This window comes from Pseudophryne corroboree, chromosome 10 (genome assembly GCF_028390025.1).
Source record: "Pseudophryne corroboree isolate aPseCor3 chromosome 10, aPseCor3.hap2, whole genome shotgun sequence".
Classification (NCBI taxonomy): domain Eukaryota; kingdom Metazoa; phylum Chordata; class Amphibia; order Anura; family Myobatrachidae; genus Pseudophryne; species Pseudophryne corroboree.
Window position 1 is genome coordinate 157,647,269 of NC_086453.1, and position 72,089 is coordinate 157,719,357.

Consider the following 72,089-nt stretch of genomic DNA (forward strand, 5'->3'; position numbering starts at 1 on the left):
AGACTCACCAGTGTCCTAAAAAATGCAGTTGTACCCAATGTCCACTTAACCACGGACATGTGGACAAGTGGAGCAGGGCAGGGTCAGGACTATATGACTGTGACAGCCCACTGGGTAGATGTATGGACTCCCGCCGCAAGAACAGCAGCGGCGGCACCAGTAGCAGCATCTCGCAAACGCCAACTCTTTCCTAGGCAGGCTACGCTTTGTATCACCGTTTCCAGAATACGCACACAGCTGAAAACCTCTTACGGCAACTGAGGAAGATCATCGCAGAATGGCTTACCCCAATTGGACTCTCCTGTGGATTTGTGGCATCGGACAACGCCAGCAATATTGTGTGTGCATTAAATATGGGCAAATTCCAGCACGTCTCATGTTTTGCACATACCTTGAATTTGGTGGTGCAGAATTTTTTAAAAAACGACAGGGGCGTGCAAGAGATGCTGTCGGTGGCCCGAAGAATTGCGGGACACTTTCGGCGTACAGGCACCACGTACAGAAGACTGGAGCACCACCAAAAACTACTGAACCTGCCCTGCCATCATCTGAAGCAAGAAGTGGTAACGAGGTGGAATTCAACCCTCTATATGCTTCAGAGGTTGGAGGAGCAGCAAAAGGCCATTCAAGCCTATACAATTGAGCACGATATAGGACAGTGATTTTCAACCTTTCTCAACTCGCGGCACGCCTAACAAGACTTTAAATTCCCAAGGCACGCTATCAGTTACCCACGGGGGGAAAAAACACATTGGCTCCCACAGATATCAAATACATTGGCCTCGACATTTATCAAGCACATTGGCCCCCACAGGTATAAATCAAACACACTGCCACCCCATACATTACCCAGGCTCACCATCACTATCTGAACTCATACCCATATATGTGAATATTCTGCTTAATGTCTGCATGTTCTGTATTTGTTTTCACCCACTCCTATCTGTAGGTTTTGCAAAAAGTGTTTTGCACTATAGTTGTCTGTATGTTCTGCATTATAATCTGTATCATGTTTCCACCCCCATCTATACAGTATGTCCAGTATTATGTGCCTGAAACCCCCCTCCCTCTGTATTGCCAGTGATGTGCCCCTTAATATGGTGCAGTGATGTGCCAGCTCCCCACTGTACTCTCAATAGTGTGGTCCCCCTGTTGTATTTATATTAGTGAATGCTCCTTCTCCCCCTCCGTTTTCCCAGTACTGCGTCTCCCCCCCTCCCCATGTATGTAGAGATGAGCGCCTGAAATTTTTCGGGTTTTGTGTTTTGGTTTTGGGTTCGGTTCCGCGGCCGTGTTTTGGGTTCGAACGCGTTTTGGCAAAACCTCACCGAATTTTTTTTGTCGGATTCGGGTGTGTTTTGGATTCGGGTGTTTTTTTCAAAAAACACTAAAAAACAGCTTAAATCATAGAATTTGGGGGTCATTTTGATCCCAAAGTATTATTAACCTCAAAAACCATAATTTACACTCATTTTCAGTCTATTCTGAATACCTCACACCTCACAATATTATTTTTAGTCCTAAAATTTGCACCGAGGTCGCTGTGTGAGTAAGATAAGCGACCCTAGTGGCCGACACAAACACCGAGCCCATCTAGGAGTGGCACTGCAGTGTCACGCAGGATGTCCCTTCCAAAAAACCCTCCCCAAACAGCACATGACGCAAAGAAAAAAAGAGGCGCAATGAGGTAGCTGTGTGAGTAAGATTAGCGACCCTAGTGGCCGACACAAACACCGGGCCCATCTAGGAGTGGCACTGCAGTGTCACGCAGGATGGCCCTTCCAAAAAACCCTCCCCAAACAGCACATGACGCAAAGAAAAAAAGAGGCGCAATGAGGTAGCTGTGTGAGTAAGATTAGCGACCCTAGTGGCCGACACAAACACCGGGCCCATCTAGGAGTGGCACTGCAGTGTCACGCAGGATGTCCCTTCCAAAAAACCCTCCCCAAACAGCACATGACGCAAAGAAAAAAAGAGGCGCAATGAGGTAGCTGACTGTGTGAGTAAGATTAGCGACCCTAGTGGCCGACACAAACACCGGGCCCATCTAGGAGTGGCACTGCAGTGTCACGCAGGATGTCCCTTCCAAAAAACCCTCCCCAATCAGCACATGATGCAAAGAAAAAGAAAAGAAAAAAGAGGTGCAAGATGGAATTGTCCTTGGGCCCTCCCACCCACCCTTATGTTGTATAAACAAAACAGGACATGCACACTTTAACCAACCCATCATTTCAGTGACAGGGTCTGCCACACGACTGTGACTGATATGACGGGTTGGTTTGGACCCCCCCCAAAAAAGAAGCAATTAATCTCTCCTTGCACAAACTGGCTCTACAGAGGCAAGATGTCCACCTCATCTTCACCCTCCGATATATCACCGTGTACATCCCCCTCCTCACAGATTATCAATTCGTCCCCACTGGAATCCACCATCTCAGCTCCCTGTGTACTTTGTGGAGGCAATTGCTGCTGGTCAATGTCTCCGCGGAGGAATTGATTATAATTCATTTTAATGAACATCATCTTCTCCACATTTTCTGGATGTAACCTCGTACGCCGATTGCTGACAAGGTGAGCGGCGGCACTAAACACTCTTTCGGAGTACACACTTGTGGGAGGGCAACTTAGGTAGAATAAAGCCAGTTTGTGCAAGGGCCTCCAAATTGCCTCTTTTTCCTGCCAGTATAAGTACGGACTGTGTGACGTGCCTACTTGGATGCGGTCACTCATATAATCCTCCACCATTCTATCAATGTTGAGAGAATCATATGCAGTGACAGTAGACGACATGTCCGTAATCGTTGTCTGGTCCTTCAGTCCGGACCAGATGTCAGCATCAGCAGTCGCTCCAGACTGCCCTGCATCACCGCCAGCGGGTGGGCTCGGAATTCTGAGCCTTTTCCTCGCACCCCCAGTTGCGGGAGAATGTGAAGGAGGAGATGTTGACAGGTCGCGTTCCGCTTGACTTGACAATTTTGTCACCAGCAGGTCTTTGCACCCCAGCAGACTTGTGTCTGCCGGAAAGAGAGATCCAAGGTAGGCTTTAAATCTAGGATCGAGCACGGTGGCCAAAATGTAGTGCTCTGATTTCAACAGATTGACCACCCGTGAATCCTTGTTAAGCGAATTAAGGGCTGCATCCACAAGTCCCACATGCCTAGCGGAATCGCTCCCTTTTAGCTCCTTCTTCAATGCCTCCAGCTTCTTCTGCAAAAGCCTGATGAGGGGAATGACCTGACTCAGGCTGGCAGTGTCTGAACTGACTTCACGTGTGGCAAGTTCAAAGGGCATCAGAACCTTGCACAAGGTTGAAATCATTCTCCACTGCACTTGAGACAGGTGCATTCCACCTCCTATATCGTGCTCAATTGTATAGGCTTGAATGGCCTTTTGCTGCTCCTCCAACCTCTGAAGCATATAGAGGGTTGAATTCCACCTCGTTACCACTTCTTGCTTCAGATGATGGCAGGGCAGGTTCAGTAGTTTTTGGTGGTGCTCCAGTCTTCTGTACGTGGTGCCTGTACGCCGAAAGTGTCCCGCAATTTTTCTGGCCACCGACAGCATCTCTTGCACGCCCCTGTCGTTTTTTAAAAAATTCTGCACCACCAAATTCAAGGTATGTGCAAAACATGGGACGTGCTGGAATTTGCCCATATTTAATGCACACACAATATTGCTGGCGTTGTCCGATGCCACAAATCCACAGGAGAGTCCAATTGGGGTAAGCCATTCCGCGATGATCTTCCTCAGTTGCCGTAAGAGGTTTTCAGCTGTGTGCGTATTCTGGAAACCGGTGATACAAAGCGTAGCCTGCCTAGGAAAGAGTTGGCGTTTGCGAGATGCTGCTACTGGTGCCGCCGCTGCTGTTCTTGCGGCGGGAGTCCATACATCTACCCAGTGGGCTGTCACAGTCATATAGTCCTGACCCTGCCCTGCTCCACTTGTCCACATGTCCGTGGTTAAGTGGACATTGGGTACAGCTGCATTTTTTAGGACACTGGTGACTCTTTTTCTGAGGTCTGTGTACATTTTCGGTATCGCCTGCCTAGAGAAATGGAACCTAGATGGTATTTGGTACCGGGGACACAGTACCTCCAACAAGTCTCTAGTTGGCTCTGCAGTAATGATGGATACCGGAACCACGTTTCTCACCACCCAGGATGCCAAGGCCTCAGTTATCCGCTTTGCAGTAGGATGACTGCTGTGATATTTCATCTTCCTCGCAAAGGACTGTTGAACAGTCAATTGCTTACTGGAAGTAGTACAAGTGGGCTTACGACTTCCCCTCTGGGATGACCATCGACTCCCAGCGGCAACAACAGCAGCGCCAGCAGCAGTTGGCGTTACACGCAAGGATGCATCGGAGGAATCCCAGGCAGGAGAGGACTCGTCAGTATTGCCAGTGACATGGCCTGCAGGACTATTGGCATTCCTGGGGAAGGAGGAAATTGACACTGAGGGAGTTGGTGGGGTGGTTTGCGTGAGCTTGGTTACAAGAGGAAGGGATTTACTGGTCAGTGGACTGCTTCCGCTGTCACCCAAAGTTTTTGAACTTGTCACTGACTTATTATGAATGCGCTGCAGGTGACGTATAAGGGAGGATGTTCCGAGGTGGTTAACGTCCTTACCCCTACTTATTACAGCTTGACAAAGGGAACACACGGCTTGACACCTGTTGTCCGCATTTCTGGTGAAATACCTCCACACCGAAGAGCTGATTTTTTTGGTATTTTCACCTGGCATGTCAACGGCCATATTCCTCCCACGGACAACAGGTGTCTCCCCGGGTGCCTGACTTAAACAAACCACCTCACCATCAGAATCCTCCTGGTCAATTTCCTCCCCAGCGCCAGCAACACCCATATCCTCCTCATCCTGGTGTACTTCAACACTGACATCTTCAATCTGACTATCAGGAACTGGACTGCGGGTGCTCCTTCCAGCACTTGCAGGGGGCGTGCAAATGGTGGAAGGCGCATGCTCTTCACGTCCAGTGTTGGGAAGGTCAGGCATCGCAACCGACACAATTGGACTCTCCTTGTGGATTTGGGATTTCGAAGAATGCACAGTTCTTTGCTGTGCTGCTTTTGCCAGCTTGAGTCTTTTCATTTTTCTAGCGAGAGGCTGAGTGCTTCCATCCTCATGTGAAGCTGAACCACTAGCCATGAACATAGGCCAGGGCCTCAGCCGTTCCTTGCCACTCCGTGTGGTAAATGGCATATTGGCAAGTTTACGCTTCTCCTCCGACAATTTTATTTTAGGTTTTGGAGTCCTTTTTTTTCTGATATTTGGTGTTTTGGATTTGACATGCTCTGTACTATGACATTGGGCATCGGCCTTGGCAGACGACGTTGCTGGCATTTCATCGTCTCGGCCATGACTAGTGGCAGCAGCTTCAGCACGAGGTGGAAGTGGATCTTGATCTTTCCCTAATTTTGGAACCTCAACATTTTTGTTCTCCATATTTTAATAGGCACAACTAAAAGGCACCTCAGGTAAACAATGGAGATGGATACTAGTATACAATTATGGACTGCCTGCCGACTGCAGACACAGAGGTAGCCACAGCCGTGAACTACCGTACTGTACTGTGTCTGCAGCTAATATAGACTGGTTGATAAAGAGAAGATGTCTATGTAACTATGTATGTATAAAGAAGACTGAAAAAAATCCACGGTTAGGTGGTATACAATTATGGACGGACTGCCTGCCGAGTGCAGACACAGAGGTAGCCACAGCCGTGAACTACCGTACTGTACTGTGTCTGCAGCTAATATAGACTGGTTGATAAAGAGAAGATGTCTATGTAACTATGTATGTATAAAGAAGAATGAAAAAAAACCACGGTTAGGTGGTATACAATTATGGACGGACTGCCTGCCGAGTGCAGACACAGAGGTAGCCACAGCCGTGAACTACCGTACTGTACTGTGTCTGCAGCTAATATAGACTGGTTGATAAAGAGAAGATGTCTATGTAACTATGTATGTATAAAGAAGAATGAAAAAAATCCACGGTTAGGTGGTATTACAATTATGGACGGACTGCCTGCCGAGTGCAGAGACACAGAGGTAGCCACAGCCGTGAACTACCGTACTGTGTCTGCTGCGACTGGATGATAAATGATATAAAAAATATATATATATCACTACTGCAGCCGGACAGGTATATATTATATATTATATAATGACGGACCTGCTGGACACTGTCTGTCAGCAGAATGAGTTTTATTTTTATAGAATAAAAAAAAAAAAAACACACAAGTGAAGTCACACGACGAGTGTTTAACTTTTTCAGGCAATCACAATATAAGTATACTACTAACTATACTGGTGGTCAGTGTGGTCAGGTCACTGGTCAGTCACACTGGCAGTGGCACTCCTGCAGCAAAAGTGTGCACTGTTTAATTTTAATATAATATGTACTCCTGGCTCCTGCTATAACCTATAACTGGCACTGCAGTAGTGCTCCCCAGTCTCCCCCACAATTATAAGCTGTGTGAGCTGAGCAGTCAGACAGATATATATAATATTATATATAGATAATAGATGATGCAGCACACTGGCCTGAGCCTGAGCAGTGCACACAGATATGGTATGTGACTGACTGAGTCACTGTGTGTATCGCTTTTTTCAGGCAGAGAACGGATATATTAAATAAACTGCACTGTGTGTCTGGTGGTCACTCACTATATAATATATTATGTACTCCTGGCTCCTGCTATAACCTATAACTGGCACTGCAGTAGTGCTCCCCAGTCTCCCCCACAATTATAAGCTGTGTGAGCTGAGCAGTCAGACAGATATATATAATATTATATATAGATAATAGATGATGCAGCACACTGGCCTGAGCCTGAGCAGTGCACACAGATATGGTATGTGACTGACTGAGTCACTGTGTGTATCGCTTTTTTCAGGCAGGGAACGGATATATTAAATAAACTGCACTGTGTGTCTGGTGGTCACTCACTATATAATATATTATGTACTCCTGGCTCCTGCTATAACCTATAACTGGCACTGCAGTAGTGCTCCCCAGTCTCCCCCACAATTATAAGCTGTGTGAGCTGAGCAGTCAGACAGATATATATAATATTATATATAGATAATAGATGATGCAGCACACTGGCCTGAGCCTGAGCAGTGCACACAGATATGGTATGTGACTGACTGAGTCACTGTGTGTATCGCTTTTTTCAGGCAGAGAACGGATATATTAAATAAACTGCACTGTGTGTCTGGTGGTCACTCACTATATAATATATTATGTACTCCTGGCTCCTGCTATAACCTATAACTGGCACTGCAGTAGTGCTCCCCAGTCTCCCCCACAATTATAAGCTGTGTGAGCTGAGCAGTCAGACAGATATATATATAATATTATATATAGATAATAGATGATGCAGCACACTGGCCTGAGCCTGAGCAGTGCACACAGATATGGTATGTGACTGAGTCACTGTGTGCTGTGTATCGCTTTTTTCAGGCAGAGAACGGATTATAAAGTAAACTGCACTGTCCTCACTAGTAAACTCTCTCCACTCAGTCTCTACACTTCTACAGTAACAGTACTCCTCCTAGTCAGCTCCAGTAAATCTCTCTCAGTCTCTTATAATCTAAATGGAGAGGACGCCAGCCACGTCCTCTCCCTATCAATCTCAATGCACGTGTGAAAATGGCGGCGACGTGCGGCTCCTTATATAGAATCCGAGTCTCGCGATAGAATCCGAGCCTCGCGAGAATCCGACAGCGTCATGATGACGTTCGGGCGCGCTCGGGTTAACCGAGCAAGGCGGGAAGATCCGAGTCGCTCGGACCCGTGAAAAAAAACATGAAGTTCTGGCGGGTTCGGATTCAGAGAAACCGAACCCGCTCATCTCTACATGTATGGCCATTAATGTGCTTCTCCGGCCCTTCAAACTCCCTGCCTACCCCAGGTAACTTACCTTGTTCTGCTCTGTCTTGACAGCCTGTACCCTACTTCACACTTAAACTCACCAGACGCGCGGGTCTCTTCTCTTCTGCGACAGCACGGCGGCAAACATTAGGCATCAGCGTCGTGCTATGACGTCTGCACGACACTGCTCAGGGGATAGAATTGACTACGGAGCGGGGAGCGGGCTACCCCTCCCCTTACATTCCAGAACTGCTTCCTTTATGGCGCGGAGGTCGCCGGCAGCGTCTCATTAGTAATGAAGCTAGTAGTTCCGCCACTGGGTGGAGCACTGTGCAAGGCATCTCTGGTGGCCGGTGAGCAGCAGGCTGCGGCACACCTGACAACCGCTGGCGGCACACTAGTGTGCCGCGGCACAGCGGTTGAAAAACGCTGATATAGGAGGTGGAATGCACCTGTCTCAAGTGCAGTGGAGAATGATTTCAACGTTGTGCAAGGTTCTGATGCCCTTTGAACTTGCCACACGTGAAGTCAGTTCAGACACTGCCAGCCTGAGTCAGGTCATTCCCCTCATCAGGCTTTTGCAGAAGAAGCTGGAGACATTGAAGGAGGAGCTAACACGGAGCGATTCCGCTAGGCATGTGGGACTTGTGGATGGAGCCCTTAATTCGCTTAACAAGGATTCACGGGTGGTCAATCTGTTGAAATCAGAGCACTACATTTTGGCCACCGTGCTCGATCCTAGATTTAAAACCTACCTTGGATCTCTCTTTCCGGCAGACACAAGTCTGCTGGGGTTGAAAGACCTGCTGGTGAGAAAATTGTCAAGTCAAGCGGAACGCGACCTGTCAACATCTCCTCCTTCACATTCTCCCGCAACTGGGGGTGCGAGGAAAAGGCTCAGAATTCCGAGCCCACCCGCTGGCGGTGATGCAGGGCAGTCTGGAGCGACTGCTGATGCTGACATCTGGTCCGGACTGAAGGACCTGACAACGATTACGGACATGTCGTCTACTGTCACTGCATATGATTCTCTCAACATTGAAAGAATGGTGGAGGATTATATGAGTGACCGCATCCAAGTAGGCACGTCACACAGTCCGTACTTATACTGGCAGGAAAAAGAGGCAATTTGGAGGCCCTTGCACAAACTGGCTTTATTCTACCTAAGTTGCCCTCCCACAAGTGTGTACTCCGAAAGAGTGTTTAGTGCCGCCGCTCACCTTGTCAGCAATCGGCGTACGAGGTTACATCCAGAAAATGTGGAGAAGATGATGTTCATTAAAATGAATTATAATCAATTCCTCCGCGGAGACATTGACCAGCAGTAATTGCCTCCACAAAGTACACAGGGAGCTGAGATGGTGGATTCCAGTGGGGACGAATTGATAATCTGTGAGGAGGGGGATGTACACGGTGATATATCGGAGGATGATGATGAGGTGGACATCTTGCCTCTGTAGAGCCAGTTTGTGCAAGGAGAGATTAATTGCTTCTTTTTTGGGGGGGGTCCAAACCAACCCGTCATATCAGTCACAGTCGTGTGGCAGACCCTGTCACTGAAATGATGGGTTGGTTAAAGTGTGCATGTCCTGTTTTGTTTATACAACATAAGGGTGGGTGGGAGGGCCCAAGGACAATTCCATCTTGCACCTCTTTTTTCTTTTCTTTTTCTTTGCGTCATGTGCTGTTTGGGGAGGGTTTTTTGGAAGGGACATCCTGCGTGACACTGCAGTGCCACTCCTAAATGGGCCCGGTGTTTGTGTCGGCCACTAGGGTCGCTAATCTTACTCACACAGCTACCTCATTGCGCCTCTTTTTTTCTTTGTGTCATGTGCTGTTTGGGGAGGGTTTTTTGGAAGGGACATCCTGCGTGACACTGCAGTGCCACTCCTAAATGGGCCCGGTGTTTGTGTCGGCCACTAGGGTCGCTTATCTTACTCACACAGTCAGCTACCTCATTGCGCCTCTTTTTTTCTTTGCGTCATGTGCTGTTTGGGGAGTGTTTTTTGGAAGGGCCATCCTGCGTGACACTGCAGTGCCACTCCTAGATGGGCCCGGTGTTTGTGTCGGCCACTAGGGTCGCTAATCTTACTCACACAGCTACCTCATTGCGCCTCTTTTTTTCTTTGCGTCATGTGCTGTTTGGGGAGGGTTTTTTTGGAAGGGACATCCTGCGTGACACTGCAGTGCCACTCCTAAATGGGCCCGGTGTTTGTGTCGGCCACTAGGGTCGCTAATCTTACTCACACAGCTACCTCATTGCGCCTCTTTTTTTCTTTGCGTCATGTGCTGTTTGGGGAGGGTTTTTTGGAAGGGACATCCTGCGTGACACTGCAGTGCCACTCCTAGATGGGCCAGGTGTTTGTGTCGGCCACTAGGGTCGCTTAGCTTAGTCATCCAGCGCCCTCGGTGCAAATTTTAGGACTAAAAATAATATTGTGAGGTGTGAGGTATTCAGAATAGACTGAAAATGAGTGGAAATTATGGTTTTTGAGGTTAATAATAATATGGGATCAAAATGACCCCCAAATTCTATGATTTAAGCTGTTTTTTAGGGTTTTTTGAAAAAAACACCCGAATCCAAAACACACCCGAATCCGACAAAAAAAATTCGGTGAGGTTTTGCCAAAACGCGGTCGAACCCAAAACACGGCCGCGGAACCGAACCCAAAACCAAAACACAAAACCCGAAAAATTTCAGGCGCTCATCTCTAGTTGCTACATGTTTGATACTGGTCTTTTTATATAACCAGCAAGTGTGGCAGTATCTGGACATTGCTGCTATCTGTTTCCAACGAGCAAGTGAAAATAAATGGTGAGACTTGCAAAGGATGGGAGGTCAAGCACGCACCCACCCACCCATCCTGCCACCCCATCTCACAGAACGCAGTCATAAGTTTTATAAAAAAAAGCTACTAGCATAACTAATGTGGGGCATATGTGTCAGGTGCATTATTGTGTGGAATTACTGTATGTGTATTATGGGCATTACTAATGTGGCGCATATGTGTAAGGTGCATTACTTTGTGGAATTATGTGTATTATGGGCATTACTGTGTGGCATTATGCAGGGTTGAACTGTCCCAAAGGGTAACCCCCCCGGTGGGCCCCACTGCCTGAGTGTTGCTGGGTCAGATGCAGAACTAGCGGCAGTGCTAGGGGTCACAAGACAAAATTTTGCCTAGGGCATTAAATTGGCGAGGGCCGGATCTGACTACAGCATTCACACATATTGGAAGGAACAGTGATTGACAGTGTTAGTTAGTGAACTCTAGATATATGGTTCTGATATTCCACTCTCTTTAAGGATCAAACAGGATTATACTACTGGATTATAAAATACAGTTAGAACTCTGTCCTAATTCTCATCTTCCCTGAGGAGTTAACTGCATGTTTAGTGAGAGGCAGCAAGTGACTCAAAACAGTGGAATCTAATCTCTTAGGATGTGATATTGCGCCATTTGTCTCAGAGACATATCATATTTATCTAAGAGAGACTCAATAAATCTCACTGGTACCAGTAGGACAGGATTCTTTATATGTGCACCAACGAGGTAGAGAGTGAGGAAAGAGTACACAGATAGACTGCAATAGTAATGTTGTAGTGTGACTTTAAAAGGTGATATTGCTATTAGTCTAGTTCAGTTTAATATTATCAGAGTGTTTATTACATAGTGAACAGTGCATAGTGTGAAACTTAAAAGTACTAACCAATTATACCTAGGTTCATTCTATTAAAGTGAAGAAGAGACACAGCGACAACATATTCCAGTAAAATAAAATAAGTTATTTTTAGTGTGTTGAATGTACAAGTTGCAACGTATTTCAGTATTGTAATTTAATTTGCATATCTTATGATTGTAAGTTCTTCTACTCATTGGGTCCTTAAGAAAGGGCCAAAAGTTAATAACATTTGTTGTGCAAGAAATCCCTCAGGCAAGGTATCCGGGTGAAATTCTTCCTTGCCTCCCTGTGGAGATTGATGTATTAACGAAAGCTAGAAGGAAGAATAGGACAAGGTATAATTAAAAGTAAACAAGTACTTACCTGGGAAACGCAGAGTTATATCTATTTTAACTTACTACTTACCTGATTACTACATTGTTACAATAAGACCTGCGACGAGGCATGGACCTGGAGTGGGTGGCAAGCCCTTAGCAATAGACCTCCCGCAGCAGAAATCCCCAGACTGGGAAACATCCCCAGAGCTGGTATCCGAAGCCACAAATTGATGGCGCCTCCCCTCACTCCTACAGCCCCTAGCATCAGTAAGCACAGTTCCACCAGCTGCGCATGCGCCAGCACCTCTTCTGGACCCCAAGGCAGTGTTAGGGTCTCCTGCTCTGTGCTGCCACGTCGTCATGGCAACCGTGAGACAAGTGCTAGCGGAGTAACCTGAGCGTAGCTGATACTCCGGTTCGGGTCTTTTGCTGTGCAGTGGTTACAGGCTCTGTGCACGGCAGGGGATCCGGTGCTGGTTTTTGTGCTCACAGTCTGTGAGGTCTGAGTGGGGCGTGGACAGCACCTGCTATATAAACCCTCTTCTCAGGTTAGGCAGATGCTGCTGAATCTTTGTTGGTTAGTCAGTTCCTGAAAGCTAGCTAGTACTGTGTAAACTTTGTATTTGTTTGTTGCTTACTGCAAATAGGCCTTGGGATTTGGTATTACACTCTGCCAATCCAGACCTAGCAGTAAGACTGGAGTCAGTCGTTTAACCTGCTAGGGTTCTTTTGCTACTCTGTGAACCTAGCAAGTTTGCGGCTGTATTCTCAGACTTGCCTGCCAAAATCCTTTCTCACTGTGCAAGGTGTCAGTTTAGTGGCAGTAAGCTGAACCAGTGCACTGCAAGTGAGGACTAGGATTGTGGAGACTCTCCTTGTGTCTATTATTCCATCTCTGACCAAGGAGTTTACTGCCACACCCGTTGGTAACCCTTTAGGGTTTTGCTGTTGCCCTTAGCAACAGCATTTCGGGTTCTCTACGTATTAAATCACTACATCTCGCTTCTTTCCATCTGAGCATTCCTAATATTAGGGAAACACCCAGTTTCTTAGCCTTTGGGCTTCTCTGTTCATTTTGTGTTTATTTTGTTACCCTATCACCTTCTGTGTATGTAATGTCATATTCCACCGTCTGTCTGTGAGTTCATTTGTTTTGCATCCCTCACCGTTCAGACACCAGTACATTCCTGCTGGCACTGGTGTGCATAACAGGCAGGGAGTAAGCCCCTACTTCTCGTCAAGACGACATCCCCCTGGAGCTGCGCAAAACCGCGCAACCGCCCCGCAGCCTCTGAGGTACGAGCTTAAGCCCTGTGCCCACACGACATAGCCACCCTGGAGCTGTGCGGGATTGCACCATCCCCAGAGTGGGCAGCCTGCTCACCACTGCTCCCAGGCCGCGCCCCTGAGTCTCCATGTTGCTCCCAGCAGCGCTACCCATTGTAGTTCCCGCGACTCGAGCCAACCCAGTCAACGCGAAAACCAGCTGTGCCGCATCCCCGGACACATCTTTTGATGCGTCCAGGGGACCCGCAGCACCAATCCTATGTGGCGGCCGGGAGAGGCTGCGAACTGCGTCCCAGTTTGGAGGTCAGGCGTGACCGCGAACATCCGGTCTCCCATCTTCCTGCTGCTCCTTGAATCCCGAGCCAAGGGTCAACCCCGCGACTGGGACTCACCCAGCGGCACCGCTAACGCATGCCGCATTGCTGTAAGATAAGTATGGCTACATCTGTACACAATAATGTATGTGTCTCTGCCCTGCTTAGTGCCTATGACATATACAATCGTGATTAGTTATCACCACAGACTATGGTGGGCTTATCTCTCCCGGGCTGTGTGGCACAGGGCTTTCATTTGTATTTTCACACTGCAAGCACTGGATGCCTGCCTAATATATCAGTGACATTACCTGGGGGGGGGGGGGCAGAGTAATTTCACAAGCTAGACACTGCCCACCCAATAATCCTGCAATTGATAGATGTCGGTATAAGCAAACAAGGGGACAGCCTCCCCCAACAAACTTTTATTTTTTTTAATGTACACTATACACATAGGGTTTCGCTTTAATGGTATGTGGGAAGTGGACAGGACTGCCTTACATTACACGTATATTACAAGTAATTAACATGCACAGTGCAGACATCGGGACACTGGGGAACATTTTGGATAGGTCGTATTTCTCTGTGGGTCCTGTCCAAGGGCTCCTTTGGACCCACTGGGCCCTAGGCGGGTTGCTTGTGGGAAATCTGGGCTTGTTACTGTGCACATGCGAAAAACAGTGTCATGGCATACGTATTTGAATACGACATTGCTTGAGACAGCTTCTGTGATTCATGGGAATTTCAGGGTGGAGACTGGCTGACTAATTAAAGTCTCAGCAAAAAGAGGTGGCATAGGTGTGTTATGGGAGTGTCATGGGCGTGTTTCTGCATGCGGCTGCAATCTCTTTCCTAGCCCTACAGCCACATCGGCCATAACTTAAGAAAGTTCATGGGAGGCGGTCGCCGGCCCACCCCCTCCTGCCCAGCGACTGCCTCTACCTGTCAATCAGGCTGAGGCGATCGCAGGGCTAAGACAGCCGTCGGCTGTCTGGCATGCGCCGGTGCACTGCGGCGCCGGCGCATGCGCAGTTCAGACCTGATCGTTGCTGTGCGAAAATGCATAGCAGGGATCAGGTCTGAATTAGTCCCAAAGTCAGACAGAACCCAAGACATCTGGCTAGGAAGAGCTCTTTACAGGTGTCACGAACTGATCACTCACCTCTGCGGGTTCTGGGGTCCGTCCGTTGCTAGGCGCAGTTGCCCGCGGTGCTGTGCGACCGTGTGGGGACACGGCGTGTTCAGCGACAGAGGTGATGCAGTTTCTGGGAGCCGGGAGTGCGGGGACCAAGTGGTCAAAGGCACCGCTGTGTGTCTGCAGGATAGGAGGCGGCCATGTTGGAGACCAAATGAGCACCTAAGAGCACTTGTGAAACACCTGTGGGTAAGTGTTAGCCAATCCCGTGCTGCCTTTAAGTAGGCTGGGATTATGTTACTCTGAGCCAGTGCTTTGTTGTAGCTACTCTGTACCCTAGCCCTGTGCTCTCTCCATGGTTTTCTGTGTGATTCCAGTGGTCCAGATATCGCTTCCGCTCCCAGAGGTCTGCCTGCAGCCTTCACACAAAAGATCCACCAGCTACCTGCTGTGCTGTCAGTCAATCGCTCTCCCAGTGGTAAACAAGTGGATTTCCAGAGTCTTGTGAGAGGTTACCCTGTCTGCCTGCTTCAATCACACAGCCTTTGGAAGATTCTACTAAACTCAGGTGCTCATTTAATCAGCTCTCAGTTTAACTCATTCTTCACCATTGTCGTCTGCTGCAGTTTCACTGTGCTTCTTCACAATTTACAAGTATTCTATTCAGTATTGTATTTTCATTGTTGCTGCAATCAAGGACAATTCTTCACAGCCTTCCAGTTTAACCTTTAAGCTCAGTACAAGTCTCTACAGTTATTCATTTATGTCTGCAATATCCAGTTAACACTCTTTACACTTTGGCACCAGTCATTGCTTTATTTGGACAATTCTTCACAATCCTGTTTAAACTCAGTTGTATGAACATTTCTTCAATGCATCTTTATACTGTTCCTGCTTATCATTATACTATTCATTGCAATATGTCAGTATATATATGGTGACTAATAATTGTAATTTAACTCCTTACTGGAATTGTTGCCTTTAATAAAATATATGAAACTGAACTTTCTTCGTCCTCCCTGCTTTAATCATACACCTTTGATTGGTCCAGGGTTAATGGATTCACAAAAACACTCGTCCCTGATAGTAAGCACTTGCCACATGGATCCGTCGGTTGACCAATTCACAGGAGGCGGTGCTACGGCAAACATCCTTTCACGACTGGAAAATCTGGAGTCCATACAGACATAAATAGTTCAGTTTATGCAAACTATGGCAGATCGTTTGGAGGATCTTCATACGGCTATGAAGACACCACAAGTTCAAGTTCCAGCTCCGGTTGTCTCGGCTTCCGCAATGGTTTCTCCAGTGATGGTGCCTATGTCTCGTCTGCAGTTACCTTTTCGTCAAGTAAGTTTGATGGAACCCCAAAGTTTTGCAGCGGATTTCTAAACCAATGCGAGATCCAGTTCGAACTGTTGTCTGCTAGTTTTCCATCAGCCCGTTCTAAGATCGCATATATTATTGCCCTCCTGTCCGGTCAGGCCTTGTATTGGGCGCCGCCACTGTGGGAGAGGGGAGATACTATTCTCTCTAATTATAAAGAGTTTGTATCATCCTTCCAGAAAATCTTCGATGAACCAGGTAGAACCACCTCTGCATCTTTGGAGATTCTCCGTCTACGTCAAGGTTTAAGTCCTGTTAGTCCATATATTATTCAGTTTCGCATGTTGTCTTCAGAGTTAAACTGGAATGAGAAGGCCCTGGTCGCAGCATTTTGGAATGGACTATCAGAATGAATCAAGGATGATGTAACGATTCATGATGTGCCAACTAAGCTGGATGAATTAATTTCCATCTGCAATAAACTTGATCTGCGCTACAGAGAGCGATGTTTAGAGAAATCTAAGGCAGAGCGATCTAGTCCACGCTATCATCCCAGACCTCGACAAGATTTTTTTCATCTCAGTCTCCTGTAACAACAGAAGAGCCTATGCAGATCAGGCGCTCTCGCCTTACGGAGGAGGAACAAATTTGTTGTCGACAGGGTAACCTCTGCATGTACTGCAGGTCCTTCGAACATTTCATTAAGTCTTGCAAACTCCGGCCGGGAAACTCTCGCTCCTAGCTTATTGAAGAGAGGTTAAGCTAGGATTTACCTTGGAATCACATTCCGGGAAAGAGCCAACTTTGCCTATTCGTTCAGAAGCTCCAAATTCTACAGTTAAAGTTTCAGCTCTCCTAGATTCCGGTGCAGCCGAGAACTTCATCACCTCAACCTTTGTCATACGATCTAAAGTTCAAACCGTGCCTCTGGAAGTAGCAGTTGCTGTTACAGCAGTGGATGGAAGTCGTATTCCAGATGGCATAATTACTCATCCAACCGTATGTCTCAAGATGAAAGTTGGTGTGCTCCATTACAAATATATTTCCTTCCTCGTGATTCCCAAAGCCTCTCATTATGTGATACTTGGATTTCCTTGGCTGCAGAAACATAATCCACAATTCAACTGGCAAACCATGGAAATTCTTTTGTGGGGTGAATCTTGTACCAAGGACTGTTTAGCTTCAGTTATACCCCTCCAGTCAGTCAGTCAGTCTTCCCAAGTTACCTTCAGTCTATCAATCTTTTGTGGATGTATTCAGTAAACAAGCGGCAGACTCCTTACCCCCTCATCGTGAATGGGACTGCCCAATCGTTTTGGTGCCAGGCAAAACTCCTCCTAGGGGGCAAATTTATCTGCTGTCCATCCCAGAGACTCAAGCTAAGTCAGATTATATAAAAGAGAATTTAACCAAAGCATTTATTAGACCATCTTCCTCTCCTGCAGGAGCCGGATTCTTCTTCGTTAAGAAGAAAGATTGTGGTTTACGACCATGCATAGTTTAGCGCGGACTTAATGAGATCACTGTGAAGAAGAAGTACCCATTGCCGTTAATTCCAGAATTATTTGACCGGGTAAAGGGAGCTACTGTGTTTACAAAATTAGATCTTCATGGAACCAACAATTTAATCCGCATCCATGCAGGGGACGAATGGAAGACTGCCTTTAATACCCGGGATGGGCATTACGAATACCCTGTAATGCCTTTTGGTCTTTGTAATGCTCCTGCAGTTTTACAAAGCTATGTGAACAAACTTTTTCGAGATCTTCTCTACAAGTGTTTAGAAGTGTACTTGGATGATATCTTAATATTCTCCAAGGATCTGAAGTCTCACCGTCACCAAATTAAAGAGGTACTGACCCGCCTGAGGAAAAATCGACTATATTGTAAGTTGGAGATGTATCTTCTATACCGTTCCTTGGTTACATTATTTCAGGATCAGAGCTACAGTATGTATGGATCCTGTAAAGGTACAAGCTATCCGAGACTGGTCCAATCTTACAACTCTCAAGGGGATTCAGCGATTCCTTGGCTTTGCTAATTTTTATAGGAAATTCATTAAGAATTACTCTATGTTGGCCGCTCCCATCACAGCCCTGACTTGCAAGGGAGCAAATCCTATGAACTGGTCTTTTGAAGCTATCAAAGGCTTCTCTGATTTAAAGCAAGCCTTTGTGTCAGCCCCCATTCTTCGACAGCCATATTTGAACCGTCCCTTTCTAGTGAAGATAGATGCATCTATGGAAGCAGTGGAAGCTGTGTTGTCACAAGTCTTTGAAGATAAAGTCCATCCCTGCGGATATTTCTCCCGTAAGTTCCTACCGGCCGAACGTAATTATGCAATTGGGGAGCAGGAATTACTTGCCATCAAATTGGCGTTTGAGGAGTGGAGATTCCTTTTAGAGGGAGCACAACACCCCATTACAGTATGTACTGATCATAAGAATCTTCTTTATCTGCAGTTGGCTCAGTGTTTGAATCCACGGCAAGCTCAATGGGCTCTTTTCTTCACCCGATTTAATTTTAAGCTCACCTATCGTCCAGGGTCTCAAAAAAAAAAAAAGCAGATGCCCTTTCTCGGTCTTTCAATTCTTCTGAATCAAATGATGCTACTACGAATCAAGCCATTGTGAGTCCTACGTCCTTTCTAATGACTCGAACGTTACCGCTCCCAGTTCCTCCGCCTGGCAAAACCTTTGTCGCCACAAACCTTAGGAAACGACTACTTACTTGGGCTCACTCTTCATCTTTCATGGGTCATCCTGGGGTCCTAAAGACTCAAATTTATTCAGCAGTCTTACTGGTGGACACGTCTCAAAGCCGATGTTCAAGAGTTTACAGCAGCATGTCCTAAATGTGCCCAACATAAGAGTCCAAGGGGTTCTCCTCCAGGCTTGTTACATCCGTTATCTATACCCAAACAACCATGGACTCATATCTCAATGGATTTCATGACCAATTTACCTCCATCGAAAGGGCAGAATACCATTTGGGTGATAGTGGATCGATTTTCGAAAATGGTTCCTTTTAACTGGATTACCATCAGCCTTCATTAGCCAGATTGTTAATTTCTGAGATCTTTAAGTTGCATGGCCTTCCTCGAGAGATCATCTCTGATTGGGGAACACAGTTTGTAGCCAAGTTTTGGAGGTCGCTTTGTTCATCTTTAAACAATAAGTTGAATTTTTCTTCGGCATATCATCCCCAGAAAGTTGGACAAACTGAGAGAGTAAATCAAGATCTTGAAACCTTTCTCCGGTTATACATATCTTCCTCACAGGATGATTGGATTGACTACCTTTCATTGGCAGAATTCACTCATAATAACTTCTTTCATTCGTCTTCAGAATCTACGCCGTTTTATACTAACTTTGGTTTTCATCCTCGTGTGCCAGAGTTCCATCCGTTGCCAGCTCAAGAGGGTCCAGCAGCAGATCAAGTGCTTCAACGTTTGTTTAGAATCTGGAGTTGTGTGCACAAATCGTTGATTAAATCCTTTGCTCGTTATAAATCTTTTGCAGATAGAAAACGTAAGGCTGTACCAAACTACAAGGTAGGAGACCAAGTTTGGAATTCTACTTGCAATCTTAAATTGAAAGTTCCTTCTAAGAAGTTTGCTTCCAAGTTTATTGGTCCATTTCCCATTGAAAAGGTACTAAATCCTGTGTCATACAAATTCAAGTTGCCACCTTCTTTGAAAATTCCTAATGCCTTTCACACATCGTTGTTGAAACCTTTGATTCTCAATAAGTTTTGTACTGCCCTGTTCAAACCTCATGAAGTTCACTATTTGCAGGATGAGGAATTTGAGGTTAAGGAGAATGTGGACTCACGTCATCGATATGGACGTCTGCAGTTTCTGGTTGATTGGAAGGGTTATAGTCCGGAGGAGAGGTCCTGGGTTTTTGCAGAAGATGTTCATGCTCCAAGACTGGTACAAAAATTCTATTCCAAGAATCCTGACAAAGCTCAAAGGTGTCCGGAGTCCACCCTTAAAGGGAGGGGTACTGTCACGAACCGATCGCTCACCTCTGCGGGTTCTGGGGTCCATCTGTTGCTGGCACGGTTGCTCACGGTGCTGTGCGGCAATGTGGGGATGCGGCATGGTCAGTGGCAGAGGCTATGCAGCTTCTGGGACCCGGGAGTGTGGGGACCAAATGGTCAAAGGCACCACTGTGTGTCTGCCGTATAGGAGGCGGCCATGCTGGAGACCAAATGAGCACCTAAGAGCACTTGTGAAACACCTGTGGGTAAGTGTTAGCCAATCCTGAGCTTGTGCTACCTTTAAGTAGGCTGGGATTATGTTACTCTGAGCCAGTGCTTTGTTGTAGCTACTCTGTACCCTAGCTCTGTGCTCTTTCCATGGTTTTCTGTGTGATTCCAGTGGTCCAGATATCGCCTCCGCTCCCAGAGGTCTGCCTGCAGCCTTCACTGCAAAAGATCCACCAGCTACCTGCTGTGCTGTCAGTCAATCGCTCTCCCAGTGGCAAACAAGTGGATTTCCAGAGTCTTGTGAGAGGTTACCCTGTCTGCCTGCTTCAATCACACAGCCTTTGGAAGATTCTACTAAACTCAGGTGCTCATTTAATCAGCTCTCAGTTTAACTCATTCTTCACCATTATCGTCTGCTGCAGTTTCACTGTGCTTCTTCACAATTTACAAGTATTCTATTCAGTATTATATTTTCATTGTTGCTGCAATCAAGGACAATTCTTCACAGCCTTCCAGTTTAACCTTTAAGCTCAGTACAAGTCTCTACAGTTATTCATTTATGTAAGCAATATCCAGTTAACACTCCTTACACTTTGGCACCAGTCATTGCTTCATTTGGACAATTCTTCACAATCCTGTTTAAACTCAGTTGTATGAACATTTCTTCAATGCATCTTTAATACTGTTCCTGCTTATCATTATACCATTCATTGCAATATGTCAGTATATATATGGTGACTAATAATTGTCATTTAACTCCTTACTGGAATTGTTGCCTTTAATAAATATATGAAACTGAACTTTCTTCGTCCTCCCTGCTTTCATCATACACTAGCACCTACACCTTTGATTGGTCCAGGGTTAACGGATTCACAAAAACAGTCGGCCCTGACAACAGGCTTGGATGGGGACCACTGCTTTGAAGTCGGATATCTCCAGTTTCCCAGGGCCAATTTTCAAAACTCTGGTATCTCTGGAAAAAGGGGACCCTCAACTATCAGCCAACAGCCCTAATTCTCCTGTGCCCTTGGTCAACTGCACATTGAGCCCATACAAAAAGACATCCCTGAATGTATGTAACCCATTTATAAGTAAACCGATCAAAGGTTTCCATTTGTTAACTAGTCTATGAGACCAAGGCCATTTTTTTCAGTAACCTATTACGTTTTTAAAAATGTACCTGTATTTTATGATGTTTATACATATGTACAAATTATAGTCTTGTAGCCCAAGTAAAATGAATGGCTGAACAAATCAGTTTGTTTGGTATGTACTCAATCTTTGGTTAAATTATGATTCTTGTTGGCTATGTTGAGTATTGCGCTTTAGAAATTATGGCAAGCATTGTATAAAACAGCAGACACGTCCAACTTCCAATATGTTGTCATTGACTTTCACATGTCAAAAATAACTGTGAACTACAACACCTTCCCAATACCAGTCATACTTTGAAACAAAAATGTGTTCAGCTCAGCATTTGTTAAAATATTACAAATGTTTAGTTATTATATAGACAATGATTTAGTGCCCCATATGTCACAGAGAATGCTGCATAATGCCCCATATATTATATATATATATATGCCAGTCAAAACCCCATTTTATTCCCTTATGCCAATCTCAGAGCTACTAATGCCAGCATCAGAGTCCCCTGTTATATTACCTTAATATGCCAGCCTCAGAAACACCTGTCATGCCCCCTTAATATGCCAACATCAGAGCCCCATGTCCCTTCCCTTTTATATGCAAGCCTCAGAGACACATCATGACTGCTTCAAATGCCTCCTTGCTGTACTAATTTTGGCTTTATAGACCTGTGTTTTGGACAATGTTCTATCAACACACCCGTGGGCACATTTGAGGTAGCACTCTGTCACAGCCAATCTGCAGTTGCAGCATTTAATGTATGCTTGTCCCAAGCTTCATGAGGTACGGGGGAGTAAAGTGCAGTCATGACCCCAAAATGTCACCTAGCATCGCCTAGAGGTCATGCGCATCCTTTTCAAATCTGTCTCATTGCAGAAGTTGGAAGATATGCTTAAAATGCCAGCCTGTGAGCTTCCTTAATATACCAGCATCAGAGCTACCGGTCCTTAACCATTCATGTGCCAGCCTTAGATCCCCGTCATGCTTTCTTAACATGCAACCTCAGAGCCCCACTTAATATGCCAGCCTGAGAACACCCTTTGAGATGCCAGCCTCAGAGCCCTCATTGATATGCTAACCTCAGTGCTCATCTTTATATGCCAGTGTCAGAGACCCCTTGATATGAAAACCTCAGAAACTCCCTTGATATGTCAGCCTCGAAGCCCTCTTGATATGCCCCTTCAAGTCTTAATCACCTTCACCAGTCTTCAGTAGGCGCCGTCCGCATGATTGACACCTCAATCACACGTGATCCTTAGCCGAAAGGAAACTGATTCTGGTGGTTTGGGTCAGGAGAGAGGGCCAGGTGGCAGAGCCGGTCATGTCACTGTCAGTGCATCACCAACACTGTGGCCCACCCTAATGTGGTATGAATGACTCCATCTGTCATGGATAAGGCAACCTCCAGACACCTGACCAGAGGAATTCTGGATAGGGGTTATCTACAGCCATGTGTCCCACCATTGCTGAGTTGTACATGTCTGGTGTAAAAAAAAAAAAACATGCAATAATTGAGTATACGAAGTTTCGCAGCAGACATTTAATTCCATAGAAAAATATTTCAGTGGTGAAAGGTTCACAGAACATAACACAGAAACACTGAATTCATCCAGACTCTGAAAGGACTCCCTAAAGTAGAATGAAGAATATTTGTTGAAGAAACGTCATAGTGAAATACATAGTGAAATACAGTTCACAGACTGTGCCCAAAATTTTTTCAACTACCTCTTTGTGGTTTTCCTCAGGAACTCCTCTACTCTCTGGGATGAAATATTTTGACATCATGATGTCACATGCACCACCCACAATGTAAATAGCCGGAGGAGTAGGAGCAAGGGAGCCGGACTGACAAATAGGTGTGCAAGTCTTACATTGTGCAAGGTGTCATTGTGCTTGGCTGTGCACAACCCTTCAATTTTACATGGTCAGTTGGGCACCATTATGGCCTGGGGCTAGGGATGTGCATCAATTCTCATTCTTCTGTAATGATCAATAATTTGTTCTGATACTATGCGTTGGTCCTCCTGATATGTACTGGGCATCTGAGATATATTTTAACTGCTTGGCTTCTTTTTCCTCACCATCCTTTTTCTTGCATCTGTTTGGGACTATCCTGAGATTCTCTGACATGCTCAGAGAGCCTATCCCAAGAACTTCTCGGTGACTTCGGACCTAATGTATATTTCTACTGTGCATGTGAATTATTGAAATAGCAATAATGTAAACCTGCACCCTGGGTGATGGCACCAGCCACTCTGCACTCCTTATGATCCTGAAAAAATAGCCATTTTTATAATTTGTTAAAGATATTTCTTTTATTACACTTTTAAGAATATTGTCCTGTGAGATTTCCACAAAAAGGGCATATGTACGAGTATAGCGAAATCAATTAGACAGTGGCTCATCATGCTAAACAGACAATGAAGGCAAGTCTGGTTACTATGGGTTACTGCACATTTTCACTTTTCTTCCGATGTTGGTAAATGACCCTTACCGGTAGATATAAAAACAGGCATACAGACTGACATGAGGGAGACGGAGGGTATGCGCATTTGGACTTTGAACAAATGCAGCAACTTGATATAATTTTTATTAACAGTGAATACATGCTGACAGCTCTGAATGCACAGCTGACCAGAGGATAAGAGTTAGGTAGAATTTACAACTAGAAGTTTTTGCATGTAAGAATTGAGCCATTTCTGTCTTTCCATTGCCGTGAGCATCTTGCTCCTCTCCCGGAAAGCTGCATCATCTGCCACCACAATACTTCTTTTCTCCATCTCATTAGTTGGCCACACTGGCAGCCATCTTTGCTCAGTTAGTACTCTGTTAAGCTCAGCATCCTCCGGTAACATCTTCTTTGGCACATCATTAGAACTAAACAACATCTGCCTGGCAATGGGCTGCATAATTAATTTTCTTGTTGCTTCCTCTGAAGGGTCATTGGAGAGAACATCTGATGATAACATTTTAATACCCCAGTCATGTAACGTTATAGAGGGAATCTGATGGCTCCATGAGTCTGGTCTGGATAGAAAGGAGTTTAATTCTTTATTACTAATAGATTGTTCAGAGAGGTCTCTTTTCCAGATTCTAGAACAACAAAAGAGTAAAATGTAGTCAGTGAACACGTGATTATTTTTTTATAGAGTGTTTAGTATGGATACTGCAGCATTATTAAATACCATCTCTTACATGAGCAACAACCTTAAAATTGCATGTGCTTTTATCCAGTATATTAGAGGTAGCAAAAACAGTTCTAGAAAATAGGAAAACCAGTACGTCAGAATGACACACATCTAAGTGCTCTCATGAAAGTACGAGAAATAATAGGCACGGAACCGGTATGAAATACCGGCAGACAGGATGCCGGCTGTCAGTATAGTGACAGCGGCATCCTGTCTGCCGTAATCCCGGCTGCGAGTCTCCATGCGGGCTTGCTGTGCTCGCCATGCTTTGGGCTCAGTGGCGAGCTTAGCTCGCTACAGGTTCTATTCCCACTCGATCGGTGACTTGGACCTACCAACCGAGTGGAAAATCCGGGTAGGTGTTGGGATTCGGTGCACTGGTATAATGTTGGATGTCAGGATTCTGGCGTCAGTATGCTGAATGCTGGGATCCCGACAGCCAGCATTTTAACTGCATCCCATAAACAGATATAGTGAACTATCTGTGCAACTAACTGTATGAGTGTCAAGGTGAAAGGATTGTTTATCAGCCACAAAACCTAAACTAGATTTCTCAACTAGTTAAACCACATATACAATAAATCACAACTATGGTTGTCAGTGCAGATCTCCCTTAAAGGAGGGGGGACTAGAGAGGGTAGAGGGATAGTTATAGTAAAGGTAAAATAAAATAATGATCCACTATACATAAAGTGGTAAGAATAAAATGGTATTTATTTTATTCTAAGAGACAATAGAAGAATATATACTTTGTTTAAAAACACAGCGTGCTGTTGTCAGTGATGTACAAATGTGTCCTCATACACCTTTCCTTTTTGCTTCATTTGGCAAGAAATGCTTAGTATTGCAAGACGCTATACCTCAAGTAGCAATTGGATGGATTCACAATTTTTTTTCATGCATAAGAATTCATAAAACGTAGCAGATTTAAGTAGCATATTTTAAGAAAAATCACAAGGCATGGCTAATTTGTAGATTATTATTATTATCCTGTATTTAGATGGCACCACAAGGGTTCCGCAGTGCCCAAATACAGAGTACATATGCACATAATCAAAACAGGAAAACAGTGACTCACAGTTGAAGACAATATCGGATAAGTACAGGGTAACTAAGCATAATTACATCAGCAGACGACACTGAGATAAGTATCAAGGTGGCTGAGAACTGTAAGATTTAGGCAGTTGAGGATTATTAAAGTAAGAAAAGGATAATCGCATGAGGGCCCTACTCGTGAGAGCTTACATTCTAAAGGGAGGGGCAGACAGACAGGGGTGACACAGATTGGGTATACCAAGCGTGGGACAGAAGGTTAGGTTGAGATTTGGCTGGGTTTGGTAAAGAAGTGGGTCTTGAGAGCCCGTTTGAAGTTCTGTAGAGAGGTGTAAAGTCTGAGGGGGAGAGGTAGAGAATTCCAGAGTAAGGGAGCAGCACGTGAAAAATCTTGGAGGTAGGAGTGGGAGGAAGTAATCAGAAGACAGGAGAGTCGGCGTGCATTAGCAGAGCGAAGAGGGTGGGTGGGAGAGTAAAGGGAGATAAGGTCAGAGATGTAAATGGGAGAGGAGTGAGTGAGTGCTTTGTGAGTGTGAGAAGCTTGAATTGGACTCTGAAAGGGAAGGGAAGCCAGTGAAGGGTTTATAGGAGACGGGAGGTGGACGTAGTGCATTTGGTGAGGAAGAGGGAAGGGGGAGGCGGGCTGCAGCATTGATAGATTGGAGTGGAGAGAGGTAATTGTCAGGGAGGCCAGTTAGTTGGAGATTATAGTAAACCAGTCTGGAAATAATCAGTGAGTGGATAATGGTTTTGGTGGCATCCTGGGTGAGAAAGTGTCTGATCCTGGAAATGTTTTTTGAGATGAAAATGACAAGTTTGTGCTTAATGTGTGGTTTGAAGGAGAGGGAGGAGTCAAGGATTATGCCAAGACAGCGTACTTGGGGACTAGAGGAGATAGTCATGCCAACAATGGATAATGAGATTGTGGGAGGTGAGGTTGTGGGGGAAGGTGGGAAGATGATCAGCTCAGTCTTGGACATGTTGAGTTTAAGAAAGTGCTGGGACATCCAGGAAGAGATAGCAGTTGGTGTTATGAGTGAGGAGAGCCGGGGAGAGATAAGGGGAGGAAAGGTAGATTTGAGTGTCATCAACATATAGGTGATATTGGAAGTTAAAAGAACTAATGAGTTTACCTAAAGAGGACGTATAGAGAGAGAAAAGGAGAGGACCAAGAACAGACCCTTGGGGGACACCAACAGTTAGTGGAAGTGGGGGGAGGTAGTGTCATGAGAGGAGACAGAGGAGGAACGATCAGAGAGGTAGGAGGAAAGCCAAGAGAGGGCAGTATCACCCAGACCAAGAGAGTGAAGGATTTGCAGAAGGAGAGGGTGGTCCACAGTGTCAAAAGCATAGCGGTCAAGAAGAATAAGCAGAGAGTACTGGCCCTTAGATTTGGCTGCATGGAGGTCATTGTACACTATTGTGAGGGAAGTTTCAGTGGAGTGGAGAGAACGGAAACCAGACTGGAATGGGTCAAGCAACGAGTGGGAGGAAAGAACGGCAGTGAGGCGGTTATAGACAATACTACGCTCAAGGAGTTTGGAGGCAAAAGGGAGGAGAGAGATGGGTTGACAGTTGGAGAGGGTGTCTGGATCAAAGGTAGGCTATTTAAGAATAGGGGAGGCGAGTGCATGCTTGAAGGCAGAGGGGTCAATGCTTGATGAGAGAGATTGACAAGGTGGGCAAGATAGGAACAGGCAGAAGGAGAAAGGTAGCAGAGGAGGTGGGGGGGGGGATAGGGTCAAGTGGGGGGAGGAACGGATGAGGGCCACGACTTCCTCACCAGATACAGATTATTCATTTATTATTACCAGTTATTTTTATAACACATTTTCCGCAGTACTCAACAGAGAATATTTGTCCATTCACATCAGTCCCTGCCCCAGTGAAGCTTACAATCTATATTTCTTACCACATGAACAGACGCACATTCACGCTAAGATTAATTTTTTTTGGAGCTATTTAACCTACCAGTATATTTTTGGATTGTGGGAGGAAACCAGAGTACACACAGGAAACCCACGCAAGCAGGGGAATAATATACAAACTTCACAAGTGAGGGCCATGGTGAGAATCAAACCCATGACCTCAGCAATAATGCTAACCCTTACATTCAGGTGTCATTCTTGACTCTGAACTGTCCTTTGTTACCCACATTCAATCTGTCTCAAGATCATGTTACATACATCTGAGAAACATATCCAAAATACGCCCTTATCTTACACAAGACACAGCAAAAACTCTAATCCATGCTCTCATTATCTCCAGCATTGATTACTGTAATAGTCTCCTGACCGGTCTTCCCAAACATAGGCTCTCACCACTACAATCCATTTTGAATGCAGCTGCGAGGCTAATCTTCCTTGCCAGACGTTCATCATCTGCAGATCCGCTCTGTCAGTCCCTCCATTGGTTACTGGTATTCTACCGTATTAAATATAAAATACTTTTACTCACATACAAGGCTATTAACCAAACTGCACCAACATACATCTCTTCACTCATCTCAAAATATCTCCCTACCCGACCTCTCCGCTCTGCACAAGATCTACGTCTCTCATCCACACGCATTACTTGTTCACACTCAAAATTACAGGACTTTATCCAGGCTTCACCCACTCTGTGGAATGCCCTCCCACGCACAGTAAGACTCGCCTCTAGTCTCCAAACCTTTAAATGTTCCCTGAAAACTCACCTCTTCAGACAAGCCTATCAAATTCCAGACCCACCCACATAACCTTCAGTGCTTCCCTATCTAATTACATCCTCTGTAGAGTATTCATAACATCACATATCTTGTCTTTCTTTAGTCTCACACCCTCCTGACACTTGGATAACTTTGTGGGGTATCATCATACAACCCATTAAGAACCTAGCAATCTGGTGGACCATTATGCAATAGGTAGCATCTATCCTTGTGTATCTATGCCTATTTCCCTATAGATTGTAAGCTTGCGAGCAGGGCCTTCCTACCTCTATGTCTGTCTGTTTTTACCCAGTTTTGTTCTATTACTGTTGTTCTAATTGTAAAGCGCAACGGAATATGCTGCGCTATATAAGAAACTGTTAATAAATAATAAATAAATAAAATTATCCATACTGCCCAGATTAGATTGGCTGGTCAACCGTTAGCAAGTCAATAGTGGTGGATGCAATCTGCAGCAGCCAAAAGTAGCCAATAAGAATCAGGCTGATTCTTTTTATCTAGCTGTGCCAAACTGAAGCAGCAGTGGCTAGGGTGGCTGTGACAACAATAGCCAATAGGAATCAGGCTGATCTTGGCTGAGGCTGGCAAATGTGACAGCTTCTGTGCAGAGGATATGGCAGCCAGAGAGCAGGGATGAGGGTGCATGGAGGCAGGGTCATGTAACCGACGGTAAGGGGCAATGTATTAGAATTTCTGTCCTGTCGGGCAATGTGTTTATTACTGTGGTGCCCAATGTGTGACTTTGAGTGAGACGGTGCCTACACCCTTGCAGTAATGCCACACCCACTTTTTATTATGCCACTCTCCATCTTTCAAACATACCACCCTGGTAGATCACAAAAGCTTATTAGCTTTCAGAGTAGATTACCGACTCGAAAACTCTGGCCACCCCTGATGTACCAGTTTTTAATATTCCCTGAAGTGGCAGTGATCAGTCATTGGCTATTAATTTTGGTGGATTACAATTTGCACCACCAACTTGGGTATTGTTAGAGCAAAAGATCTGCATAGATATGAATAATGACCACCATTTCAAATGGCAACTTATGTTTTTGTGATTGAATGTATAAACAGTAATATTGTTAAATTATGAAACCAATGTAGCCCTTGTATCAAATAGAACTATGATCTCATCTTCTGTACCTTTGTAGCTAAAAATTCAGAGGACAGAATTCAATTGTTTCCACCCCCTCCTGACCCCTATCGGCTGCTTTTCAATTGTTTCTGCCTACGTGTGCGTTATTAGCATTTCAACTCGCTATCTCCGGGGGTGTTGAGCTGAAATGCATGAAAAGTGACCCATTTGGTTACCAGAATGGGACTTTTTGGGATCATATCCATGACTTTAGTCAGATTTATCCGCTTTATATGGCTAAACCTCACTGCTATGGGCGCAGTAGGGGTGATAATGAGAGACAATTGAATATCGCCCCGTGATCACTGTAGATGGGAGATCGGGCGTGATATATAAATTATATATCGGACAGTGAGTCATTGGGAGATGAATAAAACTATGTTATGGGAAATTTGTAGGCAGTTTTGCTATCCAGCTAAGACACAGGAATTTAAAGTAGACTTTGACACACTAGGTCCTATGGCATTACCAAACATCTCACATACTTTACTCTCTGGATGGACCATTAGGAAATATTTGGGGATAATGTTTTCTCCCCAAACCATTTATTACACTATTTATTAGGGTGGGATTTCCTTATAGTCCAGCATATATACCAGGGAAGTTCACATATTGCTATACATACTAATATGAAATGAACCTACAACTAGTGATATACAAATTATAATTATAAAATTGCAGGATCATGATTCATTGCAATTAAAAGTTCACTAGCATTGGTGGACAGGTGAAAAGTTTAGATTAATGCAGGGCAGCAGACAGAGTACTTGCCTGCTTGGGTTCCGTATGGTGGGAATGATGGCAGGGGATGAAAACACAATGCTGTACCCTAGAAGCACTGTGATCAGAAGGAAGCTTCGCTCAGCAGCTCTTCTTTCCATGCCCTGTATGTACAAAGAAACAGATTTTATATCCATTTGAGATTTGACTGTTTAACTAATATGGTGTTTATGTTTTCATTTATGTTTTTATGTTTTACAGTCTTTACTCAAGCATGTCCTCATTGTTTTGACCATGTAGACTTCACTATATAGTATATTCTGTATACACAAAACCTACTGGACATTAACGGTATACTCCTATACTGATATTCTAACTTTAATAATAGTACTGTATAAAAGATACACATTGTAACTTTATTAGCCGTATAAAACACAGACATTGTAACGCTATTAATAGTATAAGACACAGACATTGTAACTTTATTAATTATGCTATCTACTACCTCCTAGGTAGAAACACTGATTCAGACTTCTGAAGCAAAAATAATAAAATAAGTAGTATTTTATAAATTAATGCTGTACACACACACACACACACACACACACACACACACACACACACACACACACACACACACACACTGCCGTCTTTTAGTATGGGCTGAATGGGCACTTGCCCAAGGGCCCCAGGAGTATAAGGGCACTATAATGATAGCTAAGGGTCCCCTCTTTCCAGGGGTATCAGCATTTTGAAAATCGGCCTTCGGGAACCAGAGATACCGGACTTCAAAGCAGTGGACCCCATCCAAGCCTGTTAATTGCTCTTCCCAGCCAGATATCTCAGGTTCTGTATGACATAGAGTTTTTATGAGAGTATACTCCAAAAGCTGTGAGTCTCCCCTTTTGGTAGACACTGGCAGCTTGTCTCTACTATTGCCAGAACCAGAGATATCAGTCTTCAAGCAGCTGATCCTTGCTCCAGCTCCACACGCCTAATATGCAGTTTTATATTTTCGTCAGTGGATTGCTTTGGCTCCTGAACTCTGATCCCCAAGTTCCCAGTACCTTTCGAAAGGTGGGACTCTCTAGTTTTTTTATCCAATTCAAAGCTAAGAAATCTATATCTAGAAGCTTGAGATATCTGTGTCAAGCCCCATTTGTGCAGTAAAGGAGTAATTAGCAGAAATTACTGCTCCAGGTCCTACATGCTGAGCAGAAGATCAAAGCTGCCACTGATAGCTCCCCCCACCTCTTTGTCTTATTTTCTGCATATAAATGGCACTGTTGTGTTAATTAATCTTATTATGATGACCATTATTATTAGTAATATTTTTAACTCTTTTGCAATTTAAAATAATTTAATATAGATTTGCACTAAATTTATATATATATATATATATATATACCAATTGAAAATGAAGAGGCGGCACTCAGAGTCTTGTGAAATAGCAACACGCTATATTGGTGCAGTGATCTACGTTTCGGGGTTTCCCCCTTCGTCAGGATAAGTGCAAAACAAATAACAGTGACTTTAAATACCACTTACCCCCTCCTCCAGTGCATACCCCTCTGTCCGGTGTCGCTGGCCGCGCCGTCAGAGGGGTATGCACTGGAGGAGGGGGTAAGTGGTATTTAAAGTCACTGTTATTTGTTTTGCACTTATCCTGACGAAGGGGGAAACCCCGAAACGTAGATCACTGCACCAATATAGCGTGTTGCTATTTCACAAGACTCTGAGTGCCGCCTCTTCATTTTCAATTGGTATAGTACTAAGGGCATCAACCCTGGCGGAGGGCACCTGAGCAAGCCAGCCCCATAGCAGGGGTGGAGCCGAGTGCCGGAGCAAGATTTCTGGTTTTATATATATATATATATATATATATATATATATATATTTATATTATATATATATATATAAATATATATATATATAAACACAATAGTATCTTTATCTCGCGCCAACCTGGGAGCGGCACTCCGGGAGAGATCTTTGTTGGGAGACCTCAAAGCATACAGAAATAAACACAAATTCCCAAGTGCGCTAAGGTGGAATGTATTTACACACTTCTGCCAGCGTTAGTTTCGTCGGAACGTAGACTGGAGGATATTTAAATCTGGGGACTTGTAACAGACACCCCTCCCCAGAATAGTCACCCAAACAAGAGGCCAACAGGCCAATTAATAAAAAGTTATTTTAATAACGTATAATTGAACATATGAATTTTTACACAGTTCACAATATAAAATTATATGAATAAAATACAACCAAAAGAATACACAGCCAATATGTTTGTAAGATGGATCCTAGATACTCCCTCACCTTTTGCAAGGTGCGAGCTCGACAAGGAGTATCTTCACAAACTAGGTTGTGATCCTTTGACTGACAAACCCAACGCGTTTCGTCTTATCGACTTCATCAGGGGTAACGAGTATAGGAAAAGGGCTAATTTGCTCTCGATGGATTTGTGTAAATGATCATAGCCTCAAAGGTTATTCAAAGTTTTTCTATGTCGGGACTTAATAAGTGGAGCTCTTATATCCGGGCTCCTAAAAGATGTTCCTTCTAAGAAGTATAATCAATTAGGTGGTGATGTTTATATGGACTACCTTAAAGCTAATTTAGGCGTAAATCCTTATCGGACCGCCTAGAGGAATTATTGATTTTAGTCTCTTAGGAGTGCTGACAACCGAATATCAGCATTTTTGTAAACTACCTAAAAAATGATGTCCACTTTTTAAAAACCGAGACTATTTCTGATTCAAGTATTGACCCTCATACAATAAAAACTCCAGAGTTAAATGGCAGGTTTGACAATCTCAAAAGTATAAATGATGTGGCTTCCTCAATAGGTCTCACAGAGTAGATCTTGGAAAAAATTTAGCTGCATGTGGAAGTTACCGAATCTGTGACTTCCACATGCAGCTAAAGTTTTCGGTTTTTAAAAAGTCTCGGTTATACCATGCAACATCATCCCGAGCAACATCGTACCATGCAACATCACCCCAGCAACATCATGCCAAGCAACATCATCCCCAGTAACATCATCATCCCCAGAAACCTCATCCCCTGCAACATTGTACCATGCAACATCACCTCCAGCATCATCCCCAGCAACATAATTCCCAATTCCCCAGAAATATCATCCTGAGCAACATCATCCCTAGCGACATTGTCCCATGCAACATCATCCCTTATTCAACAGCAACATCATCCTGAGCATCATTCCATGCAACATCATCCCCAATTTCCTAGCAACAATATCCCTTGCAACATCATTCCCAGCAACATCATCGGAAAGCAAATAACAGTAGAACTTTTTTATGTTGCTTATACAATAACAGTGTGTTAGCAGAATTACTGGTAAAACGTTATGTAGAAATAGAAATGACAATTACCTGAATGTCTCTTGCTTCTTATCTTCTTAATCAGTTGTGTTGAGGTGCCGCACAGAAGTGCACTGATTTTTTTACACAATGCCCTAGCTCCTGTATCCTTTTATAAACACATAAATATGCTTGTGACATGACGTAATGTGATGTTTTCTAATTTTCGTGTGTACAAAACTGACTATGTCACCTCTGCTCATAAGATCCATGGGTCTCCTAGATATCTCTTTAACATCTATCAAGATGTGTTCTGGTGTCAAGACATGGGGGAGGAAAGAAGAAGTCTTTACTTTATTATTAGAATCTATTTCTCCAGAGATTGCACATACTCTAGGAAGGGGTATATAGGCTACTCTAATGAATTGAATAATGACATGCAAAAATTAGGCGAGTGCTCTTTGCAGAGCCAAAGGAGAGAGAAGGGTGTCAGGACTTCAAGTCAAGAATCCAATATTGTCGGTTTTAATTCAAAGTCAGCACAAAAAATGGACCTCTTGCTTAACCCCCCTCCCCCCTTTTATTGTCTCTTCCTGTTGTCTTGTACTTAATTTTCAGTATCAAAATGTCCAGGAGAGCCTCTGACCTCCAGCGCTGGTGTTAAGGGTGACCTTGTTATAAATGTAACATTGATGGGCTAATTGTTTACAGAATGAGAGGCAACATTTGCTTGTTAAGGATTTGCTGCTGGCAGACCATGCATGAGTCACCAGCCTTTCTGGTACAAGTTGATGATACAATAAGAAATTAAGTACAAGTCTCCCTGTTCTTGCATTTTTCCAATCATTGTTAAATCAAAGTTTGAGAATAATGAAGTTTTATAATAAAGTTTTTCTTTCTAACTATAAGAGGATTTGTGTTTTATATGAAGGCCAAAGCTCCTGGTGTTTTCAAAAAACAAGACAAAGGCAGAGAACAGGTAATACAACATTTAACAAACAAATGGGAAAAGGGAAGATGGTGGGGGTGCACAGAACATGGATTAGAAAACCATTCTGCCAGTAGCCATGGTGGCTCAACATCAAAGGTTAAAAAAATCCAAATTGTTTTTATAAGAAAAGTGTAAACTAATAGTCAGGCACGGCATATTACTAATGCCCATTTACACTGAAGCCTTTTTCTGGCATGAAAGAACACTTATACTATGGCCCTCATTCCGAGTTGTTCGCTCGCCAGCTGCTTTTAGCAGCATTGCACACTCTAAGCCGCCGCCTACTGGGAGTGAATCTTGGTGGTCATTCCGAGTTGTTCGCTCAGTAATTTTCTTCGCATCGCAGCGATTTTCCGCTAATTGCGCATGCGCAATGTTCGCACTGCGACTGCGCCAAGTAAATTTGCTATGCATTTAGGAATTTTACTCACGGCATTATGAGGTTTTTTCATCGTTCTGGTGATCGTAATGTGATTGACAGGAAGTGGGTGTTTCTGGGCGGAAACTGGCCGTTTTATGGGAGTGTGTGAAAAAACGCTGCCGTTTCTGGGAAAAACGCAGGAGTGGCTGGAGAAACGGAGGAGTGTCTGGGCGAACGCTGGGTGTGTTTGTGACGTCAAACCAGGAACGACAAGCACTGAACTGATCGCACTGGAAGAGTAAGTCTCGAGCTATTCAGAAACTGCTTAGAAATTTCTATTTGTAATTTTGAGAACCTTTCGTTCGCAATTTTGATAAGCTAAGATTCACTCCCAGTAGGCGGCGGCTTAGCGTGTGCAATGCTGCTAATAGCAGCTTGCGAGCGAACAACTCGGAATGAGGGCCTTAAGCTTATCAAAATTGCGAACAAAAGGTTCTCAAAATTGCATACATATATACATGAGTATATCAAGCCACAAAATGCTAGCGAGCGATCAGGTCTGAATTACCCTCATGGTCCTAATGCAGGAGAAAATGAAGTACCATCAGCAGCTATTTGGTCGGGAGTCTGTAAAAGTGTCGTCCAAGAAAACTGTGATCTGGCCGAAGGTAGTGACTGTTGTCAACAGTGAAGGGTTGGTCAAGTGCATGGTGAACACCTGCAGAAAATGGTTCTTCAATATAAAGCACAGAGGAAAAGCCAAAATGTCCAATAAGGCCAAGTCAGCTGGCAGACTGCCTATTTCAATCAGAAGGGCATAACATTAACTTTCCTTTTCAGTTATGTCTAAAATTTGCAAATACAATTGACTGTTTTTGTCACAGTTATCAACTGTCTGATTATACTGCCTCATCATTTAATCTGTTTTTCAGTATAACAGGAATCTAGCTGATCTGCACATGTTATATATATTTTTTTTTACTTAAATTGCTCTACATTAATTAGAGATGAGCGCGTTCGGTTCTAAGAGAACCGAACCCCCCGAACTTCACCACCCAAGCCCGGATCCGAGCCCAACTTGGGTTTTCCTGTCTGACTCGGAAACCAGAACGAGGCAAAACATCATCATCCCGCTGTCGGATTCTCACTGGGTTTGGATTCCATATAAGTCCCCGCGCGTCGTCACCATTTTCACTCCTGCATTGGAGAGTGCAGAGAAAGGACGTGTCTCCATCCTCAGTGTCCTGCATCAGTTCACTGTTAGTGTCTTGTGCTGCATCAGTCCAGTCACAGTGGTTGTGTCCTCTGCTGCCATATGTCCAGTGCTGCTGTATAAGTCCAGAGCAGTGGTGCTGTGTTGTGCTGCATCAGTCCAGTGGTGGTGTCTTGTGCTGCATCAGTCCAGTCACAGGGGTGATGTCCTCTGCTGCCATATGTCCAGTGCTGCTGTATAAGTCCAGTCCAGTGGTGCTGTGTTGTGCTGCATCAGTCCAGTGGTGGGGGTATATTTACTAAGGTCCTGATTTAATTCGAGTTTGTATTTTTCTTCTTAGTGTGATCTCGGGAATTTACTATACACAAATCTCGGCTATTCGTATGGTTTTTCGTGGCAGAGCTCACAAATACGAATGAATAGACCATTGGTCAAAGGCGGCTGTTTATGTATAGAACACGGTAATTTACCAAGCTTTCATATTTTTAATGTCATCTGTGAAAGGGCAATTGCGACCGTGAAAAATTGCGAATCGTAAAAAAATGCTGGAAAAAAATAGACTTGCTTTTGGCTGGCGTGTTTACATGTGTTTCAACTTCATCATTAATCACACCTGAATTCTGGAGCCTTTAAAAGGGGCCTAAGCATATTATTCACAACCCTCACTTTGAAATGGCTGCTGGGCTGTGTAGCAGTGAAGTATTGTGTGCTGTTGGATTCCTGAGACTGCTTCATCAGTCTGGAAGAATCAGGGGCATGAAACTGAACATGGGGGGTAATTCCGAGTTGATCGCAGCAGGAACTTTGTTAGCAGTTGGGTAAAACCATGTGCACTGCAGGGGAGGCAGATTAACATGTGCAGAGAGAGTTAGATTTGGGTGTGGTGTGTTCAATCTGCAATCTAATTTGCAGTGTAAAAATAAAACAGCCAGTATTTACCCTGCACAGAAACAAAATAACCCACCCAAATCTAACTCTTTCTGCACATACCTGCCTCCCCTGCAGTGCCCATGGTTTTGCCCAAACTGCAAACAAAATTCCTGCTGCGATCAACTCAGAATTAGGCCCCTGGTCAGCAGGTTGTACAGGTGCCGCGGAGGCTGCGCAGGCCTTGTTTTTTTTAGGGGGCGTTTAAACTTAAACGCATTTGCCGATGACCAGGTCATACAGATGTTCCGGCTAAATAGAAACAACATTTTCCGTCTGTATGACCTTGTCAAACTGGACCTAGACCCTGAGACAGCACTCTCTCATTCTGTCTCAGTCCTGCACAAACTCCTGGCTGTGTTGCACTTTCTGGCTACTGGCAGCTTTCACGCTGTGTGTGGCAATGTCATTGGAATCTCACAGCCCACCTTTTAAAAATACTTAAATCAGGTGATGTATACTATACATACTCATCTATGCCAAAGTAGTTTATGCGGAATGTTACATTACACAGTGTTGTTGTTAGTTGTACTAATCTCACTCACCTCATTTGTTCAAATGTACACACAGGTGTTGGATGCTTTGCAACCCCACATAGATGCCTCTATCTTCTTCCCTACCCAGGCATCTCAGTGGCATGCAGTCAGGGTAGCTTTCTATGGCTTTGCTGGCATGCCCAATGTGCTAGGTGCCATAGATTGCACACACGTTGAGCTGAAACCACCTAGGGGCAGACAGTATATTAAAACTAATCGTCATCTGGACCACTCTACTAATGTCCAGGTGGTTTGTGATGCAAAACTAAAAATAATGAGTGTTGTTGCTGGTTACCCTGGTGGCTGCCATGACTCCTTCATCCTCAGTCAGTCATCCCTCTTTGACAAATTTGAGGCCAGACAAATGCCCGATGGATGGCTGCTGGCTATGTAACTAGATATGTGTATAAATGTATATATTTTATAAAATACCCACTACTGTATGTCAGCAATGTGTTGCTGAATACCTACTTTATAGTCTATTCCAGGGCTGGCCAAACCGGTCCTCGAGATCTACCAACGGTTTACATTTTCCAGACCACCTAGCTGGTGCACAGGTGTAGTCATTACTAATTAAGATGTGCTGCATTCATTCCTAACTGACAATTCTACAGATCTCCAGGAGGCCTGGAAAACATGAACTGTTGGTAGATCTCGAGGACCGGTTTGGCCAGCCCTGGTCTATACTATATATGTCTTTTAGGTGATGGGGGATATGGCTGTTTCTCTTGGCTTCTGACTTCATTGGGTGTGGTATGTTAGATAGAATAGAGTTAGGTTGACAGTGTCTAGGCTGACCACTATTGGTCGATGGTAAGTAGGTCGACATGGTTTCTAGGTCAACAGGGACTCTAGGCCGACATGTGCTAGGTCAACATAAAAAAGGTCGACATGGTTTTTTTAAATTTTTTTGGTGTTGTGTTCTTCGTAGAGTGATGGGGAACCCCAATTAGTTCACCGTATACCCTCGCATGGCTCACTTTGCAAGCCATGCTTCAGGCATGGTGCCTTGCTCCACTACCGCTGTGCTTAGCACAGGTTACTATTCCCAATTGTTGTCCAAGTGGATCGTAAAGTATGAAAAAGTTAAAAAAATGAATTTAAAAAAAAAACTCATGTTGACCTAGTACATGTCGACCTAGAGTCCCTGTTGACCTAGAAACCATGTCAACCTACTTACTGTTGACCAATAGTGGTCGACCTACACACTGTCAACCTAAGTCTTGTTGACCTAGAGACCGGATCCCAACTCCATTGTCCCATCCTGATTACTCTGCTGAACACAATTACAATCATGCACATAAGGTCACTCAGAATGTGAAGAAAGATGTTTGGGGTACTGAAATCTAGGTTTCTGTGTCTTGATAAGTCTGCTGGCCTTTTGTTGTATAGTCCCTTAAAGATGATTAGGATTGTGTTCTGCTGCTGTTTTCTTCATAACATGTGTTTGCAACAACATCTGCCACATGTTGATGAGGAGGAGGATGAAGAAAACAGTCAGCAAGTAGAGGAGTTTGAAACATCTGGCGACACTTGAAGTACAGATGTAGGGAGGCAGAAATGATCCAACATAATTTTTCTGGTAAGTATATGTGTCTAACTCTGTTATGTTTTTTTGTTGGGTTAGCCTAACAGGTAAAAAGGGGAAACTAGAAATCCTTGCCACAAGCAATCAGTATAATGTTATAGGCATTACTGAAACCTTGTGGGGTGAATCTCATGACTGGTCAGTTAATATGGAGGGTTATATGCTGTTTAGGAGCAACAGATAAAACAAACAGGGTGGAGGGGTTTGTCTTTACGTTAAGCCATTTTTAAAAACTGTTGTACGGGAAGATATTCATGAGGAAACTGTAAACACTGTTGAGATGTTATGGGTTGAAATTACATGCGGGGGAAAGGTAAAATAAAGATAGTAGTGGGGCTATGCTACAAGCCCCCTTGCATTAATATATCTGATGAGGAAGTGTTGCTGAAGCAAATTGAAAAAGTGTCAGGAGCAGGCAACGTAATAGTGATAGGAGATTTTAACTATCCGGAGATAGATTGGACAAACGATTCATGCGATACTGCTAGGGGTAATATGTTTTTAAACACACTAAATGATAACTACTTACTTCAACTAATCGAAGAACCAACTAGGTACAATGTAATCTTAAGGTGGGAAGGATTGGGCAGTGTGCTGTGCATACACACTGCCTGATCCGTCGGGGACTGATGTCATGAACTGGGTGGGCATGTACACAAGCCCGGCCAGTTCAGATGTCAATTACCGCCGGCCACCACAGTATGTGTACATCGCCCATACACACACAGCGATGCACCAATATATCGGTAGATATATTGGCCATCGGCTGTGCTGCAGAGCCGATGTTATATGTCTGTGAACGATGGAGTTCACAGACATAATTGCCCGTACACACTGGCCAACGGACTGAGTGTGTAACCACCTTTAGACCTGTTGTTGACTAACAATGGGGATTTTATATCAGATATTATAGTAGGGGGAGCCCATAGTAAACAGCGACCACAATATGGTCACATTCAATATCAATTTTCATAAGCAGTCCTATATAGGTTCAACTAGGACTCTGAACTTCAGCAAAGCCAACTTTGACATGATGAGAGAAGCTTTAAGGGACACTGAATGGAAAATTTTGTTTCAAGGAAAAAACACTACAGAAAAATGGGAGGCATTAAAATCACTACTTTATTCCCATGGGCAGCAAACAAAGGACTAAAAACTCCAAGTCAATGTGGCTTAATAAAAATATTAAAGAATTAAATGGCAGAAAAAGGCGAGCATTCAGAAAATACAAATCAGATGGAAAGGCGGAGGCATTCGAGTACTGTAAGGATTGCAACAAGATATGCAAAAAAGAAATAAGACCAGCTAAAGTAGAAACTGAAAAGCTAGTAGCAAAAGAAACTGAATCAAACCCTAAAAAATTCTTTAAATATATCAACAGTAAAAGATTAAAGAAGGAGAGTATAGGCCCTTTAAAAGACAAACTGGGAGACTTAATAAAAAAATGATAACGACATAGCGGATACTTTAAACAAATTTTTCTTATCAGTATTTACAATAGAGGCCCAGATGCATGAACTAACACCCAACCCCAATAAGGATAATGTCCCACTACTTAGTGCTTATTTAAGTGAGGAGGAAGTCCACAACCGATTGAAAAAAATTAAGATTAATAAGTCTCCTGGTCCAGACGGTATTCATCGAAGGATTCTCATGGTGCTACACTCCGAATTAGGAAGACCTATATTTTTAATCTTTAATGACTCACTTCAGGCAAGGTTCCCAAAGACTGGCGTATAGCGGAAGTAGTGCCAATCTTCAAAAAGGGAAGTAAAGCTGAATCAGGCAATTACAGTATAGACCAGTTAGTCTTACATCTATAGTGGGGAAAGTCCTAGAAAGCATTCTGTGGGATAGTGTACAGAAGATCCTCAAAGCCAAAAAGATTATTATTAGGAACCAACACGGATTTGTGAAGGATAGATCATGTCAAACAAACTTACTAGGCTGTTATGAAACAGTGCAATCCTTAATCAGGGTAAGGCGGTGGATGTAATCTTTTTAGACTTTGCTAAAGCTTTTGACACAGGGCCACACATGAGACTTATTTATAAGTTACATGAACTAGGGTTAGGGAACACAATATGCACTTGGGTTAGTAACTGGTTAGATAATAGGGAGCAGCGAGTTGTGGTAAATGGAACTTTTTCAAATTGGACTAAAGTTCTAAGTGGGGTGCCACAAAGGTCTGTTCTCGGACCGCTATTGTTCAACATTTTCATTAATGATCTAGCGGAAGGTCTAGAGAGCATGGTGTCAATTTCTGCAGACGATACCAAACTATGTAAGGTTATAAATTCGGAGGGAGATGTTGAGTCTCTCCAGAACGATCTATTTAAACTGGAATCATGGGCAGCAAAATGGAGAACGAGGTTTAATACAGACAAGTGATAAGGTAATGCACCTTGGTAGCATTAACAAAAATTACACCTACATACTTAATGGGGTGATTTTAGGGGACCCTGTACCTGAAAAAGATTTAGGTGCTCATATAGATAACAAACTTAGCAGCAGCACCCAATGCAGGATAGCGGCAAAAAAGGCAAACAAAGTACTAGCATGCATAAAGAGGGGTATTGATGCAAGGGATGAAAGTGTTATACTCCCATTATATAAAGCCTTAGTGAGGCCCCATCTGGAATACTGCGCACAATTTTGGGCACCCTACTACAAAAAGGATATTCTGGAACTAGAAAAGGTTCAGAGGCAGGCGACCAAACTAATTAGGGGGATAGAGACACTGGAATACCAGGAAAGACTTGCAAGGCTTGACATGTACACACTAGAAAAGAGGAGATTAAGAGGGGACATGATCAACATTTATAAATATTTAAGGGGACAGTACACAGAGCTTTCGGGGGATCTGTTTTTGTTAAGACCAGCACAGAAAACACGTGGACACCCACTTAGGTTAGAGTAGAGGAGATGCCACACACAGAGGCGGAAAGTTTTTTTCACAGTAAGGACAATACGAGTTAGGAAATCCCTGCCTGAGAAAGTAGTAATGGCAGACTTGGTCTATACTTTTAAGAATGGCCTAGATAAATTCCTAATGGATAAGGATATACAGGGTTATGGTGGATAGATCACGTACCATAGTTATAATAAAATGAGGGAATACAACTAGAGATGAGCGGGTTCGGTTTCTCTGAATCCGAACCCGCCAGAACTTCATGTTTTTTTTCACGGGTCCGAGCGACTCGGATCTTCCCGCCTTGCTCGGTTAACCCGAGCGCGCCCGAACGTCATCATGACGCTGTCGGATTCTCGCGAGGCTCGGATTCTATCGCGAGACTCGGATTCTATATAAGGAGCCGCGCGTCGCCGCCATTTTCACACGTGCATTGAGATTGATAGGGAGAGGACGTGGCTGGCGTCCTCTCCATTTAGATTATAAGAGACTGAGAGAGATTTACTGGAGCTGACTAGGAGGAGTACTGTTACTGTAGAAGTGTAGAGACTGAGTGGAGAGAGTTTACTAGTGAGGACAGTGCAGTTTACTTTATAATCCGTTCTCTGCCTGAAAAAAGCGATACACAGCACACAGTGACTCAGTCACATACCATATCTGTGTGCACTGCTCAGGCTCAGGCCAGTGTGCTGCATCATCTATTATCTATATATAATATTATATATATCTGTCTGACTGCTCAGCTCACACAGCTTATAATTGTGGGGGAGACTGGGGAGCACTACTGCAGTGCCAGTTATAGGTTATAGCAGGAGCCAGGAGTACATAATATATTATATAGTGAGTGACCACCAGACACACAGTGCAGTTTATTTAATATATCCATTCTCTGCCTGAAAAAAGCGATACACACAGTGACTCAGTCAGTCACATACCATATCTGTGTGCACTGCTCAGGCTCAGGCCAGTGTGCTGCATCATCTATTATCTATATATAATATTATATATATCTGTCTGACTGCTCAGCTCACACAGCTTATAATTGTGGGGGAGACTGGGGAGCACTACTGCAGTGCCAGTTATAGGTTATAGCAGGAGCCAGGAGTACATAATATATTATATAGCGAGTGACCACCAGACACACAGTGCAGTTTATTTAATATATCCGTTCTCTGCCTGAAAAAAGCGATACACACAGTGACTCAGTCAGTCACATACCATATCTGTGTGCACTGCTCAGGCTCAGGCCAGTGTGCTGCATCATCTATATATATTATATATCTGTCTGACTGCTCAGCTCACACAGCTTATAATTGTGGGGGAGACTGGGGAGCACTACTGCAGTGCCAGTTATAGGTTATAGCAGGAGCCAGGAGTACATAATATATTATATAGTGAGTGACCACCAGACACACAGTGCAGTTTATTTAATATATCCGTTCTCTGCCTGAAAAAAGCGATACACACAGTGACTCAGTCAGTCACATACCATATCTGTGTGCACTGCTCAGGCTCAGGCCAGTGTGCTGCATCATCTATATATATTATATATCTGTCTGACTGCTCAGCTCACACAGCTTATAATTGTGGGGGAGACTGGGGAGCACTACTGCAGTGCCAGTTATAGGTTATAGCAGGAGCCAGGAGTACATATTATATTAAAATTAAACAGTGCACACTTTTGCTGCAGGAGTGCCACTGCCAGTGTGACTGACCAGTGACCTGACCACACTGACCACCAGTATAGTTAGTAGTATACTTATATTGTGATTGCCTGAAAAAGTTAAACACTCGTCGTGTGACTTCACTTGTGTGTTTTTTTTTTTTTTATTCTATAAAAATAAAACTCATTCTGCTGACAGACAGTGTCCAGCAGGTCCGTCATTATATAATATATAATATATACCTGTCCGGCTGCAGTAGTGATATATATATATTTTTTATATCATTTATCATCCAGTCGCAGCAGACACAGTACGGTAGTTCACGGCTGTGGCTACCTCTGTGTCTCTGCACTCGGCAGGCAGTCCGTCCATAATTGTAATACCACCTAACCGTGGATTTTTTTCATTCTTCTTTATACATACATAGTTACATAGACATCTTCTCTTTATCAACCAGTCTATATTAGCTGCAGACACAGTACAGTACGGTAGTTCACGGCTGTGGCTACCTCTGTGTCTGCACTCGGCAGGCAGTCCGTCCATAATTGTATACCACCTAACCGTGGTTTTTTTTCATTCTTCTTTATACATACATAGTTACATAGACATCTTCTCTTTATCAACCAGTCTATATTAGCTGCAGACACAGTACAGTACGGTAGTTCACGGCTGTGGCTACCTCTGTGTCTGCACTCGGCAGGCAGTCCATAATTGTATACTAGTATCCATCTCCATTGTTTACCTGAGGTGCCTTTTAGTTGTGCCTATTAAAATATGGAGAACAAAAATGTTGAGGTTCCAAAATTAGGGAAAGATCAAGATCCACTTCCACCTCGTGCTGAAGCTGCTGCCACTAGTCATGGCCGAGACGATGAAATGCCAGCAACGTCGTCTGCCAAGGCCGATGCCCAAAGTCATAGTACAGAGCATGTCAAATCCAAAACACCAAATATCAGAAAAAAAAGGACTCCAAAACCTAAAATAAAATTGTCGGAGGAGAAGCGTAAACTTGCCAATATGCCATTTACCACACGGAGTGGCAAGGAACGGCTGAGGCCCTGGCCTATGTTCATGGCTAGTGGTTCAGCTTCACATGAGGATGGAAGCACTCAGCCTCTCGCTAGAAAAATGAAAAGACTCAAGCTGGCAAAAGCAGCACAGCAAAGAACTGTGCATTCTTCGAAATCCCAAATCCACAAGGAGAGTCCAATTGTGTCGGTTGCGATGCCTGACCTTCCCAACACTGGACGTGAAGAGCATGCGCCTTCCACCATTTGCACGCCCCCTGCAAGTGCTGGAAGGAGCACCCGCAGTCCAGTTCCTGATAGTCAGATTGAAGATGTCAGTGTTGAAGTACACCAGGATGAGGAGGATATGGGTGTTGCTGGCGCTGGGGAGGAAATTGACCAGGAGGATTCTGATGGTGAGGTGGTTTGTTTAAGTCAGGCACCCGGGGAGACACCAAAAAAATCAGCTCTTCGGTGTGGAGGTATTTCACCAGAAATGCGGACAACAGGTGTCAAGCCGTGTGTTCCCTTTGTCAAGCTGTAATAAGTAGGGGTAAGGACGTTAACCACCTCGGAACATCCTCCCTTATACGTCACCTGCAGCGCATTCATAATAAGTCAGTGACAAGTTCAAAAACTTTGGGTGACAGCGGAAGCAGTCCACTGACCAGTAAATCCCTTCCTCTTGTAACCAAGCTCACGCAAACCACCCCACCAACTCCCTCAGTGTCAATTTCCTCCTTCCCCAGGAATGCCAATAGTCCTGCAGGCCATGTCACTGGCAATTCTGACGAGTCCTCTCCTGCCTGGAATTCCTCCGATGCATCCTTGCGTGTAACGCCTACTGCTGCTGGCGCTGCTGTTGTTGCCGCTGGGAGTCGATGGTCATCCCAGAGGGGAAGTCGTAAGCCCACTTGTACTACTTCCAGTAAGCAATTGACTGTTCAACAGTCCTTTGCGAGGAAGATGAAATATCACAGCAGTCATCCTACTGCAAAGCGGATAACTGAGGCCTTGACAACTATGTTGGTGTTAGACGTGCGTCCGGTATCCGCCGTTAGTTCACAGGGAACTAGACAATTTATTGAGGCAGTGTGCCCCCGTTACCAAATACCATCTAGGTTCCACTTCTCTAGGCAGGCGATACCGAGAATGTACACGGACGTCAGAAAAAGACTCACCAGTGTCCTAAAAAATGCAGTTGTACCCAATGTCCACTTAACCACGGACATGTGGACAAGTGGAGCAGGGCAGGGTCAGGACTATATGACTGTGACAGCCCACTGGGTAGATGTATGGACTCCCGCCGCAAGAACAGCAGCGGCGGCACCAGTAGCAGCATCTCGCAAACGCCAACTCTTTCCTAGGCAGGCTACGCTTTGTATCACCGCTTTCCAGAATACGCACACAGCTGAAAACCTCTTACGGCAACTGAGGAAGATCATCGCGGAATGGCTTACCCCAATTGGACTCTCCTGTGGATTTGTGGCATCGGACAACGCCAGCAATATTGTGTGTGCATTAAATATGGGCAAATTCCAGCACGTCCCATGTTTTGCACATACCTTGAATTTGGTGGTGCAGAATTTTTTAAAAAACGACAGGGGCGTGCAAGAGATGCTGTCGGTGGCCAGAAGAATTGCGGGACACTTTCGGCGTACAGGCACCACGTACAGAAGACTGGAGCACCACCAAAAACTACTGAACCTGCCCTGCCATCATCTGAAGCAAGAAGTGGTAACGAGGTGGAATTCAACCCTCTATATGCTTCAGAGGTTGGAGGAGCAGCAAAAGGCCATTCAAGCCTATACAATTGAGCACGATATAGGAGGTGGAATGCACCTGTCTCAAGTGCAGTGGAGAATGATTTCAACGTTGTGCAAGGTTCTGATGCCCTTTGAACTTGCCACACGTGAAGTCAGTTCAGACACTGCCAGCCTGAGTCAGGTCATTCCCCTCATCAGGCTTTTGCAGAAGAAGCTGGAGGCATTGAAGAAGGAGCTAAAAGGGAGCGATTCCGCTAGGCATGTGGGACTTGTGGATGCAGCCCTTAATTCGCTTAACAAGGATTCACGGGTGGTCAATCTGTTGAAATCAGAGCACTACATTTTGGCCACCGTGCTCGATCCTAGATTTAAAGCCTACCTTGGATCTCTCTTTCCGGCAGACACAAGTCTGCTGGGGTTGAAAGACCTGCTGGTGACAAAATTGTCAAGTCAAGCGGAACGCGACCTGTCAACATCTCCTCCTTCACATTCTCCCGCAACTGGGGGTGCGAGGAAAAGGCTCAGAATTCCGAGCCCACCCGCTGGCGGTGATGCAGGGCAGTCTGGAGCGACTGCTGATGCTGACATCTGGTCCGGACTGAAGGACCTGACAACGATTACGGACATGTCGTCTACTGTCACTGCATATGATTCTCTCAACATTGATAGAATGGTGGAGGATTATATGAGTGACCGCATCCAAGTAGGCACGTCACACAGTCCGTACTTATACTGGCAGGAAAAAGAGGCAATTTGGAGGCCCTTGCACAAACTGGCTTTATTCTACCTAAGTTGCCCTCCCACAAGTGTGTACTCCGAAAGAGTGTTTAGTGCCGCCGCTCACCTTGTCAGCAATCGGCGTACGAGGTTACATCCAGAAAATGTGGAGAAGATGATGTTCATTAAAATGAATTATAATCAATTCCTCCGCGGAGACATTGACCAGCAGCAATTGCCTCCACAAAGTACACAGGGAGCTGAGATGGTGGATTCCAGTGGGGACGAATTGATAATCTGTGAGGAGGGGGATGTACACGGTGATATATCGGAGGGTGAAGATGAGGTGGACATCTTGCCTCTGTAGAGCCAGTTTGTGCAAGGAGAGATTAATTGCTTCTTTTTTGGGGAGGGTCCAAACCAACCCGTCATATCAGTCACAGTCGTGTGGCAGACCCTGTCACTGAAATGATGGGTTGGTTAAAGTGTGCATGTCCTGTTTTGTTTATACAACATAAGGGTGGGTGGGAGGGCCCAAGGACAATTCCATCTTGCACCACTTTTTTCTTTTCTTTTTCTTTGCATCATGTGCTGATTGGGGAGGGTTTTTTGGAAGGGACATCCTGCGTGACACTGCAGTGCCACTCCTAGATGGGCCCGGTGTTTGTGTCGGCCACTAGGGTCGCTAATCTTACTCACACAGTCAGCTACCTCATTGCGCCTCTTTTTTTCTTTGCGTCATGTGCTGTTTGGGGAGGGTTTTTTGGAAGGGACATCCTGCGTGACACTGCAGTGCCACTCCTAGATGGGCCCGGTGTTTGTGTCGGCCACTAGGGTCGCTAATCTTACTCACACAGCTACCTCATTGCGCCTCTTTTTTTCTTTGCGTCATGTGCTGTTTGGGGAGGGTTTTTTGGAAGGGCCATCCTGCGTGACACTGCAGTGCCACTCCTAGATGGGCCCGGTGTTTGTGTCGGCCACTTGGGTCGCTAATCTTACTCACACAGCTACCTCATTGCGCCTCTTTTTTTCTTTGCGTCATGTGCTGTTTGGGGAGGGTTTTTTGGAAGGGACATCCTGCGTGACACTGCAGTGCCACTCCTAGATGGGCCCGGTGTTTGTGTCGGCCACTAGGGTCGCTTATCTTACTCACACAGCGACCTCGGTGCAAATTTTAGGACTAAAAATAATATTGTGAGGTGTGAGGTATTCAGAATAGACTGAAAATGAGTGTAAATTATGGTTTTTGAGGTTAATAATACTTTGGGATCAAAATGACCCCCAAATTCTATGATTTAAGCTGTTTTTTAGTGTTTTTTGAAAAAAACACCCGAATCCAAAACACACCCGAATCCGACAAAAAAAATTCGGTGAGGTTTTGCCAAAACGCGTTCGAACCCAAAACACGGCCGCGGATCCGAACCCAAAACCAAAACACAAAACCCGAAAAATTTCAGGCGCTCATCTCTAAATACAACACAACGGCCGACTTTATCATCAGATAAAATTAATCCTGAAAATAATACAGAGTAGGAGAACACAAATAGGTTGAACTCAATGTACGGATGTCTTTTTTCAACCTCACAAACTATGTAACTATGGGGGTCATTCCGAGTTGATAGCAGTGGATCTTCGCAGCAGGATTTAGCCAAATGTGCACACGCAAGTCACCCGTGCGACGAATCTGCAGAAATACAAACGCTTATTGTGTTCGCTGTGGCCCAACGACAAAGAGGCGTGTTGAAGACGGTGCGAGGGAATGTCTTTGCTAGCTAGCGAAAAGGGGCGTGAAGGTGGGTGTCTTGTGTGGGATTGTGCTAAGGGTAGCAGGTGTGGTTTTCGCACCGCTGCAAAGCTGCTCGTTGCTGGCACACACCAGCTGTTTGCAGCAGAGGAGTAGGTCTAGGGCTGTGCACAGCTAGCGAACTCTTGCTACAAGTGGCTGACAGGGCGTAGATAGCTAATCATTGCCAACAAAATGCAACTGATTAAGCAGCAAACGCATCGACACTGCAATTGTAGCTGTAGCACTCTCACAGATGGTATGTACATTTACACTCCAAGCAAATGGTAAAATGTTAACCCGTATTAAATTAGGTTACACTGACAAGCAGCACACATGTATTATTAGCAAATGCATGTGTATTTGCAATGACCCACATGTCTGCTTTGTGTAGAAATTATGGAATTTTATAAGTGTTAAAACACAATTAATTACCTTAAATTGCAACATACATGCCATGTTTTCCAGAATCCTACATTAGTTTAGTGTTTCATATAACAACATTACCAACATAATGCAGCCTAACCTATACTGTTATTACCTGCGGCTTTACCTAATACATTGCTATGGATGAATTTGGAAGCTTGTCAGTTATATTTAATATGGCATGTTGCCCATAGTAACCAAACAACTTTGTGGCATTATATTGTGCAAGGAGCCACAGACATGTTTTTTGTATGAACAGCATTTTGAGATAAACAAGATGATATGATTTTATGGATTTTAACCAAGCATAATAAATAATTTTTAAAGATTAAGCAAAAACGAGATTTATGGTAAGAAGTTACCTTTGTTAAATCTCTTTCTGCGAGGTACACTGGGCTCCACAAGGATAGACATTGGGGTGTAGAGTAGGATCTTGATCTGAGGCACCAACAGGCTCAAAAGCTTTGACTGTTCCCAAGATGCATAGCGCCGCCTCCTCTATAACCCCGCCTCCCTGCACAGGAGCTCAGTTTTTAGTTAACCAGCCCAATGCAGTAGCAGGAAAAGAGACGACAACAGTTAGTAGCCACATACACCACACTCTCACGACTGGAGAAGTGTCAGCGGCTAATGCCATACCAACCCAAAGAAGCTAAGTGCGTCAGGGTGGGCGCCTTGTGGAGTCCAGTGTTCCTCGCAGAAAGAGATTTAACAATGGTAAGTTCTTACCATAAATCTCATTTTCTGCTGCAGGGTACCCTGGGCTCCACAAGGATAGACACTGGGGATGTCCTAAAGCAGTTCCTAATGGGAGGGGACGCACTGTAGCGGGCACAAGAACCCGGCGTCCAAAGGAAGCATCCTGGGAAGCAGCAGTATCGAAGGCATAGAACCTTATGAACATGTTCACTGAGGACCACGTAGCCGCCTTGCACAATTGTTCAAGGGTCGTACCATGGCGGGCTGCCCAAGAAGGTCCAACAGACCGAGTAGAATGGGATGTAATGTGAGCAGGAGCTGACAAACCAGCCCTCACATAAGCATGTGCAATCACCATTCTAATCCATCTGGCCAAAGTCTGCTTGTGAGCAGGCCAGCCACATTTGTGAAAACCAAACAGAACAAAGAGAGAATCAGATTTCCTAATAGAAGCAGTTCTCTTCACATAGATACGGAGAGCCCGTACCACATCCAAAGACCGCTCTTTGGGAGACAAGTCAGGAGAGACAAGTGCCGGAACCACAATCTCTTGATTAAGGTGGAACGAAGAAAGCACCTTAGGTAAATATCCGGGACGAGTCCTAAGAACTGCCCGGTCACGGTGAAATATCAGGCAAGGCACCGAAATCCGACACTCTTCTAGTGGAGGCAATAGCCAGCAGGAACACCACCTTAAGGGAAACCCACTTAAGATCAGCAGAATCAAGAGGCTCAAACGGAGACTCTGGCAAAGCCTCCAGAACCACCGACAAGTCCCAAGGAGCCACAGGCGGGACGTAAGGAGGTTGAATCCGCAAAACACCCTGAGTGAATGTAAGCACATCAGGTAAGGTCGCAATTTTTCTCTGAAATCACACCGACAAGGCAGAAATATGAACCTTGAGGGAGACCAGACGCAGGCCTAAGTCTAGGCCCTGCTGAAGAAAAGCCAAAAGTTTGTACCAAACTTGGAAGCATCATAATTGTTAGATGCGCACCAAACAAAGTAAGAATGCCAGACCCTATGGTAAATCCGAGCAGAAGCCGGTTTCCAGGCCCGCAACATAGTTTGAATGACCGCCTCAGAAAACCCTTTAGCCCTCAAGAGCCATGTCATCCAAGCCAGCCGTGCCAGGTCCTGGTAGACACAGGGGCCCTGAACGAGGCGGTCTGGGTGTTTTGGAAGTAGAATTAGACGCTCTGACGAGAGGCCCTGAAGGTCTGAGAACCATTGCCGTCTGGGCCACGCTGGAGCTATGAGAAGCAGGATTCCTCCTTCCTGCTCTAACTTCCTTGAACTTCCGAATTACCCTGGGCAGGAGTGACACCGCAGGGAACACGTACGGCAGCCGAAGCTTCCACGGTACCACCAGCGCATCCACGAATGCTGCTTGAGGATCCCTTGTCCTTGCTCCGAAGACCGGAACCTTGTGATTGTGTCGAGACGCCATTAGATCCATGTCTGGAAGGCCCCTCCTTTCCACTAGGAGTTGAAACACTTCTCGATGGAGGCCCCACTCTCTGGCGTGTACGTCCTGATGACTGAGAAAGTCCGCTTCCCAATTCAGGACTCCCGGAATGAATATTGCCGCTATGGCTGGTAGATGGCGTTCCGCCCATTGAAGAATCCGTGAGACTTCCTTCATTACCAAGCTGCTTCCAGTGACGCCTTGATGGTTTATGTAAGCCACTGTGATGGCGTTGTCCGACTGTACTTGAACAGGACGGTTCTGAATTAAATGCTGGGCCAGGTTCAATGAGTTGAAGACCGCCTGCAAATCCAGAATGTTGATTGGGAGGAGAGACTCCTCCTTGGTCCACTGACCCTGAAGAGAGTGTTGCTCCAATACCGCACCCCAACCCCTTAGACTGGCATCCGTCGTCAACAGGACCCAGTCAGATATCCAGAACGGACGGCCCCTGCACAATCGTTGGTCCTGGATCTACCAGTACAGCGACAGACGGACCTCCGGAGTCAATGAGATCATTTGAGACCTGATCCGGTGAGGCAGGCCATCCCACTTGGCCAGAATCAGCCTCTGGAGGGGGCGAGAATGGAATTGAGCATACTCCACCATGTTGAATGCAGGCACCATGAGGCCCAGCACCTGCATCGCCGAATGTATCGACACTTGCGGATGAGAGAGGAAGTAACAAATCCTTTCCTGAATCTTCAGGACTTTCTCCTGAGACAAGAACAACCGCTGGTTGTGACTGTCCAATAGCGCTCCCAGGTGTACCATGCTCTGAGCAGGGACCAGGGAGGATTTCTTCCAGTTGATGAGCCACCCGTGGGCTTGCAGTAACCGGACAGTCAGATCTAGGTGACTCAGGAGAATTTCTGGGGAATTTGCCAGGATCAACAAGTCGTCCAGATACGGTAGGATCCTGACCCCTTGACGGTGGAGTACCACCGCCAACACCGCCATAACTTTGGTGAAGACTCACGGAGCCGTGGTTAAACCAAAAGGTAACGCCCGAAACTGGTAATGGAGGTTGCCAACCGCAAACCTCAGGTATTGCGGATGCGACACTGCTATATGAATATGCAGGTAAGCATCCTGTATATCCAGGGAGACCATATAATCCCCAGGTTCCAAGGCCAGAACGGTAGAGTGAAGGGTTTCCATACGGAACTTGGAGATTCTCACAAACTTGTTCAATGCCTTGAGGTTAAGAATGGGCCGGGAGGACCTATTCGGTTTCGGGACTAGAAACAGCGGAGAATAGTACCCCTGGCCTCTCTGAGCAAGAGGCACCTGTACTACCACTCCTGTGTCCAGGAGGGCCTGTACCACCGAATGAAGAGTCTTTGCCTTTGTCTGGTCCGAAGAGACGTCTGTCAGGCAAAATCGATGACGGTACGGTTTTTGAAGGCTATGGCGTAACCTTGAGTGACGACTTCCCATACCCAGGCATCTGAAGTGGTCTTCAACTATTCCTGGGTATACCCTAGAAGCTGTCCCCCCACCCTGGGGTCCCCCAGGGGGAGGCCCACCTGTCATGCGGCAGGCTTATCGGTCTAGGAAGCCGGCTGACGGGCAGCCCAGGCTCTTTTGGTCTTTGGCTTACCAGGTTTGGAAGTGCAGGCTTGTTTGTGGTATGCCTGACCTTTTGCTTTACCTGAAGGATGAAAGGGACGAAAGGAAATACTTTTAGCCTTTGGCACAGAAGGAGCAGTACTTGGCAGACAGGCTGTTTTGGCAGTTGCCAAATCTTTTCATACATTTTTCTTTATGAAATAAAGTTATTTGGTCTGTTTATTCGTTCCTGCTGAGCTCATTGTAACAAAGCACCTACCCCAACCACGGTGCACTTGTTCACTATCAATATTGTCGTTACATTGGGGAAAATATCTTTTATTGGTGAAGCATAAACAGTATGTACATTTCGGACATCATTTCTGGTTCATTTGCTTCAAATGGCCCTACATATGTAATGCACAATGCCACTGGATCTCTATGTCATTAATGTGACATCTTGGAAGGCTCCATTATGTTTTGTACACAGACACCGGACAAAATCCGTTAATAGTACAACACATCACAACAACACATCATGTATTTACCTGGAGTGCCTACCCATAGTGTGGTCAGTGGTGGCATAGTGGTTACAGTGTCTTGCTGCAATGTGTGCATCCTGTGTTTGAATCCTGGGGAGACCAGAATTTTATTTTTGGGGGGGATTCATTTATATATATTTTTTTTCTTTATGAAATAAAATTATTTGGTGTGTTTATTCGTTCCTGATGAGCTCGTTGAAACAAAGCACCTACCCCAACCACGGTGCACTTGTTCACTATCAATATTGTCGTTACATTGGGGAAAATATCTTTCATTGGTGAAGCATAAACAGCATGTACATTTCGGACATCATTTACCTGGAGTGCCTACCCATAGTGTGGTCAGTGGTGGCATAGTGGTTACAGTGTCTGGCTGCAATGCGTACATCATGTGTTCGAATCCTGGTGAGACCAGAAATTTTTTTTGTGTATTTATTTATATATTTATATATATTTTATGAAATAAACTTATTTGGTGTGTTTATTCTTTCCCGCTGGGCTCCATTATGTTTTGTACACAGACATCGGACAAAATCCGTTATGGGTACAACACATTGCAGACAGTGGGGAAGCGAATTCAGTGTGCATGCATTGTGGGCTACAATAGGTTTTGTACACGGTTCGCGGACTGCATCCGGCATTTTACATCAGGCAAAAATGGCAGGGAGAGGCTACGTTAGAGGGGAGCTTCTGATCCTGCTTAGGTGGCGGGACCGGCCATTTGCTACTAACTCGGAGAAGCAGCGGGTTTACAATAAAGCCCGCCTTGAGATCCGAGCAAAATATGGCCTGTCCCGCAGCCTCAGGTCACTCCAGAGGACGTGGAGTGACCTGGTCACCAGGGAGCCCAGGAAACTGGAATTACTGTGGCTGTCCCTGAGGAGTAAGTACAGTCCAGTACTGCACATTATTACTACTGTATTTAAGTAATGTACATTTCTCTAATGTCCTAGAGGATGCTGGGGTCAATTTAGTACCATGGGGTATAGATGGGTCTGTAGGAGCCATCGGCACTAAATGACCTTAAACGTGTGGGCTGGACCCTCCCTCTATGCCCCTCCTCCAGACCTCAGTTTAGAAATTGTGCCCAGAGGTATCCGTTTGGATAGGCGACCATGTTTAGGTCGACAGTCATTAGGTCGACCACTATTGGTCGACAGTGACGTGGTCGACATGTACTCATGGTCGACACATGACCATGTCGACCTGTACTCAAGGTCGACATGGATTTTTTTTTTTATATAGATTTTTACATATTTCATACTTTACCATCCACGTGGACTACAATTGGGAATAGTAACCTGTGCCAAGCGCAGCGAGGCACCTTGCCCGCAGCATGGCGAGTGAAGCGAGCCATTCAAGGAGACGCGGTACACTAATTCGGGTTCCCCATCACTTTACGAAGAAAACGACACCAAAACAGTCCAAAAATCCATGTCGACCTTTTCATGTGTCGAACATTTTCATGTGTCGACCATGAGTCCATGTTGACCATGTCACTATCGACCAATAGTGGTCGACCTAATTATTGTCGACCTTAACATGGTCGACCATTCATACCGGAACCATGCCCGGACACCACACACCATAATGCCTGAGACACATAGCGCAATGCTCGTTATACCCTATGCCACACACCGCAATGCCACTTATACATTATGCCACAAACTGCAATCCCCCGAAACATTATACCACATACCACAATGCCCGTGATATAGGTGTGGATCATAGAATCGACAGCAACTAGGTCAACAATGTTTAGGTCGACCACTATTGGTCGACAGTACCTAGGTCGACAGGATTGGAAGGTCGACATTAGTTTTGTTTTTTGTTTTTGGTGTTGTTTTGTTCGTAAAATGACGGGCAACCCCAATTAGTGCACCGTGTCCCCTCACAGTAGAGGGCTCAGACTCTACTGCGCATTCACAGATCTCCGGGAAAATGGTGCGGCGGCCATTTTCCCAGAGATTTCTCTACTGCGCATGCGCAGAACTCCGTGAAAATGGCCGCTGGATCATTTTCACTGAGTTTTAACAGCACCGGTGACGTCGGCGCGGGACTCCGGAGAGGTGAGTATTACCCAAATGGGTACACTGTGTGCGATGGGGGCCCCCTCTGGACTCAGGGGCCCGTGTGCACCGCACACATTGCACCCATTATAGAAACACCAGTGCCTGTGACACATTATGACACACCGCAATGTCCGTGATACATTATGCCACACACCGCAATGCCCATTAAACATTAAGTCCTACAGTAAGGCTTCTAATTACTTTTAAATTACTGTACCTGCTCATTGCCAGGGGTTTACCTGTACAGGGGATCCGGCCTTGGGGTCGACAATACTTAGGTCGACAGTGTCTAGGTCGACAACTATTGGTCGACAGTAAGTAGGTCAACAGGGTGTCTAGGTCAACAGGGCCTCTTGGTAGACATGGTAGACTAGGTCGACATGCATAGGCGTGCGCAGAACATTTTATTAGGGGGTGCACCGTCGCAGGGATGTGTTTAGCACCACTTACTGGGCGTGTCTAGCACCGCCTATTGGGCATGTCTAGCACCTCCTACTGGCACTCAAAGCAATATAAATCACATACCACAAGGGGCGTGACCACTGCAAATGTGAGCGTGTCAACAAGACACACCACCTGTTTCTCGTCACTCTGGGAGCATTCCTTTCCATTTCATATGCACCTTACTTACAGTATATGGTGGTTTCTCACAACGGGGAACCTCTGAAGAAATGTCCTCCCTGGGCAGACGGCATCTTCTATCATTAATAACTATTCATGTAGGAAATTACATGGTCCAAAAGATGTAGAAGAAGATGAAGATCATCATGATGTCACAGAGGTTCAACCAGACTCATGTCACCTCCTACCCCCTGCGTCTCTCAGCCACACCATCATCTCCTCCCTGTGTCTCTCAGACACACCATCATCTCCTCCCTGTGTCTCTCAGCCACACCATCATCTCCTCCCTTTGTCTCTCAGCCATACCCTCATCTACTCCCTGTGTCTCTCAGGCACACCCTCACCTCCCCTCCCTGCGTTGTCTTTCACCCCAACCATCATCCCCTCCCAGTGTTGTCTGTCATCCACATTCATCTCTCGCCTGCGTCTCCCTGTCACACATCTCTTCCAATCTGCCTCACTTGTGTCTCTCAGTCTTCCCTTCACTCTGTGCCTCTCAGCCTCCCACCCTGCACTCTGCCTATCAGCCTGCCCCCTGCACTCTGTGTCTATTAGCCTTCACCTCCCTTCATGCTGTGTCTAGTGCCCCTTACACATATGCCCCCAGTAATTCCAGACACATATATGCCCCCCAGTGGTGCCCCTTACTCAATGCCATCAGTGGTGCCATATACACATATGCCCCCAGTGGTGCCAGATAAACATATGCCCTCATAGTGCCAGATACACATATGCCCCCAGTGGTGCCAGATACATATATGCCCCCAGCGGTGCAAGATACATAAATGCCCCCAGCGGTGCCAGATACACATATGTCCCCAGCGGTGCCAGATACATAAATGGCCCCAGCGGTGCCAGATACACATATGCCCCCAGCGGTGACAGATACACATATGCCCCCAGCAGTGCCAGATATATATATGCCCCCAGCAGTGCCAAATACACAAATGCCCCCAGCGGTGCCAAATACACATATGCCCCCTGCGGTGCCAGATACACATATGCCCCCAGCAGTGCCAGATATATATATGCCCCCAGCAGTGCCAGATACACAAATGCCCCCAGCGGTGCCAGATACATATGCCCCCAGTGCTGCTAAATACATATATGCCCCCAAGCTGCCAGATACATAAATGCCCCCCAGTGGTGCCAGATAATATGCCCCCAGTGCTGCCAGATACATATGCCCCCTGTGCTGCCAGATACATATATGCCCCAATGCTGCCAGATACATATGCCCCCAGTGCTGCGAAATACATATATGCCCCCAAGCTGCCAGATACATAAATGCCCCCTGTGGTGCCAGATAATATGCCCCCAGTGCTGCCAGATACATAAATGTGCCCAAGCTGCCAGTTACATAAATGTCCCCAAGCTGCTAGATACATAAATGCCCCCAGCGGGGACCAAATAATATGCCCCCAGTGCTGCCAGATACATAAATGCCCCCATGCTGCCAGATACATAAATGCCCCCTGCGGTGCTCACCCTCCTCTGCTGACGCCAGTTCCCGTCTCTGATGCTGAGGGGAGGAGAACGCACCATGCGTCTCTCCTGTGCCTCACCTCACTCACTGTGTCCCTGGCTGTCAGCCAATCAAAGCTCACGAGCCGGCAGCCAATCAAGAGCCGGTCCGCGAGCTCTGATTGGCTGACAGCAGAGAGACATTTTAAATGACAACCGGAGACGGGGACTCAGTGAGGGGCAGGAGAGACGCGCGCTGCGCTCTTCTCCCTTCAGCGTCAGAAACGGGAATTGCTGCCGGCGGCAGCAGCAGCAGAAGGCGGCGTGTGTGCGGGGGTGCCGTACATTAGGGGGTGCCTGTGCGCACCTGGCACCCCCCGTGCGCACGCCTATGTCGACATGACAAAAGGTTGACATGCATTTTTCTAAAATGTTTTTATTTTACGATCCACATGGGTTACGAATGGGAATAGTGACCGGTATCCAATCATATGGTCGACCATAATTAAGTCAACATTCATTAGGTCGACCACTAATGGTCGACAGTGACATGTTCGACATGGACAAAAGGTTAAAAAAGTTAAAAATTCCATGACGACCTTTTCATGACTGTCGACCATTCATACCGGAACCATAGTAACCTGTGCCGAGCGTGGTGCACTAATTGGGGTTGTTGTCATTGTTAAAAACAAATTAGCCCTACTGAATACACACAACCGGCAGTCGGCAACAATAGACATAATAAATGACTCAACATCATCATCAGTATATGGATTTTGGGGGTTATTCAGGTTTGTCAGCAAACCAACAAAAGAAAGCAATTGGGCAAAACCATGTGCAGTGCAGGGGTGTAGATGTAACAGGCGCAGAGAGATTTAGATTTGAGTGGGTTCTATTGTTTCTGTGCATGGTAAATAGTGGCTGATTTATTTCTACACTGCAGTTTAGATTTCAGTTTGAACACAACCCCACCCACATCTACTGTAAATCTCTCTGCACATGTTACATCTGCCCCACCTGCAGTGCACATGGTTTTGCGCAATTGCTAACTTTTTTGGTTTGCTAACAAACCTAAATAAGGGCCTTTGGGGGTAATTCCAAGTTGATCGCAGCAGGAAATTTTTTAGCAGTTGGGCAAAACCATGGCCCTCATTCCGAGTTGTTCGCTCGGTAAAAATCTTCGCATCGCAGCGATTTTCCTCTAAATGCGCATGCGCAATGTTCGCACTGCGACTGCGCCAAGTAAATTTGCTATGCACTTAGTAATTTTACTCACGGCTTTTTCATCGTTCTGGCGATCGTAATGTGATTGACAGGAAATGGGTGTTACTGGGCGGAAACAGGCCGTTTTATGGGCGTGTGGGAAAAAAACGCTACCGTTTCCGGAAAAAACGCAGGAGTGGCCGGAGAAATGGAGGAGTGTCTGGGTGAACGCTGGGTGTGTTTGTGACGTCAAACCAGGAACGACAAGCAGTGAACTGATCGCAGATGCCGAGTAAGTCTGAAGCTACTCAGAAACTGCTACGAGGTGTGTAATCGCAATATTGCGATTACTTCTTTCGCAATTTTAAGATGCTAAGATTCACTCCCAGTAGGCGGCGGCTTAGCGTGAGCAACTCTGCTAAAATCGCCTTGCGAGCGAACAACTCGGAATGACCTCCCATGTGCACTGCAGGGGGGGGGGGGCGATATAACATTTGCAGAGAGAGTTAGATTTGGGTGGGTTATTTTGTTTCTGTGCAGGGTAAATACTGGCTGCTTCATTTTTACACTGCAATTTAGATTGCAGATTGAACTCACCACACCCAAATCTATCTCTCTCTGCACATGTTGCACACCAAACTCACACGATTCCTACAAAAATGTTCACGGTCTGCAGAACGCTCCTGGAGGAGATCCCACTCTCTGGCGGACTTTCTCCATTTCAAGTTTATCCTCTCTTCCTATAGCTCTGCTCTTTCTCTCGCCAAGCAATCCTTTTTCCAAAAACTCTTCTCTTCTCAGTCCTCCAGTCCACGCCGACTCTTTGAAACTTTCAACACTCTCCTTCGCCCCCCTCCTCCTCCCCTCCCCTCTTCCCTCACTCCCACTGACTTTGCCTCCTTCTTCATCTCCAAAATTGAGGATATTCAAAATTACATCTCCTCCCGTCACCCCTCTGCTGCCCCCCTGCTCCCACCATCCCTCCCGTCCATCTATCCCACCCTGTCCTGCTTCCGTCCCACCTCAGACAAGGAAGTCCACTCCCTCATCTTATCCTCTCCCCCCACAACCTGCCACTTGGACCCCCTCCCCTCCCGTCTTCTCCGCTCCCTCCCCCCCACTGCCTGCTCCCACCTTGCTCACCTCTTTAACCTATCGCTCTCTACTGGCATCTTTCCCTCACCATTCAAACATGCTCTGGTGTCCCCTATTCTCAAAAAAGCCAACCTAGACCCTTCATCACTCACTAGCTACCGCCCCATCTCTCTTCTCCCTTTCGCCTCCAAACTACTTGAACGACTGGTCTACAGCTGTCTCACAAGCTACCTCTCTGACCACTCCATCCTTGATCCACTACAATCTGGCTTTCGCCCACTCCACTCCACCGAGACCGCCCTGGTGAAAGTCACCAGTGACCTGCTTTCGGCCAAATCCAAGGGCCACTTCTCTTTGCTCATCCTTCTGGACCTCTCTGCTGCCTTTGACACCGTGGATCACCCTCTCCTCCTCCGCACACTCCAAAATGTTGGCCTCTCTAGCACCGTCCTTGACTGGTTTACCTCATACCTCACTAGCCGCTCCTTCTCTGTGTCTGCCTCTGGAACCACCTCAAACCCTTCCATCCTTCCTGTTGGTGTCCCTCAGGGTTGTTTCCTAGGCCCCCTTCTGTTCTCCCTCTACACCTCTTCCCTGGGTGCGCTCATTAACTCATTTGGCCTTCAATACCACCTCTATGCTGATGACACACAACTCTACCTCTCCTCTCCTGATCTGTCCCCCTCTGTCCTCTCTCAGGTCTCCAGCTGCCTCTCTGCCATCTCCTCCTGGATGTCTGAGCGCTCTCTGAAGCTCAACATGGATAAAACTGAACTTATTATCTTTCCCCCAGCCAGAGCAACACCCCCTACAAATATCTCTATCACTGTTGACAACACTATCATCTCCCCCGTTCCCCAACTCCGCTGCCTGGGCGTCACTCTTGACTCCTCCCTGTCCTTTGCACCCTACATCCAAGCTCTGGCGCAATCATGTCGGTTCCAGCTACGCAACATTGCTCGCATCAGGCCATTTCTCTCCCTGAGTGCAACTAAACTTATCATCCACTCACTGGTCATCTCATGACTTGACTACTGCAATGTGCTCCTCACTGGCCTCACTTGCTCCCACATCGCTTCCCTCCAATCTGTCCTCAACTCTGCAGCTAGGCTCATCTTCCTCTCCCGCCGCTCCACTTCTGCCACTCCCCTTCAACAAAATCTACACAGGCTCCCATTCCCCTACAGAATCCTCTTCAAACTCCTCACCCTCACATACAAGGCCATCTCTAATTCCACTGCTCCCTACATCTCCAACCTCCTCTCCGTTCATACTCCCTCCCGCCCACTACGGTCGGCTGATGACCGTCGCCTCTCCTCTGCCTTGGTCACTGCTTCCCATGCACGAGTTCAGGATTTTACCCGTGCTGCACCCCTTCAGTGGAATGCGCTCCCCCGCTCCATTAGACTCTCCCCGACCTTGCAAAGCTTCAAACGGGCATTGAAAACCCACCTACTTATCAAAGCGTACCCCTCCAATGCATAACCTAGTCCTTAGGCTGCTCCTCCATCCCCCTGCCCCATGCCTTGGACATCTCTGCTTTGCTCGCATACCACCATCAGGCTTCTACCTGCTTGCTTGTACCTCATGTCATCTGTCTGTTGCCCCTCCCCACTAGATTGTTAGCTCTTCAGAGCAGGGCCCTCTTTCCTCTTGTCTAAACCCTCTTCTTGACACATTTCACTCAGCGACCATCTTTACCTGCTTTCTATCCTGCTGGTAAAGGCTCATCTCTATCTATGGCCGCCAGCCCCAAGTAGTACAATGATTACTCCTTCGCTACTTACATCTAAGCTGTATTATGTTTTGAGAACTGTGTTGCTCTTTGTTACCTGCACTCCATTTTTGTTATTTATTTACTGTTATGCTAAGTTTTGTCTCCCTGTACTGTCCTTTGTACGGCGCTGCGAAACACTTGTGGCGCCCTATAAATAAAATGTAATAATAATAATATGTTATATCTGTCCCCACCTGCAGTGCACATGGTTTAGCCCAACTGCTAACAAAGTTCCTGCTGCGATCAACTCAGAATTACCCCTTTTGTCTTTAGATTGTGTACTGATACCTGACATTTCTTAGCATAAACAGGTTTTACATCTAAGCTTAATGTACTTATACAGGGGGTGTAGTATGTTATGCCGGCGGCCGGGCTCCCGGCGACCAGCATACCGGCGCCGGGACCCCGACCGCCGGCATACCGACAGTGTGTCGAGCGCAAAGGAGCCCCTTGAGGGCACGTTGGAGCGCTACGTGCGCTACGCTATTTTATTCTCCCTCCAGGGAGGTCGTGGACCCCCACGATGGAGAATATATGTCGGTATGCCGGGTGTCGGGATTCCGACGCCGGTATACTGTGCGCCAGGATCCCGACATTCGGCATACTGAAGACCACCCTGTACAGGTACTGTATTGTGAATTAGTGCTCCTTACACTGTCAAACTCAATGTAGCATTCTGCATCTCCCCCACTTCAGTATCACTCATTATTATTCATTACCACTGAGCTCACTGTATGCGTGTGCCGGTTTACGGTCATTAGGTCGACCGTCATTGCTTGGATGACATGGTCTATACTGTAGGTCTCGTCCCGGTAAGACATTTTTGTTAAGTTAAGGCTCATTTCACCACTGTTTCTAAACCTTATTCCCCACCCTGTGCCTCTTATCCTACACCTCCCGCTGTGCCTCAGCTTCCCCTTGTCATTTAGCCTTTCTCTGCTCCTGTGGCTGAGCCTCCCCATGTCTCTGCTGTGCAACATCATGACGTCATGTAAACTGTGCTTTATAGGGTTCCTTGGGGGCCTGGTATAGTACAGTATTTACAGTCATTTATCTTTTTTCCCATAAAACAGGTACCGGCCAAGTTCCAGGACCAGGGCGCTATGGCCCGGACAACCTGACTAGGGGTACAGTCATAATAATGTTATTTTACATGCATACTGTTCATAAACTTTGATAAAGTGCTGTACAGTATACTGTACAGTACTCAACCTGTCTTACTGTTCTAATACTGTATATTGTGTTTTATTTTCACAGACCAACTCCGGCGATTGGTCCTTATACTGAGGGCAGTGGTCCGACAAATGTTTTTGTATATTTTACGTTGTTTATTAAAAAAAAATATTTTTTGTTTTTTTCCTTCCAGTTTTTTTATTAAAGTTTTTATATAATTTACAGTTATTTTGTGTTATAATTTGAATTAGTTTCCACCTTAGTACACTAAGGGGGTATTCAATGCCGGACAAAGGGGCCAGAAGGTTCTGAAAATGGGACTTTTCACACGTTTTATAGGAGAAGTTGCTTTCTCGTATTCAACGGGGTCCCGCGTTGCTTGCCGCCCACCCTCCTGGCGAGGCAAAAACGGCATGGTTCAGTGATACTGAACCAGTGAGATACTGTGAGTCGCCTCGCTGGGGACTCACCAGGGACGTGCAGTCAGGGGAGGCAGGGGAGGCTCTGCCTCCCCTGTCAAATTCCGATCTGAGATTTTTACAATATAACAAAGAAGATATTTATAATACAGACTCTGTGATATAAGTAACTTCTTTGTATTAATCTACTCCTTTTTGTAGTAAAACCTGGAAATACCTGGATATGAGGCAGCGAGTGCGCTGCCTCCCACTGATAATGATAAACTGTACAGAGCGGGGGGTGGGGCCACGGCTACGGGCAGGAAAAGCCCATTGAAAAAAACAAGAAGATGAGGCATCTCTAACTCTGCCTCAGTGACAGGGCTGCAGGGACGGATCAAGAGGGGGCGTGACACTGCTGTCTGACCCTCCCTGATTGGATGCCTGGAAAAGGAGGTTTGGCTTCGCTGGTTATCATCCCTATCTGGTTTCCTGCCCGAGCAGCCCCTGTACATCTGCCCCTTACATACTGTAGCTCCATCAGTGGGGCTCGGCTGATGGCTCCCTGTGGTGCAGCTCCTCTGGGACTATGACGCTGCCTGTAGTGCTAGATCCTCCCAGTGTGTGCCAGAGCTCTGTGAGGGACCAGCTGCCTTGACTACAACGGACCCCCCAAGTGCTGCTGGTGGCCTCTACTTTCCTGCAGGTTCATAGAACAGGTAAGACCTGGCTGCCGTTGCTGAATAGTTCAAGCTAGTTGTCTTGACGTGCCTTGTATGCGTGAGCTGGTATGAATCTCACCACTATCTGTGTTAAGTACTTCTCTCAAAGTATGTCGTCTCCTCGGGCACAGTTTCTAGACTGAGTCTGGTAGGAGGGGCATAGAGGGAGGAGCCAGCCCACACTCTTAAACTCTTAAAGTGCCAATGGCTCCTGGTGGACCCGTCTATACCCCATGGTACTAATGTGGACCCCAGCATCCGCTACGGACTACGAGAAAAGGATTTACCGGTAGGTACCATTTTTCACCAGTCCACTGTATTTTCAACTTTCTCATTTCATTCAGTCTGCCATTCAAGTTTCAGAACTCAGTATCCCAAAACATGTACTGTATGTATAAAAAGTTTTTACAATAAATATATTTTGTTTGAATTCATATCATTGTTTGGATGTCATTAATCCTAGAACACAATGTATTGGTGTATTAAATATTGCATTATCACCCAAGATTGCATGCCAGAATGCAATCACATTGGCTGAATGTACTGTATCACCTGGAACAGGCAGGGTCATATCTAACAGTATACCTCTTATTAGGCTCAATCATACTGTATATACCCAAAATAAAGTTGAAGGGATAAGCAAATATATTGGTCTCATTTATCAATGAGTGATACATTTCTCTGTGAGCAATACATTGCACCAGCCAATCAGCTCCTAACTGTCATGTTACAGACTGTTTTTGAAAAATGACAGTTATGAACTGATTTGCTGGTGCAATTTATCACTCACAGAGAAATGTATCACAAGGAGGGCTTTCTGTTTGCTAACAAATGTCATTTATAACATACAGTATTGTATGGCTGTCCCTCCACCCCAGTCAAACACCATTTCTGCAGACACTTCATTTCTAAACAATAGAGTTAATCCACTTTATTCTGAATACACATTCACAGCTGCTAATTAAAAACAGTAGTGTCTGCAGAAACAGGTTTTGACTGGGGGGCAGGGATAGCCATATTGTAAATGACATTTCTTAAAGCAACCAAAAAGGTTACTGCAGTGCATATGGAGTTTGTTCATGAATGCACCACTTCGGATACAGCATACTGTACAGTATGTCATACAGTATCTCACAGTATACTCGTTATTAGGCTCACTCAGATACTGTATGTTTCAGAACGCCTGTATTTCTCTAACGTCCTAGAGGATGCTGCTGGCAACAGTCTCCCTGCTTCGTGGGACTTAAGGGGGTACTCACGGAGCGATCGCTACTTAAAATCTAAGCAATCTGACTAGATTGCTTAGATTTTAAGCATGATCGCTCCGTGTGTACCCCCCACAGCGATAGCGATGCGCAGCCCCGCGCATCGCTATCGCTGTTGCTAGATTGGCCTTCATGCAGGCCAATCTAGCAGGTCGCTGGGTGAAATGAGCGGCACCCCTGTCTCACCCCGCACGCACAGCGCACATCGCGCTGTGCTGAGCGGTGGGAGAGATGTGTGCTGAGCGGTTCGCTCAGCACACATCTCTCCCACATCGGCCCGTGAATACGGGCCTTTAGGGGAAGAAGTAGGAACCAACTTCTCATTAAGTTCCTGTTAGGCGCCGGGGTCCGCATGTCCGCGCGGCCCGGCGCCTAGCAACTAGGGACGCCGTGCGCGTTCAGCCGCCGGCTCCCTAGCAACGCTAGACGCCAGGCGCGCTGAGCCGCACGGACCCTAGCAACGGGGACGCCACGGGCGGACCGCGTTCCCCGTTGCAGGGCCTAATTAACAAGCACACACACTTGTCCTCAGGCTCTAAGCAGCTGATTGGAGGATTCCCTGTTTAATACCTTCCCAGTGCTTCTCACAGACGCCGGTAATAGCTTCCTGCATGCTGCTTTGGTTTGCTGAGAGTCTGTTCCAGTCCTGCTGTATCCGGTCATTCCTGTCCTCAGAAGTCCTGTATTCGGGAGTTGTCATCTCATCCCTGGAAGTCGTTTGGTCCCCAGTAGTCCTGACTGATCACCTTTAATATCGAGTGGTGTTTCGTGAGTTGCGGCTCTGCCGTGTGTTGCGGCTCAGCCGCTTTATCTTTATAATATTCTGTTCTTGGAGCATTTGCGGAGGGTTCCGCTTCCACAAGTCCTCTCTGGAACTCGGCGGTGCCGGGTAGGAGAAGTGGATATTTTGGTTGTCCTTTTCCCTGGCGGTGTTTCCGCACATATTCTAGTTTTAAATTAGGTTGTAGCCCCTGGCCTGGTTGTTTAGTCAGAGGGCCCCTTGTTATCACCCTGTCTCGGATTTCCCTTTGTCTCTCATTAAGACCTGGGGGGGCATCAGAGTTGGGTAGACATAATCCGCCCTTCAAACGCGGCTGCCATGGGCTCAAGCAACCATAGTCTCGCAGGGGATTTCTGACAGCACGGGTGAGACAACGGAGTTAGGGCGCAAGGGGCTATTTTCCATTCCCGCTCCCTTCCCCAGCATTTCGTTCCAGTGCTCCGGTCCTCGCAAAAAGATCTCCTCTGACCAGAGTGCTGGAATCATAACAGTTCCATGGCTCTGCTTCCGCTGACAGGACACCATTAGCTCCTGAGGGTACTGAACATAGCCCAAGCCTGGCCAGCGCTCACTCCTGCAGCACTGCCGCCACCCACTAACAGAGCCAGAAGTCAGAAGGCTGGTGAGTATATTACCGGAGTCCTGCAGAGAGGGGATCCTCCGGTCATCCTGCTTCTGCATGTGACATGTTGTGAACATACAGTACAGTACTGTACAAATAAGATAAGCTGAAGGCTGCATAAGCCTGAGGCCATATAAGAGCACAACTTTTTGTGATTGGTTGTTGAATGACTAAGCAGTTGCTAGGCAGATCAGTTTTTCCTGTGGTTTTTCCTATTGGATTAGAGGGTTGTCAATCAAGCTTAATAGGTTGGTCTTAGGATAGTATATAGGGCAGAGCCATTTGCCTCAGACTTCCTCTTGCCATTCATTGTATGGCCCAGGAAGGTTAAGTACATTGGCACTGTTATTTCATTGCTGTTTTTCCTTTCTATATTAGCTGTTCTGTTCTGCACCCCTCCCCCCCCTTCCACCCTTTTCTTTTTCAGTGATTCTTCCTGTGACATTTTATTATATTGTATTTATTGGTTCCCCCTCTCCCCCCTGGTATGCCGCGCCCGCGCCGCTCCGCTCCCCCCACCCGCCTCGTGGAGGCCGTGGGCGCCCCCCACTCCCGTTCCCGCAGTGCGGCCCCTAGGAGACTCCTTTCGGCGGCGGCTGGCATGCGGCAGGGTCGGGCCACGACTACTTGCTACCCTGTCAGCGCGAGGCAGGCGGCCAGCGGCCGCTCTGCACGTGTTGCTGGGGCGAGCGGCTCGGCCGGGCCGCGGTCACCGGCGTCCCCGGCTGCTGCAGCTGCATCTACAGCTCCTTCGCCCGGCGCGCTGGGCAGCGCCGGGTCTCCTCCGCCTTCCCCGACAGCGGCTCTGAGCGGCGGCTCGGGCGCCCACGTGGTGCCGGGCGGCCGCGGCGGGGCTGCGGAGGGCGAGGGGGGGGCAGGGCCAACAGTGGGGAATATGAGTCTGGGGCAGCAGGGTGAGGTGCCCTCTGTCCCCAGTACGGTTTGTGGGGTACAGGTACCCCTGTCTGCGGAGGGGCCTGTAGTACCCAGTTACGGAATAGGGAATGGGGTGCCGGGGGCGCTACCGGGTGTTTCAGGAGTGGGGGGCGTGGCTGGTGCTGCCGCAGCGCCCGCCCCTCCTGCGGTTGCATGGCTGGGGTTCCCGGATGGGAGTCCCGCATCGGGGGCCTTTTGGCTGGGCCCCCGGTCGCCCTTTGCGCGGCTGCCCGTGTCATCGTCCCCGGGCGTCGGGCTCCAGGCGCCTCCTCCCGGCCCGCCGGGGGCGCTGCAGTTGGTGGCGACTCAGTCGTCCATCGCGGCGGCTTACCACCTACCCGGCCCTGCCCATTCGATGGACGCGCCTCAAGGTTTCGCTGGGGACCAATTTTTCCCCGGTAGCCTTCCTTGGCCTATTGCGCCGGCGTTCCCTGCAGCTGCTGGAGCACCCTCCATGGGCCTAACGGTGGCGTCCACACCACAATTTTACCCTTACTTTGACGGCTCGGGCTCCGGCGTCCGGCCCACATGGTCGGTCGGCGGCCCCCCGGGTTACGGTTCCCCTCCCTGCCTTTTCGGGCTCGCATCACGGGCCCGCCCCTAGCTGGAGCCAATCAATTGGCGCAAATTTTGCCGCCCCTTCCTGCCCCTTCACAGTTCCCCCCGGTTTCATCCGGATTTTCAGGGGCGGGCGGTTACATGTCGCATCCTTCTTGGCGGCCTGCTTACTCCATGGGGGGCGCTGCGGGGGTCGGGGCTGCCTTCCCCCACGCCGTCGGGTACCCCTCAGTTGGGGGTCCTCCCCCGCCGCTCCCCGCCGGCCCTCCGCCGCGGGGCGGCTGGGCTTGGCCTCCTCCCCTGCATGCTCACCCCATTACCATTGATGCGCTGGTTTCCCCCACGCCTGTTGTCCCTTCTGTTTCTCCCTCACAGGTGCTGGCCGGTTCCGGGGCTATGTCGCGTGGGGGACGAAGTACGCAGAGGGCCGCGGCCGCGGCAGCAACGGGGGAAGTTCGGCCACCAACTGAGTCGGGTGCAACGGACGACGCTGTTCCGGGTTCTTCTAACACTGGTGAGCATGCCCTTCCTTTACACAGTTCATCTAGTTGTTCTTCCTCATCATCTAGCAGTGTTTCTTCAGGCTCTCCGCGGCGCCCGCGTAAATTAGCTAGACTCATCGCGCGGCGCATGGCAAAGGAATCACAGAAAAGGGCAGCGCCAGCGTCTGCAGTTCCCATTGACACCCCCCCCCCCCCCGTTATGCGGAGATGGTGCAGTGCGCCAACACGGCGGTGACGCGGGGGGTTCGTAAGCGAATGCGAGAAAAAATCCGGAAGGGGAAGTACGTTGACATCTTCACCCTTAAGGATGAGATGCGGCAGGGTTGCGACGCAGCTAAGAAACCGGGCGGCATTGGGGAAAATGCTTTCCGCAATTTTCACCAGTGGTTGCGAGGGTTTTTGGTTTTTACTGCTTGCTACACGGAATCGCGACCCGCGGAGTATCACAATTTAGTGAAATATTTGTTTTTAGTACATGACATGTACTTGAAATCCAAGGGTTACGCTTGGCGGGATTACGATGAGAAATTCCGTCGCAATCAGGATGGCAACCCCACCCTGCCCGCGGGTTTTAAGGATGTCGAGGTGTGGTTGGAGGTCAGGCAGCAGGTTAAGCCCGCCCCGGACGTCACGGTCAAGAAGCCCGGGGCGGCCGGGGCGCTGGGTTCCCGCTTGATAGGGAAAGGGAAGTGTTTTGCCTACAACGAGGGAAATTGCGTCAATGGGGTGAATTGTCGTTTTCGCCACTCGTGCAGGTTGTGCGGGGCCAGTCACCTGGCCAAAGATTGCACCTCGGCGGCGAGCGGTAAGCCCTCCGCTCCTGCCGAGACCGGGGGAATTGGCAAGTAAGGCCTTTTCCCCAATTCGAGTTCCCAAGTTGCGGCGCTGGCTGAGCTTATACCCTGACAGGTCGGCAGCGTCATTCCTCTTGGGGTTTTTTTTATGCACGGTTTTCGTTTGCCCATTTCGGATTCGGTGCACGTGGTGGCGCGCCAGAATTTGAGATCGGCGCGCGAATTCCCGCAAGAGGTCAGGCGGAAGGTCGGGGCCCCACGCCTTTCCCCCGCTGCCCTCCTTGTGCATTTCCCCATTTGGGGTGGTGCCCAAGAAGGCCACGGGCAAGTTTCGCCTGATACAGCACTTGTCGCACCCTCCGGGCTTTTCGGTTAACTACGCTATTCCGCAGGCTATGTGCAGGGTACGTTATCAGTCTTTTGATGACGCTCTGCGCTTGGTGCGGGATTGTGGTCCGGGGGGCTTGTTGGCAAAATTGGACGTGGAGTCGGCTTTCCGGCTTTTTCCACTGCATCCGGATTCCCTGCGGTTTCTGGGTTTCAAAATAGGGGGCGAGTTTTACGTCGATCGGTGTCTCCCCATGGGTTGTTCGGTCTCCTGTGCCTACTTTGAGAGTTTTAGCACATTTTTGCACTGGTGCGTCCAGTCCGCCTCCGGTCAACGCGGGGTGGCTCACTACCTGGACGACTTTCTCTTTGTGGGCCCGGGGGGCAGTTCGATCTGTGGGGATATTCTGTTGGTGGCTAGATCCTTGTTCGAAAGTCTAGGGGTGCCCGTCGTGCCGGACAAGTGTGAGGGCCCTTGCACTTGTCTTAGCTATTTAGGAATTGAAATAGACACGGTGGGGGTTTGCTGTCGCCTACCCGATGATAAAGTGCGTAAGCTTTTGGGTTTAATTACTGACAGTTTAGGCAAACGCAGGGTTCGGCTTAAGCAGGTGCAGTCTTTGCTGGGTTCTTTCAACTTTGCGTGCCGGATTATCCCCATGGGGAGGATTTTCTGTCGCAAACTTGAGCGGGCCACGGCGGGGACGGTGCGGCAGCATCACACCGTGTACCTTTCCCGCGAGATCAGGGATGATTTGCGGATTTGGGTCTCTTTACTGGGGTCCTTTAACAGGGAGGTTTTGTGGCCTTCGCCTTGTTGTTCCAGTAAACGGCTCCAATTGTTCACGGATGCCTCGGGCAGTCAAGGTTTTGGGGCGTTTTTTGCTGGGGCATGGTGCGCTGCTGCTTGGCCAGCCTCTTGGGTGACGCGGGATTTCATCAAGAACCTCCTTTTGCTGTAATTGTTCCCGATCATAGTGGCTCTTGAATTATGGGCCTGCCAGTTCGCGAATAGGGACAGCTTGTTTCGTTGCGACAACTTGGGGGTGGTACATGCGATTAATAATCAGCGTTCCTCCTCTCCGCAGGCTCTGAGGCTGCTACGGCATCTAGTGTTAGTTTGCTTGCGGCGCAATATTAATTTCAGGGCCCGTCACGTTCCCGGAATCGACAACGGAATTGCTGATGCATTGTCTCGGTTCCAATTTGACAAGTTCCGGGCGTTGGTTCCGGGAGCGGTGGCGGAGGGTTTACAGTGCCCGCCTTCTGTCTGGCAGATTGTCGAATCAGGTTAGCTGCTCTGGCCAGGTGTGCTTTGGCTCCCTCCACTCTCAGGGCGTATGATGCAGCCTGGCGTGATTGGTCGGTCTTTCAAAGTAGGTACAGGGTAGCAGGTGAGTCCTCGGCTGACGCTTTGATGGCCTTTGTTTGGGAACATTACCAAACCGGTAGGTCAATAGCGGCCATGGCATCTGCCCTTGCGGGCATTTCTTTTCACTCGCGGCTCCACGGGATGACGGACCCCACTGGGTCTTTTTGTCCTTTCCAGAGCGCTGAAAGGTTGGGCTAGGTTGCGTCCGGCGCCCGCGGACTCCCGTAGACCCGTGACGTTGCAGCTTCTAACAGAGTTGCTGCGTGTGCTGCCTCAAATTGCGACCTCGGAATTCGAGGTGGCTTTGTTTAGTTGTGCGTATGCCCTGGCCTTTTTTGGGGGGCTTTCCGAGTGAACGAGTTAGTGGCATGCAGCAAGGCATCTCGGGAGTCGGGTCTGCTTTACGAAAATGTGCGCCTGCAGGATGGCCTGTTGCTCTGTAGGATTGTGCGGTCCAAGACAGATCAAACAGGTCGGGGTCGCTGGGTGTCCTTGGCGGCCCAGGAGGAAACGGGCGTTTGCCCGCTGCGGTTGACGCAGGAGTATATGCGGTTGAGGCCTCCGGGGGGCGATCAGTTGCTGGTGCACGCGCAGGTTGGCCCGCTGACGAAGTTTCATTTGCTGCTGTGTTTAAAAAAATGTTTGGCGGCATTGGGCTTGTGGGGGGCGGTCTTCGGTACCCACTCCTTGCGGATTGGGGCGGCTACCCGTGCAGCGGCTACGGGTTCATCCCCTGCGGCTATTCGGGAGCTGGGCCGTTGGAAGTCTGCCTCCTATAGGTCTTATGTCCGTTTGGATAAGTTATA

At 46.6% G+C, this 72,089-nt stretch overlaps 1 protein-coding gene across 1 annotated transcript; it reads right to left on the reverse strand.

Moving 5' to 3' along the window:
* Positions 1-22,921: 22,921 nt before the first annotated feature.
* PTH2 (parathyroid hormone 2) lies at positions 22,922-33,590 on the reverse strand. Its single transcript, XM_063941655.1, has 3 exons — positions 33,522-33,590; positions 30,175-30,287; positions 22,922-24,413 (listed from the first exon to the last, which is right to left on the reverse strand). Exons 2-3 carry the CDS (start codon positions 30,282-30,284, stop codon positions 23,969-23,971), a joined length of 555 nt encoding a protein of 184 aa, XP_063797725.1. The 5' UTR covers positions 30,285-30,287; positions 33,522-33,590; the 3' UTR covers positions 22,922-23,968.
* Between the last annotated feature and the right edge of the window lie 38,499 nt (positions 33,591-72,089).

Coding starts and splice junctions, on each gene's coding strand:
- PTH2 (XM_063941655.1), bottom strand. CDS start 30,284: ATGGAAAGAAGAGCTGCTGAGCGAAGCTTCCTTCTGATCACAGTGCTT. Junction 24,414..30,174: donor ACCATACGGAACCCAAGCAG/GCAAGTACTCTG, acceptor TTGTTGTTCTAG/AATCTGGAAAAGAGACCTCT.